Source organism: Myotis daubentonii, chromosome 13 (assembly GCF_963259705.1).
Source record: "Myotis daubentonii chromosome 13, mMyoDau2.1, whole genome shotgun sequence".
NCBI classification, from domain to species: Eukaryota; Metazoa; Chordata; class Mammalia; order Chiroptera; family Vespertilionidae; genus Myotis; species Myotis daubentonii.
In genome coordinates, this window is record NC_081852.1 from 5,791,579 (window position 1) to 5,861,572 (window position 69,994).

Genomic DNA, 69,994 nt, shown 5'->3' on the forward strand with positions numbered 1-69,994 from the left:
AGCGGCAGACAGAATGTGGAGCTGAGGCTCAGCTTCCACCTCCAGTTCGCCTTTAATCCCAGTTAATTCGAGCTCCTCAGCCCCCAGCTGGCACAGGCTGGTTTGACCCAGAAGGTATGCCGAGTCTCATCTTGCTGTGTCACTTCTGTGCATAATCATGGGAATAACAACCATTTATTCTGAGTTCCTGCCATATGCAGGCTCCATGCTGTATAGGCTGACAGTGTCCTTGCAAGTGCGGTCATTAACTTGCAAGTAAATAGCATTTCCCATTGCTTCTGGAACTAGACAGAATTCATTGGAGGCCTGGTTCTGCCGCTCTTCTCTGTGGCCTTACGTCTCACTTATTGTGTAATTAAGTGAGAAAATAAGCATAAAGCGCTTCACAGCATCTAGCAAGAAGGAAGCACCTAGCTACTGATATGTTCTCCCTGTTAAATATTATCTCTGTTTTTTAGCTAAAGAAACAATTTAGTAGGTGGAGGTGAGGTGGAGAGAAAGCCTGGGGGTCATCGGCTCACACAGTGCAGAAACCGAGTCCAAGGCCCCCATCAACTTCAGAGCTTGGAGTTTATTCCTAGGCCCTGAGGCTTCCAAATGACAGGAGTGGCATGTCTGGACCTCAGTGTGGGGCTCGGTGAGTGAGGAGGGGACCTGTCTTCCGACATCACGGAACCAGGGATTCCAGGTCAGAGGGAGTTAGCTCTGAGGCCTGAGGAGCATCCATTCTCCTGTTGGCTGAGAGCTCGGCCCCAGCCCACTGCTCACCTGAGTAGGACTTGGATCCCTGTGGTCCCAGGGCCCACAGGTAACCAGACCACTCCCTACCTGCATGGAGCACATGAGCCAGTCCCAGGTGATCGACTGCTGGACTGGCAGTTTCCCAGTTCCTGCTCCTTTACATGGAAGTGACCTGGGTCCTGTCTAGGACCGAGAACCCTTGTTTTTTCTCTGCATCCCTCCAGGGGTGGGCATTTCCCTCACTTCACAGATGAGACAACGATGGCTCAGAGACAACCACCACCGAAAGCATGGGCACACAGCCAAGCAGAGCACTGGGGGAGTGGCCTGACTCGACTCCTGTCACTTGGCCCCTTATCTCCAGCACACATGTGGGCTGTGCAGCCAGCAGGCAGGCACGCATGTGGGCCTCAGCAGGCAGCCGGAGGAGGCGGCTGTGGGGAGGGGTCAGGCTTTCTCAGCACACTTGACAGCCACAATCTACTCTCTGGAAATCATTATCTGAGGATGTTTACCCAGTGGTTTATGAAGGCCAGAGAGGTCAATTAGCTAAAAGAAACATATTTTTAGCTCATTAGGATTTGTTTAATGCCCAAGTGACATATGGTCACACCACGCCACCATTTGCAGCCAATGAAGTGAGCCTGATTTATAATAATAGTAACGCCTCCTTAGTCCCCGCTGGGAAGACTGGTCCTCCCGCTCCCCCTCCACTTGGGGAATCCCAGCTCTGAGCATGCATTCTGGTCTTCTGAGGACACATTTCCACATTGCGTGAGCCCAGGCACAGCCTCTGGACCAGGAAGGGTGGGGGCGAAGAACTGGAAGAAGTCTCTTTCTGGGGAAAGTGCTTCCCCTGGACTCTTATTAAAATGCAGGCTCAACCTGGGGTGCCTGGAGCTTTGCTGCACCTGGATTTAGGCATATGGCCCAGAGCCTCACGGAGGAGAAACTGGAGTTTGTTGTGAGTCGCTGGGGGTGACTGAGTTAGAGAGAGCCTACAGGAGGAGCAACCTGCCCTCCTGGGGTGTGGCCTGAGCTCATTGGGAGGAAATTCTGTGCCCAGAGTTCTCCATACTCTCCAGGAGCGAGGGATGTCTGGCGCTGAAGATAGTGTGTTGGGTGCAAGTCTCAGAATGAAAGCAGGAGATGCTATGCATTTCCCCACCCAGGCCTACCTGGCATGGCCTAGGGGCTACAGGGAATTGTGTGTGATCTTGGATGTTGAATTTGGACTGGGATGGAGTCGGAAGCCTCGGCCTCCCTTCCCTTGTACAAACAGCCACATGGGCAGAAGTGTCAAGAGTGTGAGCTTAGGAATGCATACAAAACCCTATGCCCTCTAGACTAGAGACCTAGATTAGGTGACATGACTGCTCTGTGCTTTGGCTTCCTCAAGGAGAACCTCACAGCACTGTGGCAACAGCATTCACAGGTAGCCTGGAGAATCTGAGAACTCAGTAGGAGTTGGTGCATGGCAGCCTGTGACCAGAGCTCCTCTGTGAAGTTGGGGAGAAATGCCCCAAGAGGCAGGGGCTTCCCTTACGACCCTGAGGTACCAGGTATTTCTGAGACTCCAAACCTTCCACAGACCTATGTATATCTGGAGAGTCTGTGCACTTGGGAAATACCCAGACTTGGGGTGCACTCCAGAGTGCATCCCACACTGACCCCGGCATAAGATTAAATGGCTCAGAAGGTGTGCTCTTGGGATAGTCAAATAAAGCATGCCTGACCCTGGGCAACCCAGGAAGAAGAAAGTCACCTGTTGCATCATGAATTCACTTTTGCAGTGGTCAGAGGCCTTATCTTTCTGGCTATTTATCCACCCACTCACATATCTATCTATCTATCTATCTATCTATCTATCTATCTATCTATCTATCATTTATCATCATCATCTATTCACCTCATGTTTTCCCTAGAGGTCATTGTGGACATTGTCAAGTGGTACAGCAAATATCCATGTGCTGTCTACCTAGATTCTACCACTGATGTTTTATTACTCTTTTTCCATCGTACTTTTGTCTCTTGGGCTCCTTCTCTAATCCTCAAGCCAACCTACTTTTCGCGTGCATTTCAAAGCAAGTTGAAACTTGTGTTTATTTTAATCCTTTTTCTTTTTAATTTTTAAAGAACAAAAGTAAAACTTATTTTTACAAGTTAAATAATTCATAAATATGTCAAAATTTTCCCCCAAAGACTTTCTAGCCCAGCAAATAGCAACAGATTAATGTGTTCATACATGGAAGCACATATGTAGAAAATCTGCCTGCTCATCCATCCATGAATACCTACCCATCTGTCCATCTATATCATGTCATTGCATAACAGTTTGAACAGTAATTTACATTTTGTTTTCATTTAGGCACACAGCAGAAACATCCTTCCAAGTTGAAGTATATGCATACAGTATACCTTTTTAATGGCTGGGCAATAGTTCTTGATATTGTACTGATCCATCCCCCTGATGCAAGACACTTTAAGTTGTTTCTGTGGTTTTTCTTCTTTCAATCCTCACACAAGGACATGTTTTCATTAATTTTGGAGAGAAGAAGAGAGAGGAAGGGAGAGAGAGAAAGATCAATGGGGGAGAGAAACAATGATCCATTGCCTCCCATATGCGCCCTGATCCACAACCTAGGTGTGTATATGCCCTGACCTGGAATTGAACCTGACACCCTTTGGTGTACAGGACGATGCTTCAACCAACCAAGTCACTCTGGCCAGGGCTCGTTGTTTCTGTTTTTGATTCTATAACAACATGGTGATAGATGTTCTCAAATACATTGGCACTTCTGTTTCTGTAGAATAAATTTCCAAACCTGGGCTTGCTGAATCAAAGGGAGCACTTGTTTTATTTATTACTAGAGGCCAGGTGCATGAAATTCATGCACTGGGGAGTGGGGATCTCTCAGCCCAGCCTGCCCCCTCTCACAGTCTGGGAGCCCTCAGTGGATGTCTTACTGATAACTTAGGCCTGTTCCCCGTGGGGAGCAGGCCTAAGCCACAGTCTGGCAGCAGAGGCTCGGAGCAGGTGCCGTGTGTGTGTTTGTGTGTGTGTGTCCCCCTGCTGGGGGCCTGCCCCCAGTAGCGTCGAAGGCTCCGAGCAGGCACGTGTGTGTGTGTGTGTGTGTGTGTGTGTGTGTCCCCACTGGGGGCCTGCCCCCAGCCACACTGTGGAAGCTTGGAGCAGGCGCCCCTCTGTTGACCTCTCAGGCTCCTGGCCGCACCTGTGTGTTGTTCTCTTCCTTGAGCGGCGACCAGGGCAGGCGGGAAGCTTGGTTTCCTCCATTGCCGGGGGCAACCCAAGCCTCCAGCTCTGTGGCCGCTGCCATCTTTGTTGGGTTAATTTGCATACTTGCCCTGATTGGCTGGTAGGTGTAGTGGAGTGACACTAATTTGCATGTTTCTCTTTTATTGGTGTAGCTATTTTTCAGTAACTTGTAAATTATATAATAAATGTATACTTTCTCTGTTGTTGTTCTTACAACTTGATGTATAATAAGCTGCCCATTTTGAAGTGTAGAATTTGGCAAGTTTGACATATGTTATACACCCATGAAACTATCACCACAATCATGATAACATACCTTGTCCTCATCCCCAAATTTTCCTCATGTCCCTTTGCATCTCCATCTCCAAACACTATAGATTAGTTTATATTTTCTAGAACTTTATATAAATGGAACTATACAATATATGCTAATTTTTGTCTGTCTTTTTTTATTCATGTCTTTTACTTCAAGGATTTTGAGATTCACTGATGTTGTCAAGTGTACCATTAATTCCTTTATTTATTTATTTATTTACTTATTTTTGTGGAGTAGTAGTTCATTCTATAGATATACCACAATTTGTTATTCACTCATGTTTTGATAGACTTACACGTGAATGACTCTTACAATAAGCTGCTGTGAAAGTGTATCAGTCTTTGTGTGGACATAGGCTTTTATTTTTGGTAGGACAGGCCTGCATGCCTAATCTCCTAAGAGACTACCTAACTGTTTTCTAAAATTTAAATTTCTACCAGTCATATGTGAGTCTTTCAGTTTTTCCACATCAATACCAACAATTGATATAGTCAGACTTTTTTTTTAATATATTTTATTAATTTTTTACAGAGAGGAAGGGAGAGAGATAGAGAGTTAGGAACATCGATGAGAGAGAAACATAGATCAGCTGCCTCCTGCACACCTCCTACTGGGGATGTGCCCACAACCAAGGTACATGCCCTTGACCGGAATCAAACCTGGGACCTTTCAGTCCACAGGCCGACGCTCTATCCACTGAGCCAAACTGGTTTCGGCTAGTCAGACTTTTTATTTTAGCCATTCAAATAGGCATGTAGTGGCTTCTCACTGTGATTTTAATTTGTATTTCCTTGATGACTTACGGTGTTGAGCATCTTTTTATATATAAGGTGTCCCCAAAAATGTTTATACACTTTAACAGCTGATAGCTCAATTTTGAAAAATAAATGTATTTTAATAAACATTGTCTTTATAATTGTTCAAAGTGTCCGTATACATTTTGGGGGAACACCCTATATTCATTGGCCATTTGTATATATTCTATGGTAAAATGTCTGTTTAAATCTTTTGCTCATTTGCTGGGGTTGGGAGGGGAGGGGAGTTTTTCTCTTATTATTAATAAAGTAGGAGTTATTTTTAGATTATGGAGATGAGTCTTTTGCTTAATACATGAATTGCATATATACCAATCTGCAGCATGTCTTTTCATGCTCTTAATGAATTCAATTCCAATCTATCAATTTTTCCTTTATAATTTATATTTTTGTCCCATGTCTAATCAATCTTTGTCTGTCGCAAGGCTACAAAGCTTGCCTTTAAATGTCTTTTTCTAGAAGCCCTAGAGTCGGGTGGGGAGCCTCTGGCCCACGGGCCGTTTAAGGCCCAAGAAATCATTTGGTCTGGCCTTACCAAGGCCTTAGGGGTGGTTCAATTAAATGTTTGACCAAATATTGCTGCTAATTTTTAAGTGGATAATTTTGTAAGGTCTGAGAATGATGTTATAAATATCCAAATGACCCTTGGCAGAAAAAAGGTTTCCCACCCCTGCCCCATAGTTTTAGGTTTCACATATATAATCCATTTTGAGTTAACTTTTGTGTATGGTGTGCAGTAGAGGGTCAGGGGTTATTTTTTTCCATGGGACTATCCAGTTGATCCAGCACTAATTGTTGAAAAGATTTCCACTGAATTGCATTGGCATTTGGTCAAAAAGTGATTAACCACATACATGTGGGTCTATTTCTGTACTCTCTGTTCTGTTACATTCATCTATTTGTTTGTCTTTTCACCAATACCATACTGTTTTGGTCACTACAGTTTATAGTACATCTTGAAATCATGTAGTGTGAGTCTTCCAACTTTGTTATTCTTCATCAAAATTATTTTGACTTTTCTAGTTCCTTTGATTATCCATATAAATTTGAGATTCAGATAAAGGATTTTAGAATCAAACAATTGATTAGGATTGTGTTGAATCTATAGATCAGCTTGGAAGACAATTCATAATTTGTCTTCCAATTCATAAATATGGTATATCTCTTTATTATTTAAGTTTTCTTTAATTTATCAATATTGTATGGTTTCAGTCTATGTATCATGTAAATATTTTGTTAAATGTATAACTAAGTATTTCTTGCATTTTTGGGTGCTATTGTAAATGATAGCTTTTCTTTAAATTTTCACTTGCAGTTACTCATTTTGTATTCATCTTATATCCTGCAATAGGGTTAAATTTATTTATTCATCCCAGCATGTTTTTGGAGATTCCTAAGAATTTTCTAAGGCTGTATTCATATTGCATTTCTCTATTTCCCATCCACAGACTGCACTTCTTGTCCTTGCCTTGTTGCACTCATTAGGAACTCTGGTGCTGGGTCCTGTTTTAGGGGAAGATTCAGTCTTTCTTCATTAAGTATGATGTCAGCTATAGATTGCTTGTTTTTCCATAGATGCTCTTTTTCAGTTTAAGAAAAGTATCATCTATTCATAATTGTTTTTGGAATGAATATTATTGTCAAATGCATCCATTGAGATGATCATATGTGTTTCTTCTCTAGTTTGTTAAGATGGTTGATTACACTGATTGGCTTCCTACTTTTTAACCAGCCTTGCATTTGTGTAGTAGATCTCACTTGGTCATGATGTATTATCCTTTTGTTATGTTGTTGGATTCAGTTGATGAGCATTTGACTAAGGATTTTGCAGTCTTCTTTTCTTTGGCTTAGGTATCAAGGCAATGCTGAACTCATATTTTATCTCCTACATATTCCTTCATTTTTCTATTTAATGGAATAGTTCATGTAGAATGAATATTATTTCAATTATCAGAGGAGCTGAGAAGTACTGCTCTAGGCAAGGAAGAAGGGCTGGTTCTTTATTTCTTATTCCAAATTCGTAATCAGGAATATCAGCAGTTTTGTGCCATTAAAGGAAACAATAACTGAAATCCTAGATTGTAGATTATCCAGCATTAACTATTCATATTAGAAAGTGTTCACAGCCCCAAAGCCGACACCATTTGCCTGATATGAAGGCAGAAAAGAACTAGCAGTTCTCAACCTGTGGGTCGCGACCTGGTCCTTTGGGGTCGAAGGACCCTTTCACAGGGGTCGCCTAAGACCATCGGAAAACACATATATAATTACATATTGTTTTTGTGATTAATCACTATGCTTTAATTATGTTCAATTTGTAACAATGAAATTGGGGGTCACCACAACATGAGGAACTATATTAAAGGGTCGCGGCATTAAGAAGGTTGAGAACCACTGATATCGGCTGGTGTAGCTCCCACCAGGAGGCGCTGTGTGCCAGGCAATGAGCCCAGTGGTGTCCAGGCCTTTTAACTTGCATCAGTTCTGAGATGTGTCAGGGGCTCAGAGGCAGAATAGTGATAAGGCCTATCACCCAGGAACAAGGCCCACCTGCTTTCTCTGCAGGATGGAAACTTCTTTGCAGAACATGGTGATCCTGCCTCTTTTTTGCACCAAACATTTTCTGTGCAGTGGGGCAGAAATGCAAGCATAGAGACAATGAATGAGATTAAGTTGTGCCCAGAGACACCTTAGAAGTGAAGCACAGGAACGCAAATCCTAATCCAAGTTCTGGATTTTCACAAATAAATGAGAAAGACATTTTGAATCTTGAGGGAATTCATGGCTAAGAAATCATTTTTACCAGGAAGGCAACACAGTAAGAATAGCAACCAAGGTCAAGTCAGTTTCTTGCTGCTCCAGATCCAGTTCCTTGTACAATGTTGGTTCATGGATGATGCCTTCAGCAGAGGCCTCACTCACACTCCTCGTCGAAGGTGGTTTCTCCTACACTTCTGGTCCTGTTTTGTGAGTGAGGAAGCTGAGGCTGGGGGAGTTTACAGAAGTCTCCCAAGACCACAGAGCTAGGGAGCATGGAGCAGCTGAAGGAAGGGAGGACATCACAGCCCTCTAGGGATTCTGCACCTGCTTACCTGGGCTTTAGCTCCTGGGTCTGTGTCACAGCTCCAGGCATGACTTGTGGGGTGAAGGGGGCAGCAAGAGCAGGGACTTGCATCCCTATGGCTTTATTAACCCCAGCAATGCCATGTCTCTGATAACTCCAGAGCATATGGTGTGCTGTATGCTGGGGTGAAGCCACCCCCTCCTGCCTCCGGGGGAGCCAGGTGATAACATGGGCTGAGCTGGGTAGGGTCTGGGGGTGGCTGGGAGTGGTTAGTAAATCACAGTCTTGGGAATCTAAGAGCAGGAGCCACCTGGGAAGCCTGGGAGCAGGTAGGGGGCAGACACCGGAGGGCCTGGGGCCTAGGCATGGTTCAGGTCCAGGAAGTGAGGCTGGAACCACTCCCCAGGATGTCGCCTCAATGTGAGGACTGGCTCTGAGCCAAGGTAGAGGGGTAGGGAGCAGAGAAGGAAGGGCCTGGCCAAGAGGCAGGCGTTGGCAGGCCTTCTCGATGTCTCATGTCCAAGGTGCCTGCTGGGGGACTGATCCCGAGAGGTGGGGACGCTGCCTGGGTCAGGACAAGGCCGTCTCTAGTGACGCTGAGCGTCCTAGCCCCTGCGTGTCCTCCTTGATCCAGCATCCCGCGAGCTCTGTACAAGGGCCACTTGGGCTGCATGTCCCGAGCCAGGCTGCTGAGAGGGCTTGGTCTGCAGGGAGTCTGGTCCCTGTTGGTGGGCCTGGCTCCACGGACAGGCTGGCTCAAGATTCCGAGGGCAACCCAATCGGGAGGGCTTGGAGGAGACGCTTAGAGTCACACAAAGAAAAAGGGCGCAGTGGACGGAGAGAGAGGCTTCGGAAGGCAGATGGATTTGGAAAATAATCCCATTTGCAACGTGTTAGATCACTTTTTTCGTACGTGGTCTGTCTTAATGTTTTAAAAACACCTTTATTAAGATACAATTCACATGCATACAGTTCACCCACTTAAAGTGCACAATTCAATGTTTTTAGTATCTTCACAGAAATGTACAGCCATCACATTTCCATCACCTCAGAAGGAAACCCGGCACTCTTCAGCGATTCTCCCATTGCCATCCCTCATCCCTATTTCCTCACCCCAAGAAATCACTCTACTTACTGTCGCTATAGAGTTCCCTGTTCTGGACTTGCACATGTGTGGAATCATATAGTACGAAGTCTGTTGTAACTGCTGCTTTTACTCAGCATAATGTTCTCAAGATTTATCCATGTTGTAGCATGTGCCAGTACTTCCTTTTTCATGTCTGAATAATATTCCATTGCGAGTATAGACCACATTTTGTTAATCCATTCAACACTTGACGGACATTTGGGTTGTTCCCACCTTTGGCTCTTGTGAATTATGCCGCCATAAATATTGGTGTGCAGTTTTTGTATGGACATACATTTTTATTTCTCTGGGGAATGTGCCTAGGAGTGGACTGGTTGCATCATATGGTAATTCTATGTTTAACTTTTTGAGCAACTGCCAAATTGTTTTCCAAAGTGGCCGCACCACGCTACCTTCTCGCTAGCAGTCTCTGGGGTCTCAGTTTTTGCACATCCTTGCCAGCACTCATTATCACTTCTATGGTTGAGTCTAGCCATTTTAGTGTGTACAGTGGTTTTCATGGGCAGTTTCTGAATGATTCAAGATATCAGGTATCTTTTAGGTGCTTATGGACCGTTTGTGTATCTTCCCTGGACCAACGTCCATTCCGATTCTTTACCCATTTTTAACTTGGGTCTTTTGTCATTTCACCATTGAGCTGTAAGAGTTCTTTATATATTCTAGATATAAGTCCCTTATCAGGTACATGATTTTCAAATTTCCCTCCCATTCTGTGGGTTGTCTTTTCACTTTGTTGATGGCGTCCTTTGAAACACAAGGTTTTTAATTTTCATGATGTCCACTTAACCTAATTTTGTTTTGTTGGTCTTACTTTGGTTTTATACCTAAGAATCCTCTGCCAAATCCAAGTTTATGAAGACTTACCCTGATGTCCCTTGAGCATCTGCTCTCTAGCAGGCTTCCTCCTGCCTTTTCCTCTCTCTCTCTCTCTCTCTCTCTCTCTCTCTCTCTCTCTCTCTCTCCACTGAGCAAAGACATTCTTTTTCTAGTGCCTAGCCCTCTTCCAGAAGAACCTGCTATAATTCTACCAACATTCCCTCTCAATGGTCCTCTCCCGCCGGCTCACCATCATCGTCTTTCCCTGGACTGTCTTGTCTGGTGCGGCCTCACCCTGAGCCTTGAATCACCAAACTCCGCTGCTTAGAAGAGCTTGCCTGCCCGACTCCATCCTCATTTATGATGATTCCCCCCCACCCCCGCAAGACTTAGCTGTTCTTACTGCATGTTTTTGTCCACTTTCCCCAGGTCCATCAAACATATCTATATGTCTGAACCCCAACAATTAACAGGTACCAGGGTCTTGTCTGTGAGGCCCCTGGCCCAGGCAGAGCAAGGACGTGGAGCGTGTCTCTGCGAGCCCCAAGCATGTGGCTAAGTTTCAGGTTTGGGTGCCGAGTGCACGGAGGAGCTCTGGTGCGTGTGCATGGGAGGCCCCTCACTTCCAAGGCAGGTACAGGGAGGGAAAATGGAGAGTGGGGAATGGGATATAGAAACGAAGGCTCAGAGCCAAAACAGCAACAGAAGATAAGAGTGGCTCTGAGACTTTCCTGAGCGTTACTCAGAAAATGGGAGGCCCTAGTGAACTTTCCCTGGGCAGCAGGAAGCGGCTGTGCCATTTTTTGGAGTGATGTGCAAGGACATCAAGGCTCAATGAGCCCGTTGCCTTGAAGTAGCCATGAGCCAATAGGTGATGCCACACCCATGCCCTTCACGCCACCCTGCTGCTCCCAACTGACCTCTGCTGTCAGCCTCTGAGCTATCTGTGACTATGGACACCACGTACGTAACATGCTGTCAACAAGGGCCCTGATACTAATTATACAGGGAAGCAGGCTAAGCCAGGACCATCCCTGGCCAACGGGATGACGGTCACAGAGCCCGAGGGAGAGGCTGGTCAAGCACGGCCCGGCAGAAGCATTGTCCAGGCAAAGGAAGGACAGTTCGGGCACTGACACGGATGCCCTGGAGGGGGGCCCACGTGCCTCCGCAGTGAGTGTGATGCTGGGGTCCTGGGAAAGCACAGGGGGCACCACTCACTCTCCAGATCCGAAGACACAGGAAGGCTGCACCTTGCACGCTGTCAGGGATCCGAACATTGTCTGTGACTCATGCTCTTTAGAGCCGGGTCTCCCTCCCTGCTGCGCTAGCCGTTTGGCCTGTGCAGTGGTGGCCTCTGTTTCCTGGTGCGAGGCCCCACTTTCCTGGCCCGGGGAGAGCGTGCAAGCGCATGCCGGCTCCAGGCACCTGGGACTGCAAGTTCACGCTGACTTTGAAGTCTGTCTTCCCCACCTGTCCACCCAGTCAGCCTCATGGTGCTGACAGTGGGTCAGGGACACGTGGTGCCTGCACAGTGTGGACAAGGGAAGGGGCAAAAGCAGTGGGCGTTTATTCTAGCCTCATGCTGGCGTCCCCCCGGCCTCAGAGCTGGGGACCCCAAGACAAATCACGCTCCCAAGGGGGAGGACACATATATCAAGAAATGACTACGAGGATGATTGTGGAGACACCGCTGTGGGCGTTCCTCACCTGCCTGCCATGTGCTGTGTGCTTCTGGCGCTTTTATTAGCTGCTCCCTTCTGCGTAAGTATCTTCCTTGGACGCACGCGTCTCGGTGTGGGGCTCGTCGATGTGGTGAACGTCACGCTGGGCATTTGCTGTGCTGCTTGCTTTTCCACTCGGCACTAGGTTCTAACAGCTGGACATGCTGCTGCACACGGGCCACAGGCTTTTTATTGGCTCTATGTTATTCCCCCAAATGCACGCACTGCCCTTCAGTCAGCTGTTCGCCCACCCATGGGGTTTGGTCCCTCACATCCCAGGGGTGAGGGGCGGGACGGGAGGCTGCACTGTCAGCCAGGGGCGGGCATTTCCCTGGGCAGAGGGAGAGGCTGAGGGCGACGCAGCTGCAGCAGGGGCCTTGGCCAATTCCAGGGAGCTCTGGAGCAGGAAGGGCCCTTCAGAATCACCCCGAATTGAAGCCAGAGGCCTTTCCACTCATAAAGGTTGTGGTATAAATGTCTGTTCTCATGCCTGGTCTGGGGGTGCCCAGGCCTCCCTCCCTGGCTGTCCTCGCAGCCCCTCTACTCCACTCCCACCCCGCTGTCTCTCTGTGGCCTGTGGCTTCTGCTCACTGTCCCCGAGCCTCTCTCTCCGCTGCTCCGGTCGGGACAGTAGGTCACACGAGGGCTCAGGACAGCCCAGTCTTGCCAAGCCATCACTTTGCTGTGTGTGATGATGGCAATGCCACTGCTCTCACGTGACAAACAGCAACACCGTTAGGAAACCACCCTGCAGGTGACAGGTGGTCCTCAGGCCCAGGGCAGGTGCTACATGGCAGGGACCACAGGGTGGCGCTGTTGCCTTTCTATCTGTGATGGGTTGAACCGCAAAAGGAAATGGTGAAGATGAGGCCAGAGCACACTTCTGGGGCTGCTCCTTGCACGTCCTATGTCCTGTCCCTGCACGGTCGCCCACGCCAGTCTGTCCTGAGCCACAGGCCGTGTCGGCCCTCCAGGATCGACAGAGACCAGAGGCTCTCGGGCCTTGTCCCGGGGGGACTTGCTGCCTCAGGGGGCTCAAGACGAGAGGCTGTCAGGTGTCCACCCCAGGCCAGTGACAGCTGTGACAGAGGCACTGGTGTCCCTCAGAGCCAGGAAGATCAGGCCCAGAGGGTCGGGAAAGGTCCCAAGGGGTGACACCAGAGCAGGGTCCCAGCAGGTGGACTTGGGCTGTGGAGCGGGGGTGGGGTGGCTCAGCCGGTCACCTGAAGGCCAAGAACAGGGTGATTCTTGAGGGCATTTGGCTGGTGCTGGGCAGCTGAGCAGGGACACAGTGGAGTGGATGCTGGAACTGCGGCCCAGCACGCCAGGTGAAGGTGATGCGGGGCCAGGTGTGTCTTAGCCTCTCTCCCCTGACACGTGCGGAGGGTGAGGATGGCACGGCGGCTAATTATCCTTGGTCTCTTACAAATATCTGCATTCATGCTCATGCCCATGCCCGCATAGTCACACACATGCCCTTACACAGACATGCCCATCCCCCTCACATGGCAGCACCTCTCCATCCCCTCCCCTTCGCCCACCCACTGAAAGAAGGGCCTGTAGGGAGGGGTGGGCAGGGTGTGGGGCTGAGGGACCATCGGGCCCAGGTCTCACATCCACAAAAGGCCACAGATTAGACATTTGACTTTATTTCCAAGTAGAACTTTGGTGCAGGCATGGAAACACGCCATCGGGACAGGAAGACACCCACCACCCATCTTTATGGCTGAGCACATTGTCGTACCAGGAATTCGTGTTTTCTAAAACTCTAGTAATCAAACAATGATGTTTCATTGCAATTTTATGTTAAAGCTGTTCATTGGCTCCATGTAAACATTCTGCACAGACCTTGTGTTTGTGACATACTGGGAGCTTCCACCAGTGGGCCTGGCCCAGGCCTTTCTAGGCCTCTGCTGGGCTTGGTCCTGGCCAGTGGTCAGAAGGGCGATGGAGGGAATCCTCGCCACTTCCAGACTCTTCCTCACCCCCTCCCATTCCATGCGTGTCTCGAGTCAGAGGAGGAGGAAATACAGAGGAAACAGAAACCGTGTCCTCCTGGGTCAGTGAGGGCTGGTGCGGGCCACGCCCAGACCACGGCCTAGATCACTGCTCTGGAGGCCAGATGCAGCACAGCCTGTGTGGGGAGCTGGTTATGCTGAGCGAGGAGCTGAGATGCAGGCCACAGGCCCCGGCCATTAGGGTGACTGTGTCTGCCCCTCCCAAACCACCACACGGTCTGAATGCACGGGCAGCAAGTGGCCCGTGAGAACTGTTGGCCAAACAGCACTGTGCACACTGTGGCCGAGTGCCCCTGCCCCGCTCTCTCCCCTGCAGTTGGTTTAGGCGCACCTTCCCAGTGACTCTGGGGTGATGTTAAAAAGCACTGGCCACTGCGCCAGCACCGGCACCGAGCAGCCAGAACATGCCCTGGATGTAACCGGCAAACCAGTCCCACTGGCGAATACTGGCCAGTCTCAGCCCAGTGCCCTGCGCTCCCCACCTCCCAGCATCTAACTGACCTGTAGCTACAAGGTGACCTGCCACACTGTGATGGGGCACCTGGGAGGGTCCTAGGCATGGGTGATAGATCGCCCTATGCAAACCTATGAGGTGGAGTCAGATGACTGATGGGTGCCACTTGACCTGTCTGAGTTTGGGTTTCTGCGGATATAAATTAGGGGTCACAACGCCTGTCTCACTGGGTTGTGGGGATGTGAAATGACTAGTGTAAGCACATGGTCCATTTCTTTCCCTCACACACCTTGAAGTTATGGAAATAAACCCCAGTCCCTTCCACGCCTCTAATTTCTCTAAATCTCTACACATCACCTACCTGTCTAGACTCCTGTGGCTCACCTTGCTCAGTGTTCTGCTGACTCTGGATTATTTTTTTTTTTCTTGTTCCCCTTTTGTCATCTCCCTTTCCACCCCAACAACCCTTTCGGGCGGCCCTGTTCTCTCCAGGCCCTTACCTCCCTGCCATCGCCTCCCCTGCGTGAAACCCAGCGGTGTGCGTGGGACGGCCCTGAGAGGGAGAGCAGGCTCTACCTGGAGGGTGTGACAGTTCCCTTTCCTTCTCCAGGCTGGCATGCAAATGGACCTCGTCCCTGTCGCAGGACCGCTCCTTACGCCCCTCCAACCTGGCCTCCCCGCCCGCAGGCGGCACTACCTGCACCCACACTCTGCCACGCTCATCCCTTCATAGTGGTACTTGAGGGTGGGGACCCCCATGTCATCCTTGTAGAGGATGGAGATGGGGCTCAGTTTGGTGGGCACACAGCAGGCCTTGCCCACCTTCATGGGGAACTTGAGGTGAACCAGGGTCTGCACGATGGCGTGCTTGGTCGGGGTCACGTCGTCGGCCAGCGGGAAGAAGCAGCCCCCCTTACACTCGTAGGCATCGTACTCCTTGGGCGCGATGATCCAGCTGTCCCAGCCGATGTCCTCGAAGTTCACTCGCAGGGAGGTCTTCTGACAGTGGCTGTTGGCCCCCGCGCTCCTCTTCCGTCTGGCTAAGGATGACCCCGTGGCCACGTGGCTTCCCACGTCCCCCTCGCCCTTGCTCCCCCCCGCCTCTGGGCTGTGGGTGGACAACTTCTTCAGCACACTCTCCTGCTCGTGGCCGATCATCTCCCTGAGCTCCAGCCGGGTCTCCTTGGTCCCATTGCTGCGGTCATTGGAGAAAACAACGAAGAAGGGCAGGTTCCTGGAGCCGGGGGGGACGCTGATATCCAGCTTGTGGCAGCCTTTCCTGTGGCTCCGCACGGCCACTTCCAGTTTGTTTTTGCTCTTGGTGGAGTCGGCCCTGACCCACCGCTTGACAGCCCTGGAGATCTCGAAGGTCGCCCAGCCCTCGTCCCGGATGTCCTGGGACAGCAGGAAGGCCTTGGCTCCCGCAGAAGCGTCCCCTGTGTCCGCTCCACCCAGGACATCATAGATGGCGATGTTTCCCTTCAGCTCATGAGACGGGCGCTCGTGGCTTTGGCAGGAGCTGTAGAGCCGGAGTTCTGCCCTGGTGATCTGCTCATGCCTGGGGATGGAGATGTTGAAAAGCAAGATGTGTTTCTGGAAGGGGAAGTCCTCTGTGGCAGCTACAGAGACAGCATCTGAAATGCAAATACACAGTGATGGGCACCTGCTGGGAGGGTCTGGCTCATGACACCAAGCTGAGCGCATGGCTCCCATGAAAGGGCCCCTGGGATGACATTGTCAAATCTCTATTTGGCTTCACTTAAGCCTTTAATGTAGAAGAGGTGCCTGAAAGGTGCACTTAGAATCGTGCAAAGAAAAGCAGATGCAGGAGATGCTGGCATGGGAGGGAACAGGCCCAGGTTCCACCGGGAGCCCCACAGTGCAGGAGGGGCTTTGCACATACATTTCACATGACTCATCACGAGGGTCTAATTGTTATTTCGCTTTTACAGAAGTGCGAGTGGGTTTCGGGTGTTTAACATCCAAAGTGCTCACATTCTGCAAAGATCCTCATTTTTTAAAAAAGAGCCAAATACAATAAAACTGTCATCTTCTGAGAGCTGACCCTGAGTGTATGATTTTAAACGATGGTGCATGGAACTTAGCCGACACTGTCCTGGCTCATACTAGATGCCCAGTCAATATTTCTGTGTCCTCCCCAGGCCCTCTGCCCCACCGGCACATGCCCTGCCCCCCAAGCACTTGGCCTTTCGCACAGTTCTCTGTGGCCCCCTCACAGCTGTTCGAGCCCCCGCAGAACCCGCTGAGGTGCTCTGGCATATCGAGTGATGCGGGGTCTGTGCGCAGTGCGCTAGGGGCCTCCTGTGCTCCTGCCTTGATAGTGGCTGCGGGCTGCAGTCAGATGTCTCAAAGCAAATGCCCTCCTCCCTGCCTGTGAAGGCTGTGAGGGGCAGCATGCGTGGCCTCCACAGGAGTGCTGGCCACCGGCAGAGCTGGGGCCGTCAGAGCGCTTGTTTCCAGGGCACGGATATGCTGAGCGTGGGGTGAGATGCCCCTAAGATGACTCTAAGCGCTGGACTCCCAGACTGTGGGATCCAATGGTTAGGTCTTGCCAAGGAAGCCCTAAAACAGAGGACACAGATGTACCCTGGGGGCCTGGTGAGAGGCTGGCCGATTGTAGCAACAAAATAAAGCCAGTGTTTCAAAAATCAAGCAAGTTCACATAACATCTAGATTTTCCTTTTGGGCAGTCAGGAAATCGGACACTGCTGGGCATGCACTGTGAGCACAGCGCCCTCGAGGGGGGCCTGGCGGCTGTGGCATGAGCAAGGCCTGCAGGAGCCTCCGGGGCTCCAGCCCAGGGCAGAGAAGAAAGGCCAGCGCCACACCACACCACGTGGGGTGTTCAGAGGGAGGATGCCGCGGCAGGAGACCCGCCGCCACGCAGGGGGCCTGAGGCACAGTGCAGCTGCTGACCAATAGGGTGTGGCAGTTCCCTCAGCATCTGCAAGCCTCGCCCTCCTGCTCAGTCATCTCACCTGCGTTGATTGTGTGAATTAGTGCACATAAGCCTTGAGTCGACATTTCAGTCCTCCCAAATCAGGGCCATTCTTATATACTTAGAAAATGATTAAGTAGTCCTCCAGTGTTAATCTCTCAGGGGCATTAATATGAATTTTTTATACCTTTTCATGAGGGAGATGTTCTCTCAAAGTTTAAAAATATACCAGGTTGAAGGCCCAATGTGCATCTGTTTCTTGGTGGGAAGGGGCCAGTGGGAAGGGGGGAAATGGAGGGAGGGAGGGGGCGAGGGCGCAGCCATGCCCTCAGCTCCCACTGAGCCCAGGAGCCCAGGCCCAGGGAGGCCCCCCCAGGGCAGAGCTGCCCGGGGCAGGCCCTGCGGCTCAGCTGCCGGGTCCTGCAGGGACTCCATTCGCCACACTCCGCTGCCCGGCACTTGAATGGAAGCTGGTGAAACTAAACAACTAAGTTACCCATTTCATTTCATTTTAATGAATTTAATGGAAACTTAAAGAGCCTCCTGTGGCCGGTGGCCACCACAGCGGGCAGTGCCGCTGTGGGTACGATGTCCCCCGACCTCCGACCCTCAGGGCCCTGGGGGAGCAGACCCTACCTTCCACGCTGAAGCTGCGCACGATGTTGGACGCGGGGGTGGACGACTTGTCGGTGGTGTATCTGTTGTACAGGTCGATCATGTACTGCGGCGGCTCTGCTTGGGTTTTGTCCTGGGCCGGGACCCCGCTCAGGTTGAGGCTGCGTAGGAAATCCACCTTCATGTTCTCCAGGAACATCCTCAGGTCGAACGTGCCTCCCTCCTGCTCGCCGCCCGCTGCCGCTGGCAGCCGGGCATCTCCCCTGGCCAACGCCCGGGCCCGGGTCTCCAGAGGCTTCCCCTGCCCAGAGCAGGCCAGCAGGGAGAGCACCGGCAGGGCCACCCACAGCGCCCCGAGGCACATCTTGGGACAGCAGGGGGTCCCCTGGACGGGAGACGGCCGCTGGCCACCTCGTGTTAACGGGTGTGGGCAGGAGCCCGGGAGGAGCAGGCCCGCATCGTCCGGCTGGCCCCTCTGCACACAGCACCCGGCCAGTTCCCAGGCTCCCTGCCGGCCGAGCGCCCTCCGCTCTTCTTATCGGCCCTCGCTGCCTGCTCCCACCTCTTATCTGAGGCCGCGCTAAGCTAATGAAGGCTCTGTAAACATCTGACAACACAGGCTGTGGGAAGAGCACGGTCAGCTGCAGAGAACCCGGATTTCCCCGGGGTTATCACCCCCTAATTAGGATCGTTCTCATTTCCTTGCCAGTTCTGTTCAAAAGAATCTCAAGACAGGGTGACGTGTGCTCTATCTCCTGGGCCACAGGAGCAAGGGACCCAGGAAACAAACACGACAAGAAGGCCTCCAAATATAGAAGCAACACAAACCCCCCGGAGCCCCTGCAGACTCCGGCTGAGCGGGTGCCGGGTGCGGCCGTGGCGGGGTGAGTGGGGGGCCTGCTCCCCGTGGAGGCAGGACTGGCAGGTGTGGCTCAGCACGTCCCGCCTCGGGGCTTGTCTGACACGCTGGTTCCCGGCATTGGAGGCCACGCGAGCTGGTGGCACGTGGTTCGGTGAGGCGAGGAGACGTCAGGCAAGACAGGACTCAGGCCCAGCTCCTGCCTCATTCCCACAGCAGGACCCGGAACAAGGCGCTCCGTGTCCTCAGCGCCCGGTTAAGAGGAGAGTCGCCGGAGGGGGATGCGCAGGTGCTGGAGCCCACACAGTCCCTGCACTCCCTGGTCCGTGGCAGGGCTGCTTTCTGCCTGTCACTTCGTCCAGGTCTGACTTTGCTGGGAGCTGAGGAGGAAGCCCTGTGCCTCCCAGCCTGCTCCCCAAGGCTGGCCACCAGGGACCCCCAAAAGCTTTGTCACTGGCCTTGTGTGTGGGTCTTTGCTCATGTCAGAGGGTGGCGCGTGGACCACATTCCTCATCCAGGGGAACCGAACCGTGTGGCCTGGGAGACACGCGGGAGAGTGGAGCTCTGAGCTGGTGCGGCAGGGAGGGTCCTGCCTGAGGAAGCTGAGCAGCCACAGCCCACAGCCTCCAGCCAGGCCCCAGGGTCTGTGCTATTTTAAGAGCATCATGCTCACACTGAAACTGTCCATTTCCATCAGGTGTGGGTTTGAGCGAAGCAAAGAATGAGCCTCGCTAAAAACCCTCAGGGGTCTACCCTGAGGAGCACTGGGTGGTGTTTCCACAGCCACAGGGTGCTCCTGGGAGGGTGGCAGCACTGAGCAGCCTCCGGAGATGGAGGAGGGGCTGTGGCAGGTTGAGGTCAGAGGTCCAGTACAGGGTAACACCAGGAGACTGCTAGCCAGGCCTGGGCAGGACTGCTGTCCCTATCCCTTGGGGCCCTGCCAGGGGAGGGTAGAGGGAAAGGGTGTCACTCAGGACGGCTGCTTGGAAAAGGGGCAGGAAGCCTCCTGGGCCTGGGCTAGCTCAAGGCAAGAGCTAACTCCTGCACTGAGGGAGGGGCAGGAGGCCGGGAGTGCAGTGGGCCGGAGGAGCCGGCAGGAACCCCGCCCCCCCAGAACCCTCCCCTCACCCCACCCCACAGAAATCTCTCCCACTGCAGGAGGAGCACAGGGCTGCGTGGGGTGGCCCTAATGCGCCCAGGGAAGCTCAAGGGGCCTGATGCTTTTGAAATACCTACAGGTTTTCTTTCCTGATTGTAACAGCAGTACACAGTGCAGATAACGTGGGAAATGCAACACACTATGAAGAAGGAAGTAAACTACAACCTCATTGTGCAGTCATGCCCACCGCTAACGTTTCAAGAAACATACAGCTCCAGTCTCCTGTCTGAAGCCCTTGGGCAGGAGTGTTCTCCGATGCAGAGCTCCGGCTGGGGATGTGGTAGGGCATGCATACCGTGACATCCCCAATAGGGTTGAGGCAGCAACCTGCAGTCAAGCGCATTGACATTTCTGCAGTGAAGTGAGTAAAATCATGGACCCATTCAGGTCGGGTTTTCCATGAAAGGAGTTAAAAGAAACTGCAGGTTTGCTGATAGTGTGGGGGTCTCAGGCAGAGGATGGGGGACTTGCCTACATGTGGAGTCACCACACCCGCCAGGGAGGCTCCAGGAGCAGGGCTCGGAGTCTCAGTCCCGTGAACTGTGGTGTGCCGGTGCCCAGCACTGTGCGGGCAGCGTGCCTGTGAGTTTCTGTAATTATCTGCCCCCAAACCCAGAGTATCAATATGCCCACATCTCTTATGTTGTTTTCAAATGAGAGTGTGCAGCCTTCTGGTCCCTGCTACCCGGAAGTCTAGTTTGTTCCCTCAGGGCATCTCCTTCCTAAATTGTCCAAGTGCATGTAGGTTCACTTAGTCCAAAGGGGCGGAGGTGAGTGGTGTCAGCCCAGCTTCTTAAAGCTGGAAGGCGGGGTGGGGGCAGGGAAGGGGTTCCAGTGGGTGCCGCCTGCTGTTGCTTCTCTGTGACACCTGGCTTTGCTGTTGGCGATGGGCCGGCATCACACAGCTGCTGGGATGCCTGGCTGGCCCAGGCGCCTGCCCAGGTCTCTGTGACGTCCTCCTCTGTGCACTATGCACACACGGGCAGTGGAACATAATTCAGCATGACAAAGGGATTCTGACACATGCCACAACATGATGGACCTTCAAGACATGCTGAATGAAGTAAGCAGTCACAAAAGGACAAATAGTGTACTTATATGAGGTTCTAGAATAGTCCAATGCATATAATGGTGGTTGCTGGGGGCTTAGGGGAAGGAGGAATGGGGCGTTATTGATTAACGGGTACAGAATTCTAGTTCTAGAGACGAATGGTGGTGATGGTTACATAGCAACCAGCATATACTAAATGCTACTGAACTGCACACTTAAATGATGACTTCTATGTTGTGTGTACTCAGCCACAATTTAAAAAAGTTGAGGAGTGCCATATAGTTCCTTTTGTTGCAGGTTGCAGAAAAGGAGAGTGCTAGCAGGCTTATGAAAAACAGTGCGGCTAACTGATGACAGCTGACCAGTCCAGCGAAGGCGTGGCTTCAGGAGAGCCTGGCCCGCACAGGCTCCTGGGTGCCTTGGAAAGAAGGCTCCTTGGGCAGGCCTCTGTGCTCATCGCTGTGTATGTCCTTGAACACTCAGGGTGCTCCACGGGGTGTTGGCCGGGCTGAGGATGGGGCTGCCAGCTCAGCCTTGCCCTAGCTACACTCGATGCCCAGATGACAAGCATTCCTGTGCTGTGGTGACTTTAACCAGAGCCTCTGTAACCTCATCTCTTCCTGGACTTGTGAACTGCAGAACTAGGGTCATCAAGTGCAATTGCTATGGGAGACGTAAATTTAATGAGTAAGAGGGCAGATGGACTCATCCATTTATTTCAAGGATTGCTGAGGCCCATCCCTTCAGCAGACACAGAGCTCAACCTTCATTCGTGGAGGCGGGGCCATCTGCCTGGTTTCTGTGAAGCAGCTGCCTCCGGGGGTTAGGAACTCCTGCTGCCCTGGGGCGCATGGTGACAAGGACACCACCAGTCCCTCTGTGAGCTTCTCAAGCCCCACACTCACCCACAGTCGCTAGAGGAATAGGAGCTGCAAGAAGGAAGCATGAGCCAGGCAGAGCAGGGGGTGGGTCGCTTCGCAGCTCCGAGCCTCGCCTCCCTGCGATCCTCTTGGCATGTGAACAGTGTGAGCTCCCTGTCTCAGGACCGTGCCAGGCGGTGAGCACACGTATAGGACAGTGGCTCTTCTGTGTGGCCCCTGGACGCCCAGCAGCAGGGAACAGGTCAGAAGGGCAAGCCTTGGCCTGAGTCAGAACAAGGCCGGGCGACCTGGCCGAGCCCTCCAGTGACGGAATCACGCTGGAGTGTGCACATGGGTTTTGATGGAGGACGTCCGCCTGAGCCCCAGGAGGCAAAGTAGCAGATGTTGCCTCGCACGGTACTCAGCATTTAGTAGGTGCCAGAGCAGAGACTGATAACCAGTCCATTCTCTGCTCGCCCACCCAGGGCTGCTGGGAGAGACGGGGCTGGGACTGAATTCCACCTGAGAAGGAGAGTGGGCCGAGCTGGGCCGAGCATCACCCTCAGGCAGGAGAGGGACGGGAAGGGAATCTCAGAAGTGTCGGTGTGCCCAGGGGCTCTACGTGTCCAGCTTTGGTAAAGGAATGGCCTCGAACTGAAACGTCAGGGTTTTGGTGCACAATTTACAGTCAGAGCTGGTTCTGCCCTTCTGGTCTCCCCCCACCCATCCAGCTCTCCATGGCATGGGTGCCATCACACACATTTGCTCAAGTGGGATCTGCAATGCCTTTCTGCACCAATGAGTCCAGCCCTTCATCCTGGTGGGGCCACCTCCATTCCTCTCCCTGTGAACCCCTCACACCCTCCCACCCCACCCAGACCTCTGCTGACCCACCTTCCACCCCACCCGCATCGCTCTGCCTCCATCCTGGCCTGAGAAGCACTGTGACAGGTGACAGCAGTGATGGCATGTTGTCAGCACCGCCCTTCGCCAAGCAGCCTGTGTATTCTGAGCAAGGGCGGTGCTGAGCAGAAACCGAAGGCCAGGCGAGACTGGCCGGGTGCAGGACGGTGGGGAGGAGAGCACTCGGCGTCCCTACCTGAGGGCACAGCCAAGGCCCAGCTCAGGGCCCAGCCCAACGACTGTCAGACACCCAGGTTCTTAGAGTGAATTAGACATACAGAGGTACCTACTGGGACACCTCAGCAAGGCACCTGGTGGTATCTGGACTCGGTTTCCCCACTTGTTCAGTAAAATGGCTGGATCCGTCTCCCACAGTGTTCTCCCAGCCTTACATTTCTGGCTCTCAGTTGGACGGTTTGTATCTGCCACATGGACTAACCCTTCCAGAGGGTGTCGCTTCAGGAGCAGGGCCCGGTGGCAGCCACCATGCCAGCCTCCAGACCCACGACCGCAGGGGCCCATGCCCACCTGGGCTCCGTGCTGGAGCCTCCTGTGTGATGTTGATATTTTGGTGTTAAGGAAAAATGTTTCATACACACGTTTCCTTTTAAACCTTGCTTTACTGTGAGGTCATTCAGTGCCACTGGGACAACCAAACAGGCTGGCAGTGCGGCCAGTGGCCAGCAGGCGTGGCAGCGCCAGCACGTGGCCGTGGATGGAGCAGCCTTGGTGTGAAGCTGACGCTGCCCCTGCCTTGGGGAGGCCCGTGGGCACCCTCACCCAGCCTGAGCCGGTGCTGCCGAGGCACTGCCGGGGAAGCAGCTGCAAGGTGCCCCGAGGCTCCCCTCTGTCTCTCGGGCACCGACGGCACAGCTCCTCCCACCCACTCCCAGTCCTCACCCCGCATCCCACCCTCCCCGCCCACGGCAGCACCCAGGGTGCGCTCCCAGCCTGCTCCCTCCACCCCCGAGTCCAGAAACGAAGCAGAGGCGCTCAGGGTGACTCGGAAGATCTCCCAGAAACTGCAGATGACAGAAAGAACCAGTATAGGTCACCCCGTTTCCACCAAGCAGTGGAAGGGAGCAACTTGATGAGAGAAAATTGAAGGGAGAAGAGAAAATAAGGAATCGGACCTGTGAAGGGAGGCATGGGGAGCCTTATCAGGCCTGAGCTTTGTACTTATTTTTCTATTAACCTGCATCCTGTCATCTTCCAAAACGGCTTAGACACGCACACCAAGTGCTAAGCTGGCCGACACCCCAGCAATTCACACTGAAGGTTCAGTCCCAGAACATGCCTGCAGGAACGAGAGCTCTACCTCATGTCCCCTGGTCTCTGCCCAGAGGCAGGGCCGTGTGCCCGGGCAGCTGTGTGCACACGTCCCAGGCCATTGGAGCATCTCAGAGGTGTGAGCAGCGCTGGGCGGCTCTGCGAGGGGCCTCAGGGCTCCCTGCCTCCCTGCTCTGGGCGCTCCGTCTCGTTGGTCGCCTTGTGTCCAGTAGCTGCACTGCAGCCTTCTTCAGCGGGTGCCTGTGCAGAGGGTCAGGGAGCTGGGAGTTTCCGTTCCTCCCTGTCACTCCCTCCTGAGGCAACCTGGGGAGGGGTGAACACCCAGCTCCCTGGTCAAGGCCTGACCAACCCTCAGGTGTAGTTCAGCTCCAGAGCCCAGCACAGGACGCAGGTGAGGCTGGGGCGCTCGGCTGCCTGCCCTCAGAGCCCCCCACACCACCCAGGTGAGGCTGGGGAGCTGGGCTTCCTGCCCTCAGAGCCCCCCACAGGACCCAGGTGAGGCTGGGGAGCTGGGCTTCCTGCCCTCAGAGCCCCCCACACGACCCAGGCGAGGCTGGGGCGCTCGGCTGCCTGCCCTCCAGTGCTGCTTCAGCCATTCCGTACCCGCGTCTCCTGGGGGACTTCCTCGTGCATCCTGTGGAGGAGCCCTGGTCTCGGGAACCTGGCCTAAGACAGACGCCTTGGGGTCTTTCCTCTAAGCCCCCGCTGGAGGCCTGCTCCCCACTTCTCCGTGTCCTCCAAGTAAGACTGGGGCTTGCCATCCGCTCAGGGCCCAGCCCGATGACTGTCAGACACCCAGGTTCTCCTGCCCAACTCGGGGCAATCCGCCTCACGCTGGTGGTAAACAGCACTGTAAACCACGCAAACTTAGAGACCAGGGAGCCACTGGGGAGGCTGCTCTGGGGTGGGTTGCTGATGAGGAAACAGCTGGCCATTCTGCCACACGCCAGGGAGCAGCTGCTCCAGGCCCAGGAGCGTGGGCACCACAGGAGCGACTCCAGGCTGCGCGCCTGAGTCTCCTCCCAGTGCCAGGACCAGGCCAGGCGGCCCCAGAGGTTCCTCTTGGTGTCTCAGAGCCTCCCGATCATTCGCCATTCGCTGTCCCTCTGAGGCAGAGTACACGTGCACAGAAGCCCCGTGAGGCTGGGCGGCCTGGGCCGCTGCTGCCTGGACTGGGTTGGGGTGGGGGAGCGGGGGAGGTGTGTGTGGGGGGGACTCGAGGGCACAGGAGCAGCTGGTTCCCGAGTTTGGGGCAGAGATGGCCTACGGGGTCTCAGCTGACCCCAGCAAAGGCTGCGATCCCAGCAGCCATGCAGGCGAGTGCTCCCGGGTGGGGTCCATCAGTATTTTGGAATGGGTAACATTTAGTTTCAAGATACCATTGTACCTTTAATTTATTAGCTTTCCATAAAACACATAACATACAACCTACAGTAGAGAAAGTATAATTTATAAAAATATAAAAATCTCGATTATTTTTTAGTGTTCCAAGATATCGCTGCGTGTTATTTCAATAAGCATGTTTGAACAATGCACACTTACCCAGCACGATTACCCGTGTGGAATGGTTACAGCTCCCCTTTTTGTTTTAAAATAAAATATATATTAAGAAAAAGAAATGAAAATTGATTACATGTGCATATTGTAAAAGCTTCTGCAGTGGAATCTGGGAAAAGAAACATCCGTTTTTACTGTTGCTTAGGCCTATTTTCCAGTATTAATCTGTGGCCAATGCGATTGTTTACATGAGGCTGTTTCCACTGGGAGGAACGAGGCCCCAGGTGCGCAGGCTTCTGTGAAGGCCGGGGGTGATGCCACGGCCGCCAACAGTGTGGACAGGTTTGGCTTGCCGGCCTCCAGGGTGAGGGGTGGGCGGTGGCCCCCTTCAGGCTGGGCTGATTTTCTGGTCCTTTTGGGGCTCAGTCACTGGCAATAAAACCCCGAAATGATGCCCTGGGGACAGATCCTCCAGGGCCGCGAGGCCGCCTGTGCGCTGCCTGGCCGTCGCAGCTGCACCTACAGTCAAGCTCTCACTCCAGGGCGCGGAGGCCACTGCCCCGAGGGCACGGGGGTTCCTTCCCTGGAGCAGCCGGTCTTACCGGCAGGCACAGGTCTCCACAGACATGTTGGGGTACACCTTCAGAACCACATTCCGGTTCTCATCCAGGAAGAGGACCCCCAGGGGGCTCATCTTGTCGGGAACGCAGCAGGGCTCCGGGATGCCTGGGACGATGCCCACGGCCCTGACGATGCTCTGGATGGTGGCGTGATTGGACGGGCGGACGATCTGCAGTGGGAAAGGAACATGGTTACCTCCGCGCTCTGCCGTCTCCCACCCACTGAGCCAGGGACGGAGCCCTGGGAGTTTGCAAGAGCCTCAGGCCTTCCTGCCCCTCCCACCTCTCAGCGCGGTCACAACGCCTACATGGCACTGGCCGCTTGGGGGCACCTGCTCCTCACCCATCCCGGAGGAGGAGCACCTGGAACTGGGCAGGCGCTTTCAGAGGGAAGGCCTAAGGAGATGCCCAGCGGGTTCGGCTGGGCTGCAGCGGCCCGGGTTGCACAGGCCCAGGAGTACCACGTGTTCCGCGCCACGGGGCTCTGGGCGCCGACGGGCAGCTGCACATGTGAGCACGGGCGGCCTGGACACTGACGCTTCCTGAGAAGGTGGACGCGGTGTCAGTGCTGCTTCACCTGCGTCACCCCATTAGCCATCTATCAGCCTCATGGGGTGGCTGTTACCACATTTCACTGGTGGGGAAACTTAGAATGACTAAGAAACTTGACCAAGGCCCCTCAGGAAGACAGCCAGGCACAGGCTTCTCCTCCTCCCCAGCAGCCTGGCACCCCCAGGAGGCGCCGGGCACAGCAGCAAACCCAGAGAGCGCTGCTCCATAGGCACCTCTGACAGGGGAGCAGGATTCAGCGGGACCAGAGCTTTATGTCACTGTGTTGCAGAGACAGCCCCCTGGTGGGAAGCAGGGAGGGGAGGGAGGCAGGGACTTCTGATTGTGGGATGCAGGCAGGTGTCAGGAAGGTGGGAAGGCAGCCAGCCAGGTGACAGGGTGAGTGCAGGGCCAGCCAGCGGGAGTCCGGACTCTGTCAGACCTTCCCGTACACGCCATCCTGAGGGCACCACCCTCCCTTTCTCTGGCGCATGCACGGCTTTGAGGAGAGTAAGGGCCAGCAGGGGAATGCCGCCCGCGTGGGCTCTGGGATTTCCCAGCTGGCTGCCTTACTGAGGTTCGAATTGGCTTTATGCACTGACTTCCTTTCCTGAAGGGAAGGCATGACCCGGAACTCAGCAGAGGAGCTAAGCACAAGGGAAGTGTGCGCTGTGACCGAAGATCTGCATCAGCTGGCAACCAGCCGCACGCTCAGGCAGTGGGAGACGGACAGACAGCCACAGCCCAGCTTGGAGGGAAGGTGGGGCTGCAAGCATTGCCAGCGCGGTGGACAGAGCAGCCCACAGCTTGTGTCTGCAGACTCCTGCACCGTGAGGGCTGGGTGTCCTGTGGGTCTCTGCCCTGAGTGGGAGGAAGGGAGGTGGGAGTCCTCACTGAAGTCACTGAAGGCAGCTCTGTGCTGGTCACAGACACGGATGCTGAGGTGAGGAGGGAGCGCTGACGCCCTGTCCTGTCTACAGGGGGCAGCATCCACTCAGCCTCTGCGGATTGTTGCCTTGTGGGAACACACACCTAAGGAGAGGGGTTCTCCCCTTTGCAAAAGCAGAAATGTTCCGATTTAAAATTTAGTTCAACCAAGTCATCATTTTCAAAGGCACAGCCCAGCCATATCCCTCTGTGGGCTGTACCTGTCCACCCAGGCCCCGCAGATGGGAGGTGCTATCATCCCTGTCTTACAGACCGGAAGCAGCACCAGGCAGAGGGACTCGCCAGCCGGGGACAGCTGAGAGTGAGAGGCAGTGGGCGGAGAGCCCTACCTTGGGCATGGGGAACTCGCATGCTCCCGCGCAGTAGTAGGCGTCGAAGGACTTGGGAGAGATGATCCATTCGTTCCACCCGATGTCCGCAAAGTCCACCTTCAGGTACCTGCGGGAGCAGACCCTCGGCTCGTCCCACTGCTTCCTCCGGGCTTTCTGCATTGTCTTTTCGTCGAAGTGCAGCACCTGCGAGGAGGCCGCGAACGCGTCCTGGCCCTTCCTCCTGCGGTCCTTGCGCCCTGGCCGGGACTTCAGTGTCCGGAAGGGGCTGGGCCACAGTGCGCCCTGCGGGGCGTGGGGCGCCTGTGCTGGCTTCTCGTCCAGCCCCGGCAGCTCGTTGTCCTGGAAGGGCCCGGCAGCCTGCGTGGCCCTCCGGACGCGGGGGTCTGTGGAGCTGTTGGGGGCGGCGCCTGGCTCCGGGTCTCCAGCAGGGAAGGGGTCGTATCTCTGCAGTGTCACCGCCACACTGTTGGGCTCCGAGATGGCCAGGTCATTGGCATAGATGAGAATGTAGGCTGTGTGGGCGCTGGGGCGGGGCACCCCAGGGTCCTTCTCCCCAGAATCCAGCTCGGCAGAGAGAAGCAGTTCGCCATCCCGGCGGGCCGCCTTGACTATGGGGGAGATGTCCCTGGCCTGCCAGAGGCCCCGTGGCGGGGGCGCCAGGGCAACAGCCCCCCGGAGCAGCCCCTGTGTGGCCATGTTCTGCGAGAGGCTGCGGAAGAGCAGGTGGCGGCGTGCGGGCAGGCCTGGGGGCAACAGGCGGCAGGACGCATTCTTGGCCCGCTGCTTGCAGGGCACCTCGTGAGCCCAGGGCCACCGTGGCTCCGAGTAGAAGTGGAACGTGGCTGTGAGGATCATTTCCGAGTCCTGCATGGAAGTCAGGTTGAAGAAGTACAGGGCCCTCTGGTTGACCACTTCTGCGAGGGAAGGACAGACACAGCCTGTTAGGGTCTCTCCTGCAGAGGCCAGGGCTGGGATGGAAGGGGAACACCCATTCAGGGGGCCCCTCCAGGCCAGCCAGGCTGTCCTCGTGTAATTCTCACATTAAACTGGAGAGGGCGCCCTCTGCTATCCCCAGTGAGTGGATGAGAAATTAAGGTCACAGAGGTTGGGGACTGTCAATATCCTGCTGCAAACAAGGAAATGTAGCCGCAGACAAGGTAGGTGCTCAGACTACTGGCCCCTACAACTCCTGTCAGCTGCCCCCCCCCCCGTCACCCCCCCCCCCCCCACACACACACACACATACTCCAGTGCCTCTCAATGAACAAATGAACAAACAACCTCTGGCCCATTAAGGTGGGCTGAGTCCCAGTGCTGCTGAGAGCAGCCCTTCCTGTACTAGTATTTCCTCTGCCTTTATTTAACAGACATTAAATGCAGCCATTCTTCCAAATGAGGTGCAGGAGTAGCTAACCCCATACTCTCCTGTGCTGAGGGCCTGCTGAGGGAAAAGGGCCTATGGACACAGTCACCTGGCTGTCTGCTGTGCTCTGCCCAACGGCTTAAAAAAATCTTCACCCAAGGACATGCTGAGAGGGAAAAAGGGAGAGATGCACGTGAGAGAGACACACTGGTCCCTTGCCTTCTATATATGCTCTGACTGGAACCAAACCCGCAACACAGGCATGCGCCCTGCGTGGGAATTGAACCAGCAACCTTTCTGTGCACACAGCGACACTCAACCAACTAAGCACCTCTGGCCGGGCTGCCTAATGGCTTTTCAGCTTGTTTTACAAAGAAAGAAATCAGGATGCACAAGGCCACCCAACAAAAGTTCCAACGTCCAGGTTGCTCCAGAGGCTCAAACCATGGTAGGGACTGGGATCCCTCAATCAGCCCCTCTGAAGTTGGAGAACACTTTGGCCCCCGCATCCTAGGGCTGCCAACCCCTCTTTCCTTCTCTCCTGGGTCTACCAAGTTACCCCTAGTTCCCAGGGCCAAGCCCCCTGGTCTGCAGCTCCAGGAAGCTGCCTGGCCTGGCAGCATGAGCTCCCTGAATGGCCAAGTCCTCTCTAGGGTTCAAATGGGAGGGAGGAGTGGTTCCTGGGGCCTCCCAGGGGTGCTGTGGACCACCAGGAGACCAGAGCTGCCAGGCAGGCTGTTCCCTTGAATTATGTCCTGCTGCCCGTGTGGGCCTGTGGGCAGAGCTGGGAGAGGGCAGTGCTCCAGAGCTCGGAATGTCATGTGTGCTGGTGCTGGGCCGGGCACAGATGCCCTCACCTGTGCACCCACAGGATCCGCTGGGATTATTTTCTAAACGAAAATCTTCAGTTCACGGTTCGTTGTTTACACTAGGAAGGAGGCATAATTCAGTTGGGAACTCACCCACTCTTAAGGGACTGTGGGGGGGAGGAAGGAGAACAGGCATCTGCGCAGGTCCTGGAGAATGCCGGGCACGGCTCAGCGGCACTCCAAGGCCCCACCCTATCTATTTCTCAGAACAAACACAGAGTTGTGGCGGCCGCTGGGCCCCCCTCGAGGTGTGGCCTGCCCCCCACACAGGAGCATGGTCAATGCACATTGGAACGGGCTTCCCCCACCACGGCAACCTGGAGTGTCATGGTCGAGTCCTGCATTTCCCAGACCCCTGATCACTGCCTTCCACCCTGGATGTGACTCAGAAAGCCTGGAAAATGGGGTGCAGGAATCTAGTTTAACCTGCAACTCAGGGGTTCTAACCAGCAGAGAAGTTTGGGAAGCACGGGGAGGTGGGGGGGGGGGGGGGAGTGGCTGTGAGCCTGCAGCATCTGGATTGGCCCCAGCGCGAGGCATCTCCGAGGTTCCCTGCTGCATTTCTCTTCGTGTCACGTCCCAATACCCTGGCACATACTCCTTGGGGCTTCTCTCCCCCAGGACGCCTGCTCCCAGGAGCAGGGGCTTTGCCAGCTTTGTTTGCCGCTGTGTCCCTAGATACCAACACAAGGCCGAGGGACTCAGTGCTCTGAAACACATGCTGGGGGATGGAGCCTGGGGTCTGTGCTAGCTCTGTCTGCACCAGTTAGCAGGTGGGCTCGACCCTACAGGAACAGGACGCGAGCCACCTGAGGTGCGTGCTGTCGTCCATTGCCCTCGAAACAGCCACCGAGGTGCCCCGGGTGAGAACCCTGGAAGACACAAGTACCACATAAGCTGGAGGAAGGGCGCAGTGGGGCCGGTGGTGCTGCAGAGGAGGGAGAGCTAAGACGAACGGAGCGTCTTTCTTTCAAGCAGGCCCAGAGTCAGGCTCAGTGCGCTTGCATTACTTACTAGCTCTGGGGCCTTCAGCGAGTCATGGACCGTCTCTGCGCCTCAGGTTCCTCCCCAGGGAACTACAGAATATTTGTGCCCACCCCCTAAGGTTGTACGATCATTCTGTGGAGCATGCTGCACGGTGCCCTGTGGCATCGTGAGCTGCGGCTGCACTCAGGGCACTGCCCTGATCCCTGCCTCGTGCCCAGTGAGAGGCATGGCCACCTGTCCCCTCCCCGCCCAACAGGAGCCCGAGGACACTCATGGCCTCCTCCCCGCCAGCATCTAACCAATCCCAGTCCTCTGGGCTTTGCACCTGCTTGTCCACAGAGTCCTGCACTCTGGTCCCTCCCCACTGCTCCGTCCAGGGCACAGCCTCATGCCACTGTGCCCAGAGCCCCACGCCCCTCAGGTCACTCTCAAGTGTCAAAGGAGTCATCCATTTTAGGTGAAGGGTTAATGTCCTTAATACATAAAGAACCTCCACAAATCAGGAAGAAAAAGACAGAATCCCAATAACAAGAAACAATGAAAAAAAAAAGGCAACTTCAAATGAGAATATAACACATTTTACCTGCATGTTGAACATATGATCCTAAAAACTACACATCCCACCAAAATATTACCTCTGGTGAGATCTGGGTGTGTGATTAGGGATGACTTCTCTTTACTGTGGATTTCTAGATTTCCCCCAGTAAGTAAGCATTGCTTTCATGATCTTCCTTTCTTCTCTTTCCTTTCTCCTTCCCTTGAGTCTCTCCTTCCTTCCTCCTTCCCCTCCCTCTCTCCCTTCCCTTCTCTTTCTTTCCCCTCCTTCCCTTTCCCTCTCTCCCCCCTCCCCCTCCATCACTGTATAACACTGTATACTCCCCCATGGCCTGTAGGACTCAAGTTCTTGATGGCCCGGCTATAGCCCACCGGTCCGCTTCTCCTCACCTTATCCCCTCATTCAAACCCAAGTCCTCCCAGGTCCAGGCGCACAGCGGACGGCTTCACCTCCACAGCTGCCTAAATGCCGCCTGGCCTTTCATCTGCCGTGGGTCTCATCTGCTGTAAGGGCTTCACTGGCGCTGTCCAGAGCCCTTCCCTGCTGGTCCTTGGGGATCCCGAAGTCCCCCCACCCCCCAGGCCTCCGTGGAGTCAGCTCCTGAGCGTTTCTGGGCAGGCAGGGCCCAAAAATGCATCTTGGTGTCATCTGAGCTCCCCTGGGGTGCTGAGAAAGACCTGGGGAACGGAAATGAATGTGACTTTGCAGACAGATAGGTGTGTATTATTACACTCCTTATAGAGATAAAGAGGTCACGCTGAGAGAGATTAAGTAACATGCGGGTATTACACAAGTGGGTGCAGAGCTAAGATTTAAATACAGGCTATTGGGAGGGGGTGTCTAATCTTAACCCTTAGGGGCAGGATCAGAGGCTCTCTCCACTGATGTAGCCTTAATAAGGAGCAAAGCGTACTCAGTGGAAGGGAGAGAGGGCGGCTGGAGTAATAATAGTAGGAGCTAATAAATTACTGACACATACATCAGGCATTTTTTAAACACTTGACATGTTTCAGTCATTAAAAAGCACCTTATAAGAAAGGCAGAATTTCAGAAGTGAAAAGCTGAGGCGCAAGCAAGTCCGAGTCATAGACACAGGACCTGGTCCCCGTCTTCCCCCCCTCGCGCTCCCCCCCCCCCCCCCCCGCCCCGGCAGCTCACAGCCAGTCCTGGGCACCTGAGCTTGCTGCCTGGCGGCAGGTGAGGAACACATTCCTGGAAACAAGGCTGAAGGCCCAGCACCTGCTGTGCAGGGAGAGGCGCTACCCACCGAGCTGCAGAGGCACCGCCTGGGAGCTGGCCCAGGACATTCAGGTACCAGAGGGGAAGCCCCACTTTTTGGCCTCACTCATAAGGTGAGGGCCCCCTGCCCAGGCTCACACCTCCTCACAGCTGGTCAGACAGCGGGCATCTCTGAGGGCTGGAGAGCAGCTGCATAAGGAACAACTGAAGTGAATCAAGGGAGGGGATGAGAAACGAAGCTGCCGAGCTGCTCTGTGCCAGGCACCAAACCCCCTCACCCACCGAACCGGGTGCTCGGAGAGGTAGTGACGGGCACCGCAGCACACGCCAGTAGCTGGCGGCCAGAGGTTCCAGATGGGAATGTTGGATTTAATGTTAAACAGGTTTGTCAGACGTCCCAGGCTCCTTCAGAATAAGCCCCCAAATCGTCTGTTCTACCCTCCATCTCCCAAGCCCTGGGCTTAGTCGTGATGGCGCTGGGGGAGGGAGAGAGTGGTGAAAATAGCATGGGCTTAGCAGACGGGAAGCGCCAACCATTGCCACTGTTGTGAACAGCCCCATCCCCTGCCTCAGTTTCCTTCTCTGTGAAATGGGAGGGCTGGATCTGAAGGACTGTCTCTGGGTCTTTTTCAGGGCTAACATGCTGTCTTCACTCACTGTTACTTGTAGTACCCCCATTCTGTGAGAACAGAGATCAACTGTGCGCCTCCATGCAGGGGCTGCAGCAAGGGGTGGGCTCCCGGGGTGCTCGCCCCTTGTTGCAGCAATGCTTTCCTCAACTGCGATGCTTTGAGGGCTGACTCAATGGCTGCAAGGTCAAGTCTGCACCTGTATGAACACAAAAGCTTGTATTCCGAGGGGAATGGCAGGTACCAGCACCTGACCTGGCCAGGGCTGCCTCGGATCCTACACATCACCTCAGCTCAGCTGCCCTGCCACCCCACAGGGAGGGTACTGGCATGAACGTCCCATTTTGTGGACGAGTCCACGCAAGTCCACAGAGCTTTAATGATTTGCTCAAGGTCACATCCATGCTCGCTGATTCTTGAGGGGCTTAATTAATAATGCTACTGCGGAAATAGCCCCCAGGTGATGAATGGGGCGTACCAGGGGGGATGGAGTTCGTTCTGGTTGGCCTGGAACCCATCTGAGTCTGCTCAGTGCAGGGTAGGGGAACGGGGCCTCTCCCTGGCAGGTGCTCCCAGTACAGGGGTCAGTGAGGCCGAGCTTCCCAGGTGTGGCTCGGAGCCACAGATGCTACCTGAGTCACACGGCCAGTGGTCAGCAGGTGGCAGATCTGACCCAGGATAGGTGGCCCCAATGTTGAACTTGTTCCTGGTGGTCTTTCTTCTGATGCATGTCCTCCTCCCCCTGCCCCCCAGGGCTGCAGAGGACCCCGACCCACACTTTCTGGAATGGCATCCTGTGACCATGAGTAGTCTCCAAGACAACCATGGTCTTCTCCCCACCCCTGGCCCCAGGCTGCCCCACCTCTGTACCATGGGGACCGCAGAGCAGCCCAGCCCAGGTGGACAGACATGAGGCTCTAGGCTGGCGTTGCTCTCTGAGCAGGGCAGGGGCGCTGTGCAAGCGGCCTCTGTGCAGGTCCATTCAAGGTGTGGGGAGGGGAAAGGATCTCTGCAAGCTTCTGGAGCCTTCCTCAAACCCTCCTGAGCACTTCATGCCGGAGCCCCGCAGGCCTCCAGCTTGCTCACCCGAGGCCCTTTTGGTCCAACCTACTTCCCCAGCCACCGAGCCCACGACCTGCTCCCAGCTCGAGGTTCACACCCTCAGTCTGGGCCCTGGGCCTGGAACTTCTCTGCCCACCTGCCATGCCCTCCGCAGGGTGAGAGCCAACACAACTGACCCCATGACATGGGCCCCCCCACCCATGAGCTTCCCAGCCCAGTCCCATCTCCATCCTTGCGTATGGAATGATCTGTATCAGCAAGTGTGACAGGCTTCCAGGTTCGCAGCCCCTCACTCTGGGCTACCAAGGTGACCCCACTGGAGGTGGCTCAGGGACTGGCAGAAGTACTTGGTGAATCTTCAGTGAGACAATGAAAGGATGTGACAGTGAGTGGAAGGAAGAGGACATGCGGAGATGCAGGGGTAGAGGAGGAACAGGAAAGGAGAGAATGACAGGGCTCAGAGCCCTCTACTTACCCAGCCTGGGCCTGAAGCTGCGGACCGTGTTGCCCCCTCCAGGCCGCGCGCCCCTTTGGCGGTATTTCTCATAAAGCCGAAGCATGTGGACAGCGACCATGTCCTGGGCGCCAGGGCCCAGAGCTGCGGCCCTGTCCCCCAGGAACCGCTGGGGGTCCTTGTCTCCGGCCAGGCCATAGGGCGGGGCGGACCGGGCGGGGGCTGTGTGGCTGCCACCCGCGTCCTGAAGCAGCAGCAGAAGCCACAGCAGCAGCGGCAGTAGTTGGGACCCTGGTCCCCGGCTGGTGTGAGCGGGGCCATGGGCCATGGTGGGTGGCGGTGGCGAAGGGCCGGAGCTGGCGAGGAGGGAGGGCGCGGGCGCACCGGGGCTGCAGACTGACTCTGCGGATGGAGGGCGCACAGCAGCCCAGGCAGCTGGGGGTCCCCGGGTGCGGGCCGAGCGGAGCAACCAACCTAGCGCTCAGTCCGTCAGCCGCCCCAGCTCAAGGCCAGTGGTCACGGCCGTCCTGAGGGCGCGGAGCCCAGCCTAGCCCGGCGGGCGCGCTGCCTCCACGGACTCGCGCCTCGGAACTTCGTGGCGCACGGAGCTGCAGGCCCGGCGGGTTTGAGGGGCGGAGCGGGGCGGGGGGCCAGCGGCGCCTTTGGGGAGCCAGCAGTGCTTCCCGGACCACCGGGGCCGCGGCCAGCAGGAGAGCGCCCGGCCCGGGCTGTGCGTGCGCCCGTCTGTGGCAGGGCGCGCGCAGGTTGTGCGCTGAGTGCGGGCAGAGTGCGGGGGGCGTGGGCGTGGGCGTGGGCGAGGGCGAGCGCGCTCCCCGCTCCCCGCTCCCCTGGCTGGAGCCGGAGAACCTCGACCCTGGAGGCTGGTGTTTCGGCGCCAAGGGCTGGCCGGGCTGAGCGAGGGGGCTGGGGCGCCGGGGAGGGGGAGCCGGAGGGGCCGCCTGCCGGGTTGCCCCTGCAATGGCATGCGAGGACTACTAGTAAGTGGTTGCAAGATGACAGCTCCCCCGTGAGGACCAGAGAGGTGATGAGTGTGCGCCCAATTGCCTCTGAGCCACAGTGTCCCCAATGCAAGCGTGAGGGAACAGTGAGGGAACGGACCGACCCTTGCTGGGCAGCCTTGGAGAATGAAAATCCCTACCCCCAAGCTCAGCCCGCAGGGCAACTGAAACAGGATCCTGGTTAACATTCAGAATTAGGGAATTAACTGACCCTGGATTTGGAGACACGGATTCGAAGGAACACATCAAAGGTCCTGGCTAACATTTGGACTTGGGACAGGTAATCATCGGACTGTACTGCAAAAGGACATGCTTTCAAATGGCTTCACAAAACCTCCCGGAAACGCCAGGATAGCAGACGGAAGCAGTGGCGGTCCAAGGAGGCTTCCGATGAAGTGCGGGTGCCCTGAATTCCCAGCCCTCGGCCTGAGCTCAGCCCTGGCAGGAGGTCCTGGACCCTTGCCTTTGGAAGGGTTTCCCCTCTATGCATAGAGTCCCCCGGGCCTGGGGATTTGAGTGGGGGAATTGCATCTTTATTTTCACTAGCCTGTAACTGAAACCTAGCATTTCCTAATATTGGAAAGGCAGCCAGCCAACCACACCATAGCGACTTTGTCACCAATAACCACCAAGCACAGATATTTTCCTATCATGGGAGTTGTTTCAGATTTCTCAAAGTATCTTACTGGCTTGTCACTTTTTAAAGATTAAAGTAGTTGTTAAGCCCTCTGCTAGTTATTTAATGAAATAATTTAAAAGGCATATATATTACTATGTTGCAAAGTTGTTTTTAATGTTGTCTTGATGAAGACATTTTAATGTAACGGCTTCTTTTATTACCTTGCCTGTTAAAAGCATTCCTTTTGCGGAAGTCTGCACAGTATCCTCAGCCTGAGGAAGGAGCCCGAGGCCCGCAAAGAGAGTGTACGAATCCTTCTGAGGGGGGAAGGGCCTCCCAAAGCCACCTTCTCCCGGGGTCCCGCAAGGGGCCCCTGCCACGTTTCTAAGGACTATTTGTGAACACGCTGTTCCCTTTGCTGGGTAACTTTAGGCTTCCTGAGCCAAAATGGTTCCTTTTCTTGGAGGACTCACAAGGTCATAATTGAAACATTGCTGGAAAAAGCTTCTGTTGGTGTGTAAAACACAATCCATTTGTAATTTTAAAAAACCTTGCCATGTCAGATGAGAGGCCATCCTATTGCAAGCCTGGAATTTTGGGCCTGTAGCTTTTGGAAAACTACAGAGAAGCATTTTTTAAAATAGCTAGTACACATCGCACCCAACTTCTGAACCAGTTTTCAAAAAGAGTGTGGAGGTGCAGTGATCAAGTTCCAGTCCTGGGCACCATGACTCTCTCCTTGTAAATGCTCCACTCTGTCTCACCGCTCCCTCCTCCACCCACCCGCCTCCCTCCCTCTGTATGTGCCCCTCACTTCCCCTCTGCCCCCTCCCCTTCTGCCCCAGAATGCCTCTGACCTGTACCAGCTGGGGGTAACCTCTGCTCAGGGGTATTTTGTCTCTGCTGGGGCCATACACAATCGAGTCCTGTGAAAAGGAGAGGAGTCGGCAGGAGGCTGGGACAAGCTGGGCTATTCTGGATCTGTGTCCCTTAAAGCCTTCTTACTCTCCTTAACTCATTCCCGCTCCATTCAAGCCAGCCAGAGGGTCAGGCTTTAGCCGGCACTAAAACCCGTTGGGCACAGATTCTCTGACATTGTTGGGAAAGAATTAAGGCATCAGCCGGGGACGGCTAATATTTCTTGCCTCATTTTATTGCTGAACAGCGGGACTGTAAAGTCTGAACACTGCAGCACTATGGCTCCCTTTCATGTAGCCGAGATGATGGGATAAAAATGTGTTTGGTGAAGCAATTCAGATTACCACCGGGTCACATCCTTGCTGGCTCCCAGCACGGCCTGCAAATAGCATTGCTAAGATGGGAAACAATTGCTGTGCAATTTCAGCTCATGCAGAACAGCTCGTGGAAATGAGGCTAATTGTGGAGCTTGCCAGTGAGAATGTTTTGTTTTTAATAGCTTGAGCTGCAGCTCAAAATAAAAGTTGAGATGGCAGACTCAACTTGTGGATTCAAGTCCTGAGAGCTGTGATCTGTGACAGCTTCCTCCTAAAATTACCTTAGTCCTAGGAGTATCAGAAACTAGTCTTACCGGGTGTTGAGGTCTTGAACTTGCCAATTGCGGTGGAGACTGCACTCTCCAGGGAGGTGAGAGGCTTGGGGGGCCCTCAGCTTTCCAGGACTCTCTGCTGCACACTCTGGGAGAGCAGGGGTTCCTTAAGCTCAGAAAACCCAGAGGAAGGAGTGAAGAGCTAGTCACGAAGTTCTACGCCGGTGGGAAGAAGGCCAACTCTGGACAGTTCTGACAAGCACCTTCCTTTGCTTTCATCTGGGACCTTTTCCCAAGTTACACAACCTGGGGTGCTCCCGAACAGTTGTTTCGTGCTATTGTCCAGCTAATTGGTTGGAGAGTTGGTTTGTGCCTCTGATTAGTTCTGTCACCCTGCTCAGCCCCATCACTTTTTGGAGCCCCAGTGGCCTCCTGTCTGAATGAAAAGGTTGGCCCCCGGGCTCTGTTTCAGCTCCCACACTCTAGGCCTGGGTCTGCGGCCTCATATCAACCTGTTCTTGAAGTGAGAGGGGCTACATGATCCTTCGGAGCACATTGGGACTGGGTTCGTGTCCCTCTTTTCACCGGCACACCTCGCTGTATGGCCTCAAGCAAGTTATGTGCCTTCTCTGCACCTCAGTTTCTTCAACTCTAAAGTGGGGACAAGCGTTCCATATTATGAGGCTCATTGATAAGGTTTAACATGAGATGGGACTAAATAGCACGGCTCCTGTTTTAGCCTATTTAATGTGAACCCAGACTCCAGGTCTGATGGAGGTGCAGCCTGCTCATTCCTTGCTCTGCAGATAAAATGCATTTCTTAGCACACAGTGCCAGGAGCTGGCGAGGGGGGCGGGGGAGGAAAAGGAAAGAGAAGGTTTCCCTGATTAGGAAGTCACAGACTTCTGCCAAAGAGCCTTAGTGTTGGTACTGTAGGTCCCTGTGGTTGGGAGGGGGATTCATATAGCTCTTCATCTAGTTTTCCAAAGTTCATGGCCATTAGGACAAAAGAAATGCCAGAGATCCCTGTTCCCATTTGGGGAATGGGTTGTGAAAAAGCGGCCGGAGGTTTGCTGGGGCGCGAGAGGCAGAATCCCAGGGCCCCCAGGCCTCTGGGCCCAAGTGTAATAAATCTGCGAAATAACAAGCACAAAGGACTTTATAATCAATGACAGATTGTATTTTTGCTCCGGCAATATCCATTCGTGGAGTTACCGTTTTATAGGGAAATAACTACCCACTTTGTGACTCCTTCTCAGCCCAAGTTCTCTTTCTTAAAATTGGGAGAAACTTCGAGAATCTAAGTCAGCTCCCTGGAGGACTGTGGCAGGAGAAGGCCCGACTTCCCCTGGGCGGAACCCAGCTCTCCCGCTCCTTCCTGGGGTGGCTCAGGCCATTCATTTCTGTTTTGCTAAAATACTCGTGACATGTGAATAAACCAGGATTACAGAACATTGTCTCAGTCAGAAATCTGAGCCAGCATGGGCTCTGGTTTGATGAAATATGGTGCTCTCTGAGCAAACATGGGAATTGGTATTACTTCTCCTTCAAGTGGAACAGTGGGACTATTTAGAACTGGTGCATGAATGCTGCACTGTGGGGAGTGACAATTTGAAGGGAGCCGACTAGGGGGAGGGGACAGTGGTGGGTGTGAGTTGGCCAGAGCAAGCCAGTTAGGAGACTTCTGTGGGAGAGGCAGCCAAAAGGGACACTTAGGGATTGAGACCCCTTAGGGGCTGCACAGTCTCCTTACAACCCCAAAATAATCTTCTCAAAACCTTTGCAGGAGGAGCAAAGCCTCGAATCTTTGTCCTAGCATTTAAGACCTTGCCATCTGGCCTGCCAGTCTCAGCCTGTCTCCTCAGTCTCCTCGTGCAGTCCTCTTGTGCCCCAGAACTCAGAGAGCCCACCTGCTCTCAGCACACATCCCGTGCCTCCTGCGGCTTTCCTACAGACCTGCTGGGTGCACACCCTGTTCCCCTTCCAGGCCCCAGACCCCAGGCTCTCATTCTCTAGTGGCCAGGACAGTTGTCTGTGGCTGGCTGGCTCACAGCTGCATCCCTCCCCAAGAATTGCCTCAAAGGGACAGTCCTAATGCAGTGACGAGGTCCTGAAGGGTGCCAAGGCCTGGCCTTTTACTCCACGGCAAGACAGCCCTGCAGGGCCTGCTGCTCCAGGACGCCCCAAGGGCTCTGCTGAAACCCCTGCTGCAGCTCCATCACTGCACCTCCTCCCCCTGACAGTCTGGTTCCCACCAGCACTCCCCCACACGTCTCTGCGTGCTCATTTCTATCCCCGTGCATGTTTCTAGAATGCCTGACCAAGGACTGTCGGGGTGATGTGAGAAAGCGGGCTCCACGGTGGGAGCTGAGGCATCTCCTGCCCAGGGCAAAGAGGACTCGATTCCTGGGGTAGCTGGAGCCAGGACGGCCCTTGGCATGTGCAGTGGTGAAGTGGAGGGTTTAATACTCACATTTTAAAGGTTCAGGAGAGTGCTGATTAGAAAGACAATGGAAGTGAGATGGGTTCATGGGAGGCTGATAATGAAAGGTTGAGGGTGATTCGTCGCTAGTGGAAGGCAAAGTGTACAAATCAGAGAGTGTTCTTGGCCGCATATAAACAAGCCCTCATCTCTTACAGCAGCTGCAGTTGGCCAGGACTTAGACATGGAGGTAGCAGAGTTCCAGTGACGGCTGGATTTCTCAGCCTCAGGAAGTGTGCTGTGCCAAAGTCAGGCCCTATTGGAGAGGAGTACGGCCCTAAGACTTGGGATGGGAGCATCTTGGTTGATGCACTTGAGACCTTAAAACCCTGCTTGCATGCTTTGGGCATTAGGAAGTGGCCCATGTCCCTCCCTGCCACCTGGCTTCAGGATGGCCCAAATAACACATCTCTCTCATGATCTACCCCGCCATCACTTTGGCACCACATCACCCAGCCAGGGAAGACCCTTGGGGTGTGACCAAGGGGCCAGGTGGTAGAGTTGGATGAGGGAGAGTTTGTCAATGCAGAAGCACTTTCCCACCAGGCAGCATGTACATGGGATGTGGGTCTAATATGTTTATGGGTTGGCATTTGGAGCTTGAAAAAAGTGGTGGCCTGCACTATGTGGAATTTCAATGCCAAAATCATCGCTGAGATGAATGATGGAGGAACGAATTAAAGGCTCAGCAAGGTGAACATGCCACAGTGGAAACAGTACATAAGGCCAGGACACCACGCATCTGTCTGTGCTGTGGGAGACTCAGAGTGACAAGCAATTCAGTGGCGTCATGAAAGCTCAGTGACGCTGTTCCCTGCAGGGCCAGACCCAGGGTGGGAAATGCGCTTACTGAACTGTGATTCCCAGCAGAAATGGGAGGAAAGGAACGGTCTACCTGCGTCTGATCTGCAGCTGCCAGTGAGGCCTCGAGTGCTGCGTCGTGCTCCGACTCCCTGCTGTAACCCTGGCACCCAGCATAGCCAAGACATGAGCAGGCGTGGTGGGCAGAGTCTAAGATGGCCCCCAGGACCTCACTCCTGTGTGCATGTCTGTATAATGCCCCACTTGAGTGAGTCGGGGCCTTTGAAAATGATGCATGTCATTCCCGTAAGTAGCTTACACTGCCTGGCAAAGGGGAAGGGATCTTGCATGTGCAATGAAGGCCCAAATCAGTTGGTTTTGAGATCATCAAAGGGGAGATTCTCCTGACTGGGCCTGACTTAGGTGTAGGACGTTGAAAGGAGGCCTGGCCCTTCCTGAAGTGGGTGCCTCCTGCTGGCCTTGGAAGCCAGCGGGGAGCAAGGCCCTCAGACCTCAGACCACAGGAGCTGAGAATCCGCCCTTGAGCTCAAGGACTGTGGCCTGGCCTGGCTGTGCGGCAGCCTGGGAGGCCGGACTGGAGGAGCCAGCTAAGCCACGCAGACGTGACTGCTGGAAGTCGGTGATAATAAGAATAAGTGTTGCTATTTTAAGCCACTACATGTGTGGAACCATGTTACGCAGCAATAGCAAACCCATAGCAGCCTCAGGAGCAGCGGCTCAGTGAGTCTGTGCTCCCCAGCTTCGGTCTGTCCCCAGAGGTGAGGCTTCCCGGAGGGGAGGGGTGAGCAGGGGAAGCCAGCGTCTGCAGGAGCCCGTGAGTGGCCCCTCGACCTCACATGGTACAGATGAGGAACAGGCCCCAACAGAGCATCACCCTGATCTTTTAGGAAGGGGGTCTCTGGGCCCCCCTCCGAGCCTGGCCCCTCAACTGCACTGTTGGGCGCTGGCCAGTGCACCCGGTCCATGACCAGGTCATTCCCTGGAAGACTCACAGTCTTGTCTCTTTTCTGACCCCCTGCCCACCTCCTCACAAGGTCCGAGCTGGGGTGGAGTGGACCTGCTGCTCCTCGCTCACAGCCTCTGGCCCTCACTGCCCAGCCGGCCCTTCATCCTAGACCTCTGACTTCAGCGCCCTGAAAGGCCTGGCCTCTCCACCACGCTATCCCGCCTCTGACCCTGAGTCCTGGACCTCCCCAGGCACCTGCGAGTCCTGCATCTGTTTCCCAGACCCCCGCTCCAGGACCAGGCCATTGGCTTCCTGACTCCACCAGCCCCACCCAACACCTCTTCTCTGTTCCTGCAGCTGGTCCCTCATACCGTCTCGACCATCCTCCAGCTCCACCTCTGCTGGGCTTCCCTTTCCTCGGTGCATAACATGCATAACACGGCGTCTACACGCCTGAGGGAACCAAGCCCCATAGTCGACACTTGTTTTGTCTGCTCAGCAGGGCTTCTCCCCTTTTCTGGAAGCAGCACGCTTCTTCCTGTGGAGGAGGGCTGCCCCCCGCCCCCACCACACAGGTGCTCATTGGGGCTGCCTGTCAGAGGGGCTGCTCTCTGGCCGCACCAGAGGTTGGGTTTATGACCCAGCCAGTCCTAACGCCTGTCCTGGTTACAGTGCACCCCAGGGAGGAATCCCACGCTCATTAGTCCCAGTTCTCTAGGAGTTTTCTAAGCAGATTTGGTGGGGAAAGCCCCATTCTTTAGATTGCTCAAGAGGAATGATATAAGGCCAGACCCGGCTGCTTCCAGGTAACACAGAGAGACCCATCTCTCACAGAAGCAACCTGAGCCAGCTGAGGAGGAGGGAGGCACAGAGATGAAGACATGAGGGAAGGTATGTATTAGTTAGCTATTGCTATGTAACAAATTGCCCCCAAACTTAACAGCAGCTTAAAATAATATACACTTATCTCATAGTCCCAGGGTCAGTAATCGGAACGTGACTTAGTTCAGGTCTTTCTCAAAGCCGCAGTCAAGGTGCTGGTAGGACCACAGCCATCTCAAGGTTCACCTAGGGCAGGATCTGCTTCTAAGATCCCTCTTGAGGTTATTGGCAGGATTCAGTTCCTTGGGGGTTGTTGGGCCTCAGGCCTCAGTTTCTGGAGGGATTCTGAGCTCAAATCTCGGCACTTACTCCTCTCCTTCTCTTTCTGGACGTCTCCATCCATCTCCTGGCCCTCCATCTTCACCTACACCCAGGTCTGCAGCACAGGCCAGTGTTTCCACTGGCTCCTGGAGAGCAAACACCTCCCTGGATTCATACTGTTCCCTCACCTCCTTCTCCTCCTCTGATGAATAGGATCAGGTATTCAGACTTGAAGCTTCAGGTCATTGCTGGCTCTCCCCCTCTTAATCACACACCTAAGCTGTTGCCAGTCCTGTAAAGCTTGTCTCCGAAATATATCCCATCTGCCCCTGCTGCACAGGAATATCTTCTTATCTAGGCCTCATCTTCCTTTGCTACTAGTGCCCATCTGGGTCCTACCTCCTTTACTCCTCTCTCCTCTAATCCAGAGTTGACCCTGTCACTCACCTGATTATAAGACACTAGTGGCCCAGTGCACAAACTCATGCACATTGAAAGGAAATTAATTAGATGAAATATTTTAATATCACTATTCACCCTTTCTCTATAATAGGAGTGTCAACCAAATTCACGATCAATAATGACAGATCAAAACACATGCGTGCAATTGGCGCCGGCGAGAGCTTTATATGTATAGATAAACTTGCTTAATTAGACCTGCTTTCTGATTTAGCTAAACTTTTCCCAGACCAATGAAGCACTCCAACTTCTCTTTCAGGTAATTGTCAGCAACATAGCAGTAAATATCAACACAAAGCAGTTATTATTATAGATCACGCAGGAAGAACAAAGGGTAAAATTTTTAACTGCAGCAGTGTTTGACTATATTCTTCACAGTGAGAAAACCTGAAGTCATTTTCAAGGTCCACCATTCCTTACTTCTTTTCAGTACCTGTAGATGATATGTAACCAAATGGGCAGGGCTGGGTGCCAACAAAACTTTATTTACAAAACTAGGTCCATAGGCCGCAGTTGTCAGCTTCTAGGTGAGCATTTCTTCCTGCCTCAGGTGTCAGCTTCATGCCATCCTTGTGGGAACAGCGAGGGGCGGGTGCAGGGGTGGGCCGGCTCTGCACCCTGGCCTCCTGTACTGTGGCCAATGAGGGGAGGCATGACTTCCTCCCGGTCCACATCCAGGCTCCAGGGCAGGACTGTGAGGCCTGGCCCTACCAGAAGCCGCACTCTGGGCCAGTCTTCAGGGAGGCCCTCTGACTAGTGCTGTTGGTGGAGAAATGCCATCTCTCAAATGAAGGGGGTGCTCTCTGGGGTATCTAACGTGACCATGTCCAGGAGTCTGGATTACCACTAAAACAATTTTTTTAACGACACATTTTTTTCACTTACTGTGTCCCACGGTCTAGTATTTTCTGCTGGGAGTGTAGTCAGTCCCCGACCCTGGCCACCTTTGCAGGCTGTCGTGTGTCCCCCAGGGGCCCTTGTTAGTCCAGAGGGACTCACAATATCGGCCTCCCAGGGCCTCCTTGGTTTCTTGTTGACACTTCCCCTTCTCCACGGCCCTTCTCCATCCCACTTCCCGCCTTCTACAGGTCAGACTCTAGCGGGGACTGGCAGACTCCTGTCCAGTCAGATCCTATTATGGACTGAGCTGTGCTAGAATCTTCCTGCTTCTAATCCTGATGGCAGAGTCCCCAGCCATCCCACCTGGACCCGCACGGCCCAGCGCAGCCCTGGGCTCTCTCCTGGCATAGGCAAGCAGGGCTGTGGATTCAGGCTGGTGGCTGAACCCTTCACCCTTAAAAACCCGGGGGGAGACCCTGTGTCTCTCCTCCCTGGCTGCCCAGGGTGCCCAGCCTGACACCTGGGTCGGCCTGCCTGTCTGCGGTTTCCTCCTGGGCCTTCCTGTCTGCTCCGCCGCCTGCCTTTCTTTCTTCAGCTTCCATGCACACCGGTCTCAGCGTAGCCTCGGTGCACCCTGTAAGTGTGGCCCCCAGGGAGGCACCACGACCCACGGGAAAGAGCCCACATTGGAATCTGGAGCAGGCCTGCCCTGCCTTCATCCGGGAGCAGGGGGAGACCTTGGCACGCTCCATTCCAGGTAATTCCCTAGGGGCCTGTGAGGAGTGAAGTGATTAAGGTAACATTTACTGCCTTGGCTCGTCCCAGGACTATGGCCAGTCGCCCTGATGGGCCTGCCATCTTCCTGGTTTAGCAGTGAGGGTGCTGCACCCCACCATCCCGGTAAGCAAACGCTGCAGTAAGTGAGATGGGGCCCCCAGTCTGTGGTTACTCTCCCACCCTCCGTGGTCAGCTCCCAGGTTGGCCCGTGGAGGGCAGGTCCTCGCGCTGCTGGGTAAGATGCAGGGACTCCCCTGGTACTCTTCCGTGTGCTGGACTCAGCCTTAGCTTTTCCCACCAGCCCGTCCCAGGAGGCTCCAGGCCCTGCTGCTCAGCAAACCTAAGTCCTGGCTCCCCCGTTCATGCTGATGGCCCCTCAGGCCTGATGACCTGAGGTGACCATGAGGATGGAAACCGCCAGCATGCAGCCACCTTCTTCTTTCACCCCCATCCTGCTGTACTGCCAGGACATTGTGCCACCCGCCTGCCTGGCGAGCGCAGTCCACCCCTCCTTCCTCCTCTGCACCCTCTCTTCTCCAAACACCCTGAGGCGCTTCCCGGCAGTTGGCTATGTTCAGCGAAGAGTAATATCCAGTGGGCTGGATGTGGGAGCACCGGGTGAGACAGGATGGAGAGAGCTGGACTGAGGACGCTGGACTGCAAGTTGGCATCTTCTATGGACATGGGAGCCACGGGAGGCCTGTCATCAGGGAGGAGCTGCCTCAAGAGGAGTTTGGCCCCGGCCGGTGTGGCTCGGTAGTAGAGCATTGACCTCTGCACCAAAGGGTTGCTAGAGAGATTCCCAGTCAAGGGCACGTACCTGGGTTGCAGGGTTGTTCCAGGCCCCGGTTGAGGTGTGTGTGGGAGGCAACCAATCGATGAGTCTCTCTCACATCAAAGTTTCTCTCTCTCTGCTTCTCTCCCTTCCACTCCCTTTAAAAACCCATGGGGAAAAAATCCTGGGGTGAGGATTAACAAAGAAAAAGATGAGTTTGCGGGGCTGGCTGGGGAGAGACTAGGCGTGGGGGTCCCAGAGGAAGCCGTGCCTGCTTCCAGGGCAGGCCTCAGGCTGCAGGCCTCAGTCCTCCTATGCCCACGGCGCTGCTGAGGCTGTGGGGGCAACACGGACACCGGACACGAGGTCCTCAGCCTCGGCCCTGCCGCCTGCGGCCTGAGCTGAGTGACAGGTTAAATTAGCCAACTGCCCTCACAGCAAACTAGTCGCTGCTCTTTCCCCTGGTGTCAGCGTGCCTCGCGGTCCCCTGCCTCAGATTCCAGTTCATCAATTACCGTTTACATGGGACAGGATCACCCTATATGAGGCAGCTGGTAATCTATTAGGAGCTTTCCCCTGATTTTCTGCTTTATGAGCATTTGTTTTTATCCAACTCAGAATTCTAGTATTTATTAAACTTGGCTACTTCCGGTAAATTCATCAGATGTGGTGTGTCTCGGCACATGTTCCTTTGTGTGGCTTAATGTTTCCTCTCCCCACGTCTATGCATGATCATGGCCTCCATCCCTGCTTCTGGGGCGCCCTCGGTGACCAGGGCCCTGAGCCACGGCTGTATTGGTCCCCCAGACCCCCAAGTCAGCCCGCATCAGCCTGAAAGCAGAAATACCCACAGAGGCAGAATGATTTGAGCTTTGCTGGGAAAAGATATGTGCTTATTTATTGCAGCCATCCTTACAACTCGCTGAGGCTCATGGAAAGGTAAGCGCCGGGCAGGGAGTGCGGGGCTGTCCACGCCTTCCCACGGGCTGCGCACCCCTTCCCTCTCCCTCTCACGTTCATCTCCACGCGGCTGAGATCATTCTGGGTTCACGTGTTTGGATTTTCCTTTTGTCACCAAACGTTGGGACATAGGCATGTCTTCATATCACAAAACACTTCAAACCCACATTTTAATCAGCTGCATGTCATTGGTTAGCTCTCACATAGTTCAGTGAACCAGCTTTCCCTTGTTATTTCAATTTTTCCTATTATAAACAACACCAACAAGCATATCTTTGTGCAATAAATATCTTTCCATATTTCAAATCATTATGGCTTTGGCAAATAACTTGCTATATAACACCAAATAACAGATTTTCAGAAATGAAATTATTTGATCAACATTTACAGAGCTTTTGTGAATATTTTAAACTATCTAAAAAGTGACCTTACTAAGCTTTTTTTTTTTTTTTTTTTTTTTTTTTTTTTTTTAATATATCAAGTTTTAGCTTAAAAAAAAAAATCAAGTCTGATTCTTCTGGTACCATTGGTGCTTCTAAGCCTGCCCTTCTGCTCCAGAGGTTAAACATTCAGTCATAGTTTCTTTCCTTATTGCTTATTAGTTCACTTTTTTTAGTCCGCGTTGTAATGCCTGCCTGTTTGGGCCGGGAGGGTTTTCTCTGGCCGGCATGTGAGTGGCAACTCTGATTCCCACCTTATCACTCACCTGAGGCAGGGATGGCCCCACCTCCTTAGCCACCTTTCCTCCTCCTGGTGCAGCGGGGGCTGCCTTCTTCCCTTTGGGCTGTGAGGAAGTACAAGATGCCTGAGGCTCCGTGGGGCCCTCTGCAGGGCTGTGCTGTGGAGGAGCAGCCACACCCCTGCCTGGTCTGGCCGTCTTCTCTGTCTTCTCTGCACCCGGGCTCATCTGGGCACCCATAGGCCCAGCCAGGTCGCTCACCCCTCATCCTGGGCAGCCACCCTGCCAGAGAGGGACCGGATGGGGAGGACCAGAACACCGGCCCCACGTGAGAGGAGGGGAGATGGGAGCAGGTGCCAGAGCGCTCTCAGGAGCAGCCGGGGGGGGGGGGGGGTGGCGGCCCTGCCCTCGCTCCGTCTGCCCACAGCGCCCTTTGGAGCCCTGCGCCTGGTGGGATTTGGAGACATCGCCTCTTCAACGTCTATTGCCAGTGTTTCCTGAGGGCCTGGCCTGCACTGCTGGGGCAGGTGGTTCTGGGGATGCAGAAACAGAGGTCAGCTGTGCCCAAAGCTACAAGGACATGGCAGCTTCTAGAGACTGGGGACAGGTGTGTGTGAGTGTGACGGGGGGGGGGGGGCAGGGGAGAGGCACTAGATGGGGATAGAGATGGAGGTGTGAAGCAAGGGCTGAGGGTAGAAGTCTCACTGGGAGACCCTAACTGAGTCTTCCCTGGAAGTACAAGCAGCTGATAAGGTAGGAGGCAAGGGTAACCCTGGACCTTATAGACCTTTGAAACCATCACAGTTGCCAGGGCCACTGAGTTTGGCCACTGGGAGAGAAGGAAGAGGCGTGTGGCATCTACTGAAGCAGAGCCGTGGCGTTGAGGGCAGCTCAGAGGATCCAGGCCGTCCGCATGCACAGACAGAGGCCCAAGCCCTCTGTGCGGTGGGCAGTGAACCAAGCAATGGCTGCAGCAGGACTGGGGTCCTGCCCTGGCAGGGGCTGGGGTTCTGGACAGCAGCGCTCTGCTCTCGGGGGAGGGGTTCTCAGAGGCGCGGTGCGTGATTGGGGCAGGGAGGGGGTTATCCTCAGCAGACAGCAAGTGGTGAAGGGCTAGCCTCTGCCTGCCTGACTGCATGACCTTGGATGACCTTCAACTCCGCATCCTGAATGGAATGTTAATCATCACTCTTTCCATCCCTCTCACAATGCCAGGTCTCTTCCACCTCAAAGTGAGAGGGCAGCCAGGCACTGTTCAAACCGACCACATGGCCCTGCAGCGCTCCTCTGTGCCCAGGGGCCAGGCACCTGGCACACTGACTCTCAAACCTCACCATCTACCTGTCTTGGGGGCCTGCCAGTGCCTCTCTGGAGCCAGCAGGGGCATCTGAGGGCTAGCAGGCGGCCTCTGTGTGCCTAGTGAGGGTTAGATGGCGTGGCCAGCAGGTCTGTGTCTGACAGACTGTGGAGAGCTTCTGGCTGGCTCACTGCTCCCAACTGGCCTCTCCTAAGAGCAGAGGCCACCAGGGCCTCCCAGCAGGCCCACCTGGGGACTGCACTAGCAGCGCAGCCACGGAGCGGGACCATGCCCTCCTCTCCATGGCTTTCCTTCCTGAGATGCTGTTCCCATTTGCTCAGGAAAGGGCTGGGCTGAGGCCGGCCTAGGGGGTGGAGGCGTTGGTGGGCGGCCCCTAGCTGGGGTCCTCTTGTTGCCTCTTCTTGGGCAGGCAGAGAGCAGCCCCTGGTGTCCGGGGTTGGTGGGAGCTTCAGTCCACAAGCATTCCAGAGCAGGAGGGTGTCCTCAGTCGCTTCGGCCAGGCTCCTCCACCCCTCCCAGTGCCATGGCCTCCCCTGGGAACAGGGGACGGGCAGCAGGGCCCACGTGGGAGCTGTATTCCCGGCAGGTGGTGCAAGCCACTTCCAGCAGAGTGGGCTCCAGAGGGCAGGAGAGCGGGCGGGACAGGGGTCAGGTCTTACTGCCGAGGAGCGGCCTGACGGAAGCCGAGGAAGCTCACACAGCGGAATGGCTGCTGGGGGACCCGACCGCGACTGAGGACCGAGGGCAGAGCAGGCTGACCCAGCGAGGAGCCGCAGGCCCAGGCTGCCCTGCGCTGGGACTGAGGCGCAGCGTGAACACAAGTCTGTCTTCCTAAAGTCAAAGCAAAACACAAAACTGAAATCCAGGCTGGGGCACCAACCCTGAAACCTCTGGGGGCAAGATATGGGGGGTGTGGGGGGGACTGGCCAGCTGAGGGACTTCCAAGCTGGTGATCACAGGGGGACCTGGCCACCCCATTAGAAAGTCAGTTCATTTTCTCGTGGGCACCTGAGGAACCCTGCCATCCTCTCTCGGGGAGGGTAAGTGTGGCTGCCAGGCTGGGTAAATGGAGGGGGCATGGGACCCAGGGTGTGAAGGTGCATCTGCAGTTCACCGTGTCCCTTTTCAGTAAGACGCCTCTCCTGCGTCAGGGGCAGCGGCTGTCCCTGCATTCAGAGCCTCCTCTCTTTCTCTCTCCAGCTTCCCCAGAGAGGAAACTGCTCTGAGGGCTCCGGAGGGAGTGCACCTGGCTGTGCCGTGTGGGGAGAGGATGGGAGCTACAACTGTCCTTACTCAGTTTTCACAAAACTTCTGTGCTCAGCCAACCCTCACCCCACCTTCGTAGCTCCGGAGACCTCCAATTCTAGAGCCTTCCCGGGGTCTTATTGGGATCAGTCAGCTAACTTCTTCCAGTCTTCCTTCCTGTAAGTTTAACCTCCAACTTTATTTCCACAAATTCTATTGACATCTCTAATCTTCTGCCATTTCTTTTTCTTTTTTCTCTTATAGTTTTATGACTTTAATTTTTTTTTGGCCATTTCACTGGAATCTTGGGGAATAAGTAGACACAATGACACAAATTTTACCCACTATGTTTGATTGAAGTCAACACCCCGCTATTTCTCTGGGCCTCACCTTTCTCTCTAATGTGGGAACGATGGCCTCACGGTCAAAGGGGCTGCTGGCAGCAGCCGGCTGGGGGCGGCCAGGCGGCCTGCAGGTTTGGATCCTGGCCACTGCGGCTGACTAGGTCAAGGTTGACCATGTCCTTCAAGCTTTCTGAGCTTCAGTCTCCCTGAAGTAAAATGGAGATGTCGATCTCGCCCCTTCCCAACCCACCAGGCATATGGCAGATGCTCATTTTCTCTTCTTTCCTTCCCCAAGGAACACGTCCCTTGGGATTCTCAGCACCCCCTTAGGGAGACTGGTCACATGGCTCAGTCATGGCACTGTGACCCGCTGGGTACCCACGGAGTCTGCTGAGGGCTCATCTGGGCACGGTCTCCCTCAGCTGTTCACCCCCTCGCTCAGGGCTGGAGGCAGAGTCCAGACACATCTAAATTCTGGGGCCGTCAGGAGCGTTTAGTCAGAAGGCGGGCTTGTTTCCATACAGAAACACAGTAGTCTGAGCACATGGAGGACAGGAGCGAGGAAAAGGATCTCCTTTCTTTCATGTCATGAAGTAGGAGGGGTGGTGTAGGAGGCCAATGGCTAGCAACTTATGACAAAGCTTTCAGGGAGAAAGTAGGAGTCCTTTGATCTCTGGGGAGCCAGGGATTCTAGAAAGACTCCACCAACCAGAGGTAGTGATGCGTGATATTCCAAACATTCGCTGGGTAATTTCCTGGCTTGACTGCATTCATCTTAGGTCACCAAGATGCCAATGGTGGGATGGTTCTGCCAGTAATTTGGGCCAGCCACTTCCTCTCTTACCCAGACTCCGTTCCTACCTGCAAGAGAGCAAGTGCAAAGCACATAGGCTCCTCATCTACACAGCTTTAGACTTCTGGCCCAAGTGGTCCCAGCCTCTGTCAAAGTCTTCAGTGTCTTATTTAGAAACATTTGGATCTTCCTGTTGCTCCGGTGAGATGTTTGTAGCTTATTGCTTTGCTGATGATTCCCTTTTTACTTTTTTTAATCCTCACCAAAGGATATGTTTTTATTGACTTTAGAGAGGGAGCTGGGTGGAGAGAGAAAGAGAGAAACATCAATGTGAGAAAGAAACATCGACCGGTTGCCTCCTGTATACTCCCCAACCAAAGATCAAACCCACCACCTAGGTATGCGCCCTGATTGGGATTCGAATTTGCAACCTTTTGGTGTGCAGGATGATGCTCCAACCAACTGAGCCACCTGGCCAGGGCTACTGATGGTTCTTAATTCCTCAAGTGACAGATGCTCTTTGGGGACCATGACCCGATTTTTGCACAAGCCTGTAGGGCCCGGAATCACACCAACTCCAAGACAAAAACATCCTCCTTTGGTGGGATAACAGGAAAACAACAGTGGTGATGAAGAAACAGCAAGCCGTGGGGCAAGTCCTGCCACATGTGAGTCATCTCATCACTCGTTGGGCATGAAGAAGGTCGGTCCGGAGGGTCTCCGGGCCAGTAACTGGGACACATGTGGTAACTACCTCTTTGTCCTGGGGCCGGACACAGGGGAATCATGAGGAAAGCTTTCATTTTGTGACCATCAGTGTGAGGAGAGGAGACAGTTAAGAGTCAGGACTCCGAGAATGCTCGGTCAGTCCACTCCCTGGGTTCATCAATGCGTGGGCTCCGTCAGGGGCCCAGGAGGACAAACACCCTCCCCTGCAGCTCCGGGGGACAGAGCCTGCCCTCTGGAGGACAGCCAGGTTTCCCTGTAGGCACTCCTGTGGGGGCGGAGTCACGTGAAACTAACCAGTGGCTGCATCACGGAACCAGCACCTTCATCCTCATGCAACTTTCTGGGTTGTAAGTGTTCAAGTCCCATCAAGTCCAATCAACACAGAGCCTCCTCCATTGAAGGCTTTCTTTCTGTCACCACCCAGGGGGCAGCTTCGGAGGCATGGACGGGCAGCACTTTGCTTTAAACCTGAAGTTAATTTGTAAAACATCAAAATAATTATCAAACATATCCATTCCTCAGAGGCAGTTTGAAAAACACCGAAAAGAAAATTAATCCCATGCCTATCACACAGTGTTAACTGCGGTTTTGACACCTTGCAAGCTTGGCTTTTCCTGTGCACATTTTTGTCCTTTTAAAAATATATATATATTTATTGATTTCACAGAGTAAGGGAGATGGAGAGAGATAGAAACATCAATGATGAGAGAGAATCATTGATTGACTTCTTTCTGCATGCCCCACACTGGGGATCAAGCCTGCAACTTGGGCATGCGCCCTGACTGGGAATCGAACTGTGACCTCCTGGTTCATAGGTCGACACTCAACCACTGAGCCATGCCGGTCAGGCCATGTTTGTCCTTTTACATAGTTGTTATAGAGTTGTGCACTTTCATATCATGATTTTATATCTTTTACTGGGAAACATAAACATGCCCATGTGATCATACATTTTTCCTAAATATCATAAGTAGTACATAGGTTAATTAGCCAATCCTCTGTTGTTAGTTAATTAGTCGATTTTAACTTTGGCCACTATAGATAGTAGTACAATGACCATATTGTGATGGTTTATTTATTTATTTTTAAATCTGGGATCAATTCTTTTTGTTTGTTTGTTTAATTCTCACCCAAGGACATGCTTAGAGAGAAGGGAGAGAGAGAAACATTGGTGTGAGAGACAAATATGGATCGGTTTCCTTCTGTATGCTCCCTGACTGTGGATCAAACCCAGGTGTGTGCCCTGACCAGGAATCAAGTGACAACCTTTCCATGCACGGGGCAATGCTCAACCCACTGAGCCGCCTGGCCAGGCTGGGATCAATTCTTTAGGGGAGTTCCCAGAGTGGAACTGCGATTTCAAAGGGCGTGAGCACTTTTAGGTACCTGGTCTTCTACGGAGAAGGTTGACTTTAAGATTTCACCTTCGACCTGCCCAGAGGGAGCAGGGAGCGTCCTCTGCTCGCAAAGCCCTGTCCTCTTGTCCGAGACCAGCACGTCCTCTGTGAGCCTCCTCCTCTGCCCTTCCCTCCCGCTCTCCCTCCCTGGAGCTGTGCTCTCTGAGGCCTTGGAGAGGGTTCCCGGCAGGTGCTTCCCTGACCTTGGACGATCGTTGGCAGCCGTTGCTCCTGAGCGTGCTCATGCCCCTACGGAGGGGCCTGTGGTGCAGCGTTCACGGGCAGGCTTTGCTCCCAGCACGTTCCCACAGACACACATGACTAAGCGGAGTGCCTTCCTGCCTCCTCAAACTTCAGGCCAGGGTTCCCAGTTCAAAGAACTGTTGCTGACTCATTTTTCCCCAACCCCAGCAAATGCAACTTAAAAACACCGAGAGCACCTCCCACCCGGCCCCAGCAGGAGCCCATCCCCAGAGCTCACTCAGTCCAGAGTCCAGGCAGAGCTGGCAAACCCAGCAGCCAGGCCACGGCAGGCAGGGCTGGCAAACCCAGCAGCCAGGCCACGGCAGGCAGGGCTGGCAAACCCAGCAGCCAGGCCACTGGGGCACCGACACTCTTCTTCCAACCCCTTTACTAGTTCTCTCCTCCGTCCATGCCAGGTGCTGTGTCTTCCCCTCTTGGCTTCAATCCTGGTACCCGGCCAGTGGAGACAGGGCTGGCTTGGGAGTCCCATTTAGCCTGAGGCGGGCCAGAAGCCAGAGGTCACTGGGCCTGGGAAGAGACAGGGAAAGTGAACTTTACTAAAGGAGAGAGGGAGGTACCAGAGCAATTCTCCAACTTCACAGACCTGCATCTGTACTGAGGTAGGCCCAGCACCAACGACTCTGAGGAGCAGGTCAGGTGGGCCCTCTGTTTCCTGGGACCCCGCTGTCAGGAGTGGGGCTGCACTTTTCAGCCCCAGGTTGGAGGTTCTCACTCAACCTCCGCTCTGGAGCACACAAGACAACTACTAGGATGCCTCAGCGGACACAGAGCCGGCAGCCTGTTGCACTGGGGGACCACCCTGTTCCTTTAATTTATTCTAAATCTTTGTAAGAATAAGGGGGGAGGGGAGGGCATGGGCAACTCAATGTACCCTTCCTTATGGAAGCAAAGCATCAGTTTCCCAGAGAGTCGCCCACTGGCCACTGCCCTACCCAGAGGGGCTGGCAAAGCGAGGCTAGAACTTTCCTCAAGTACAGTGAGTCCGAGGTTTGAAGACTTTCCTCCTTCTCGATAATGTTCCTCCGATGGTTTCCATGTGGCCTGGCTGCTCCCCGCCTGTTCCTCAGGACCAGCTCCACTGCTCAATATCCCTCTTGGAAAGTGGTGTGAGTGTGGAACCTTTTCCAGGGAGACCCACACGCCTGGGACCCTTGTTCTGACTCCAGCCACTGCAGTGGGCGGCATGGAGCGCTGAGCCCACCTGGGCCTTCCACCTGCTGCAGCGGTAACCCCCAAGGCCTTCATTGGGGACGTCTGAGCAACTGAGCCAAGATAAGACCCTTCTCTCCACAAGTTACCCAGCTCCTTTCCGTTGTCTTTCATCTCATTATAATGAAGAGCCTGGCTCTGTGAGACCTGGTCTCTCCAGCAAGTCTCCCTGTGCCATGCGAGTGGTGCCTGCAATCCAGGAGCTGAGGGGACCCCAGGGCCTCTCACGGTCCCTGTGCGATGTGAGGACCGGAGCAAACCTGCTCTGCGCAGCTGTGACTTCTCTATAACACACGGCCCGTGCTGCCCTGCCCCAGTCTCCACTTACCCAGAACACGTGCCACGCTGGAGAGCGAGCTTTAATATAAATATGAGCAGATAAATTCAAATAGAGCGCCCCCAAACACCCGTAGCCTTTCACACAGTGTAACACAGGACGGTCTCTGTGGGAACGGCCTCTTCTCCTCTGCTTGCTCCGAGCTGCTCTCTGCAAAGCCTCCCGTCTGCTGCTGGCTCTGATGATGAGTGTTGACAGCTGGGCTTCTCTCCGATGGACTGGCGATGAGCATTTGTAGAATTGCTACTGGGTAATCTCAGGCTGGGCATTCTTTGTACTGTCTCCCTAGTCCCCATCACAATACTGTGAAATACAGCCTTAGCTCCATTTCAATGTGGGAAGGCTGAGGAGGACACGGCTCAATCATTTGCCCACGTAGACAAAGCTGGTAGTGACACTTTGGTGTAGAGTGCAGAGCTATTGACCCAAAGCCCATGCTTTGTCTATGCTTCAGCCTCCAGGCCAGCACTGCCCAATAGAAATAGAATGTGAGCCAAATATGTACTTTTATATTTTCTCACTAGAGGCCCGGTGCACAAAATACATGCACAGGTATGGTCCCTAGGCCTGGCCGGCAATCAGGGCTGGTCTGTCGGGTGACTGACAGGGTGACCTGGGCGGGGGGGGGGGGCGGTGTCCTGCTGGCACCCGCCTTGGCTGGCCTCGATCCTGTGGGCTGGGGGAAGCTCCTGAATTAAGCATCTGCCCCTTTGATGGTCAGTGCCCCTCATAGCAACCAGTTGTTCCACCGTTCGGTCGATTTGTATATTAGGCTTTTATCGTATAGGATAGCCACATTAAACAAGGGAAATCCAGGTGACAGTAACCCCAGTAATATGTTTTATTTAACTCCATGAATTCAAAATATTTCAACATGTAACCACACTAAAGTCATGATTTTTGCATTCCTTTTTGTAGTAAGTCTTTGAAATCCGTTGTGCCCTTACCCTCAGCACATGCTGATTTGGACTAGCCCATCCCAGCTGCTCAGTAACCACACTGGCTAGTGACATCATACCAGACAGCTCAGCTATCATATGTAAAAACAGCTGTTTGGGTTTTTTTTTTCTTAGCTATTTTTTAAAGAGAATAACATTTTTTCTTAATGTTTCTAAATACATTTGAGTGTTACAAAAAAAGTCAATGAATTTCCAATAAGGTGACACTGAAATAATTTCTTACTTGTATTAATTCATTTAGGTTGCCATAACAAAATACCATTGTGGCTTAAACATTGATTTTCTCACAGTTCTCGGGGGTAGACATCTGAGAGGAAGGTGCCAGGATGGTGTGAGAGCCTTCCTGGCTGGTAGCTGCCTCCTCTCTGTGTCCTCCTATCGCAGAAATGGTGAGCTGCCTCTTCTGAGGGCACTAATCCTGCCATGAGGGCCCCACTCTCATGATCTCATCGAACCTAATTATTTCTCAATGGTACCATCCCGTCCCCAGATACCATCACACAGGGGTCAGGGCTTACATTTTGGGGAGGCACAGTCTGTCCATAACATCACTGAATAAGATGCAGGTGAGAAGGTTTCTCCCAGTGCTCAGTGATGCATGTGGCCCAAGGGTCCTCTGAAGGAAACCTGGACTTCTCTTGGCAGATATGTAAGTCCTGCGTGCTGCAAAAAAGCCCTGCAAAGTGAAGACTTCTGATTCAAGCCGGATCTTTACAATTCTCTGCCTTCTTTATTATCCTCATTCCTTATAGAATCAGGAGGTCTCCTTAATCAAATGTTTGCGATTCAGGCCTGAGCGCCGAAGCTTAGAGACACGCTGAAGTCACATGGGTAGATAAAGCCGGAGCCAGGGCTTAGCCTCCAGCCTTCAGAGCCCAGGGCTCTCTCCTGAATTCTGCTTCATGAAGAGTCGCTGATGACATATTGCTATTTCCCAGGGGGATGGAGGTTATCATGGTCCCTGTACTGCTTACTCTTGTCTTTGTGTTCTTTTTTGAGCACAAAACTCTTTAACAGGTTTCAGATGATCATCTGAAAGTGCCAAGTGCTCAGTGGCTTGGTCCATGAGCCTCTGTGCCCAGACCGACAAGATCACTTTGCCTGTGATGGGGTAGCGTCTCGGGAGGGATGCCAGGGAGCAGCCATGTGAACAGGATTGACCTTGTTACTGAAACTGCTGGTCCTTCATTTTTGAATCCTTCAGACCTTCTCTCCAGACTGCCCCCTGCCAGACACTGGTGAGGTTGAGGTTACACAGCTGGTGAGATCTTTGCTCCCGAAGTCACAGATGGTGACAGGCCAAGGGGAGAGGTAGACCTGCTCCCGAGTCAGAGCAGGTGTCAGCAAGGCGTTGGTTTGCCAGCAGACAACAGCAGACAGGAGTCCCTGGCGCCAGGGAAGAGGCTGGTGCACCAAGGAGGCAGCACCCCAGGGTGGCCTCACTGAGAGGGAGTGGTCAGGGCGAGAGCAGGTGGGGTGGGCAGCACCAGAGCTGGGGCTGCTGCCTCAGACAGGGAGTCCCTTTCCCACCGTAACTGCCTCTTTAAACCCAGGTGCTGCCAAGAGGGGGCTGTACGGACAATAATAAATACTATTTATTAAGAACTATGATATGCCAGTAATTTTATGTGACACTTGATATGGCTTGAATTGTGTCCTCCAAAAATTAAATGTTGATCTAGTTCAGGCCACCCCTGCTGGAGCTCGTCCCTGTGTGGGGTCCTCTGGTCATCACAGATGTGTCTTGCCACGGCGCACGGGTGCCCGTGGTTCCTGAGCTCCACACAGCCGTCTCTCCACTTGCTCTACACACTGGAATGGAAAGTAAGGCTCAACTGCTACAGGATTGCTATTAGCCCTGCCTGTCATTCACTTTGGCTCCACAAATCAAAGAGACAGGCTGCAAGATACAGGCAGGCCTGGTGATACTGCGTCAGGACGTGCTGTGGGCAGCGGCGTGTCCTTGCAGGGCCACGTAAACATCTCTCATTTGTCCACAGTTTCCTTCACTGCCGGGGCTTTCCTGCCAGTAGCACCATCCCTCGGGGGAACATGAAGGGGCGGGAGTTCTTAAGCAAGGCAGCTATGGCTCTGTGCAGTGTTTCCCCATTAGACTGACCTGGGCGCCCAAGGCATCCTCCTGAGGCTGTCGGACACGCGGGCCACTGCCCACGCGGCAGGCCCAGCCGGAGCCCAGCGCACACCCGGCCCAGCACCCCGGCAGGTTTACAGGAACACAGGACAATGGTCATTTATTTCCAAGAGGACATTGCGCCATCTCCAGCTCCACTCTGCTTAGAAATTGCAAAATGCAGGTAGCACCCTTGTAATATCCCACCAGAATTCTGTGCGCACATGTACAGAAATTGTGCGACGTTGATTTGACGCAGCAAGTACAAGAGTACTGGTCACAGAAGTGTGTAAGGATGACATGATCATAGCCACCACCTCGCAGTTAAAAAAAACGATTTAGAGAGAAATGGAATGGTACCATCCCGAGTGTTTTACAATTGCTTTTCCTTTCCTCTGAACAGTAAACAGGAGTCTCTAGGTCACTAGAGATAAATGTAACCTATTTTAAGATAAATTTAACCTATTTTAATTCCTTCTGTGTCTTCCATATTTTGTTTTAATCATTGGTGGTATTTAGATTGTCTACAATTTTTGTTTAAATAATGCAGATATTAATATACGGGATTTGTGTTTTGTGAAAGTATTTCCAAAGGATAACTACAGTGGGGCCTTGACTTACGAGTTTAATTCGTTCTGTGACGGAGCTCGTAACTCAAATTACTCGTATGTCAAATCTTAAAGTGAACGAGTGAGACACGTGATGCTGGGCTGATGTTGTGGCGTTCACTGTGACGTTTGCTGTGCCAACTAGTGGTGGGGTATCAGAAGCTGGCTCGTAACCCAAATTTTAGCTCGCAACTCAAAGCAAAAAATTGGCTGAGAGACGGCTCCTATCTTGAAAAACTCGTTATTCGGGATACTCGTAAGTCAAGGCCCCACTGTACTTACAAGTAACACTTTTGAATAAAAGAAATTCCCACTTCAACTATTGGGAGATAACACTCACTTTCCAGTCAAAACCAGACTTGTTTTCCCCAATTCTTTATAGGAGAGCCCGTCTCTCTCCCTGTGGTACCATGAGTATTACATGAGGAGCAAACTGGTATTTGGTTGTTTGAATCTTCAGGGACCTAATTGCTAGGGAAAGCGAGCATCGTTCAATGTGGTCACCAGCCCGCCTCTTCCCCATGTTGTGCTGTCCGCTTAACAACTGTGACTTTACTCTGCATCTTTGGAGCGCTTCAAGTCGGTGGTTCAGTTAGTCCATCTGAATCTTCAAATAACATTTCTGGTTCCAGGTGTTGCTCACAGAAGCCTGCTCTTCACTCAGAGGAGAAACCCCTGTGCCGCGTTCCTGACCGCAGGTGCAGCCCCGCCTCTGTCTGAATGAGCAGAGGCACCTGCTGGAGACACCGCTGTCTCCGTGGAAATGCTGGGAAACGACCTTGGGGGAAGGCCGGACTGGAGAAGGCCAGGGGACCATGACCGCTTGAAACCGCCCCAGGGCACAGTCCAGTCTCTGAGCTGGATGCTGCTGCCCAGAGGCTGTCTCCTTGACCTCGCTCCCACTGTCCACACTGGACCTGCTGGTGCCGGCCGCTCCCTCCCGCCAGCAGCACCCCTGCGTGAATTCCGACAGCTCCCCGAGCCTGGTGCTACTGGTGCAGACGCAAAGTGCTCCGTGAGAAGTTCGTATTGTCCATACACAGCGTTAGCTGTCAGGAATTGGGGAGAAAAATCTGATTTTGGGGTTAACTTGGAAAGGATTGATATCCTCGTACTATTGTCTTCTCATCTTGAAATATGGAATGTGTAAAAATATCTCATATTTCTTATAATTTTTGTTACTGAAATGCCAGTCTGATTCATATTTCTCTCTAAGTGATTCTTTTTTCTCTGTGTTTATAATTTTCTCTTTATCCTTTGTATTTTAAATGGTTTTGCTATTTATCATTTTTCATTTATCAAGAGACTATATGGGTCATTTGAACCCCAGTGCCTTCTCCTCTCCTGCTCTATGTTCTGGCAGATCTCCTTGACTCTGTCTTCGGGTTCACTAACAGATATTATTTTGGGGACACAGAATGGTGAATTGTAAAGTCTGAGGTGATGGTTTCCCCAGATTGCTTTTTGCGAATGTACAATCTTTCTGGATTCCTGAAGTACTAATTAGAGTTTTAAGTTTTTTATGTTCATTGGGTTGCCTGTCCCTGTGCGTCCACCTCTGTCCTAGAGTCTGCCCTGCAGGTCTGGCCGCACGTGCCCGATTGGCCTGCTGCGCTGCCCTTTGAGGTTTGAGAACCGGCTGCTTCTTCCAGGTGGTAGCCGCGGTGGTGGCCGCTTCCCGGGCAGGGGCAGGCTCCTCTGATTGAATGGCTGCGTGGGGGCGGGGCGTCTGGGCGTCCTGGGCTGCGTGGTGAAGAGCGGGTCTTCAGGCTGAGGCATGGCTACGAATGAGTTAGAAGTGTTGACGTGGGAAAGCAGGGCAGACACCTCCTGGGGTAGGTAAACCTCTCCTGGCCCTCAAGTTGCCTGGGGTGTCTGTCTGCAGGGCACCCCTTTTCCTGCAGCCATTTGTTCAGAGGAGCTGACAAAGGGCTTCCTCTGAGTTGCCCCTTTCTGCTGGTGATTTTCCATTTCAGGCTCTGGCCTGTGCCAGTAATCACAGTTCACACTGGTCTGACAGCGTTTCTCCTCTGAGCTCCGAGCACTTTACAAGCAAACGGTTACTGTTATTGCCCCCTGAATTCTGGTGGGAAAGCTGAGAGTTGCAGGATCAAAGTGGCCACAGCTGGGGGTGAAGATAAGGCTTCCAGACACCCAGGCCAGTCCCCCAACCTGTGCAGGACCAGAGAGGCACCCGCCAAGGGAGGCAGCTCTGGCCTGGAAAGTGGTCCTCCTGGGAGGGGCCTAGGGAAGGACTATTGCACGGGTTCGGTTCCTGGAGCCTCCTTGGAGCCCTCGAAGACCAGGGCGGAGCTGGTGTATTGCTCTTTGCCAGGGACAGTGGAAAGGAATGGGATTCTTGGAGCCGTTTCCTGCAAGGAAAGGTGGGCCCATGGTGTGGGTTTGTTCTGGGGATGAGAAGATAGTGGAAGCTTTCAAGTTTCCTTGGCTTTTCTCAAGAAACAGGGAGAGACCGTGTTGTGTGGCCCCAGGCAGGGGGACAGGTGCAATGCTGTGAGCTGCAGGGGCGGGATTACTCCCCCAGGAGTCTGGTTGGTGCTTCCAGCAGCCCCCGGGGAAGGGGGCGGTGCTGGAGCCATCAGTGTGATGTCCATCACCTCAGGGCCTCAGCAGGATGACAGGAGACCTCTTCCAGCCCAGACATGTGCATCGCAAGAGGCTCTCCTGCCATCTCCTGCAGGAGCGCAGCCTTGGGGCTGACCTGGAGCTCCAGGGCGGGCTACACCTTGCTGCTCTGCTAAGCTCCTCGGGCCCCTCCTTCTCCTTTCATTCAGCAAGCCTTGAACTGGGGTCTGCACTCCCCTCTCCCGCAGGAGGCTTTGCCCAGGGAGCTGCCTGTGACCATAAAATTTTCAGCAGCTAAACAAGGTCCTGCTGATGCAAGTGTCTGCTGAGCCTGGGAGTCAGCAATGAGGGGGCATGTGCTGAATTCAGCCGCCCCCATTCCAGGGGAAACTAGCCCTCGTTTACTTGGCCATCAGTCTCAGGGAGGATTCATGGGCCGTGAGGATGGAGGGGACACCTGGCCAGGCAGCAACTGGGAACAAGCCATCTCTGCCCCATGGACCAAAGAAGGAAGCAGAAAGCCGGCAGCTGGGATGGGTGTGCGTGTGTGTGTGTGTGTGTGTGTGTGTGTGTGTGTGTGTGAGTGTGACTACACTTACCAAACAAATACAGTGCAGGGCACATCTGTATGTGTTATAGCTCAGTTAAGCCTTCGCACTCAGAGATTAGCAGTTAAAGGTTGAGTAGCTGGCTCAGGTCTTAGCATCAGCCAGGAGCCAAGCTGAGATTGAACCCAGCTGTCTTTGTCTCTAAGCTTTCTTCTCTACGACTGTGCCTGCCTTGAAGTTAAGTGCCACAAACTGGGGCCCACAGACCTTGCCTGACAGGCCTCGGGTCTTTTCTGGTGAGGCGCCCTCTTAGGCCCCCATGGTCTTTCCCAAGGGCTGGCTGCCCTGAGCCCTGGGCGATTTCTCTAGGGTTTGCCCTGAGCCTCACAGACACCACAGAGAGCTCTGGGCCTGGGGCCCAAGCACAGCGGGGCAGCCTTGTCCACCCTGCGGTCTGGTCTGTGACCGACCATTCATAACGAGCTCTGAGCAGGCACTTAGCATTCTTCCACGACCACCCAGCCAGCCCCACGCTGCCTGGAAGTGAATCCCAGCTACTTCAGCCAGAAGCTGCTCAGCCCCAGGTTGCGCTGCCCCGCCTTCTGTCTGCCACCCCTGCTGCCGCCAGCCTGGTTGCCCGGCCAAGGGGATGCCGGAGCCCAGAAACAGCAGGGCCTGAGCATTCCCCACCAGCCACAAAGGGAGATTCACCAATCAAAGGGACCTGAGAGAACAAAGCTGTCACAGCAGCCATCACAGAGCCGGATCTCAAAATAACGCGGGGCCAGCAGCCTGCCAGCTGTGAGTCACACTGGGCCTGCCACCACAGAGCTCCCACCCCACCCCCACCCCCACCCGCCACTGCGGAGGAGAGGGGCTAAAGTGCCTTTGCAGATCTCAGCCAGACCTGGGAGGTGTGGGTGTCAGCTGGGTGGTTGGCTCCATGCTTGATGCCAGGGGACGGCGGGGGGTTGGGGGGGGGGGTGGTCGGGGGAGAGGTTTGGCTGCACTGGGTCACTGTGGGAGCAGGAGGGAGAGGACAAGGAAATGGCCAGGTGGAAGCTCCTCTGCCCCACCCCCACTGTCCTGTCAGTCTCCAGGCCTGTGGGACCATGAGGGCGAGACTGGGAAAGCCCTCCAGGTCCCCCTCTAACCCTAAGGTGGCCTGTGCTGTGGGCCCACTTCTTCCAGGTGATGGGGAGGGTGGAGAGGCTGGGGTGAGCGGAGCAGCTCCCTGGGATGACACTGCTGGGAGCAGACTGGGAGCTTGCACACAACTGCCCGCAGCCTCCTTGTGCACATCCCCTCCCTGCGTCCCCTCAGAGGCCAGATTCATCTTGTGGATGGGAGTGGGAAGTACTTACATAAGTCAGAATGTCCCTTTCCTACTGTCTAAAGTTTTCCCCGACATTATTCCTCTATGGCTGCAGCATCCCGAAGGCTGTTCCTCCCCAGCACCCCTCATTCCTCCTGGCGGTGAGCAGGGACTGCCATACAGGGATGTCTGCGTCTTTGCTGCTAACTTATTTCTTTATTTTGTACCTGACTGTTGAAGTGAAGAATTAGATGTAGATATTTCCTCTCATTCCATCTGTTGTCTTTTCACTTTCTTGGTGATGTCCTTGATATACAAAAGTTTTACATTTTTATTAAGTCCAATTTATGTGATTTTTCTTTTGTTGTTTGTGCTTTTCATGTAATAGCTGAGAATTCTTTGCCAAATCCAAGATCATGAAGATTTTTTCCCCATGTTCTCTTATCGAATTTTAATAGTTTTAGTTCTTATATTTAGGTCATTGATTGATTTTGAGTTAATTTGTATAGATGGTGTAGATTGGTCTAAATTCACTTTTATATGTTGATGTTGTAAATTGCTTTCTCTACCAAAGTTTATATGCATTTTTCTACTTAGGTAAACAAAGGTGTACACATATACATACATGTAAGCCAGTTCACATTTTTCAAGTTCAGGGCTGTTAGGGAGATTAAATGACATCGTGTAAGTGACATTGACGTAGCCCAGTTGAGATGGATCTGACAGTGGTACTTGGTTTAGGGGACATACACTCTCAGGCACTGGGCAGGGGAGTAATTACAGACTCCCTTCCTTCCCGGGGGCTTCCCTGCCCACGCGTGTTTCTTATTTCTTTCAAAACAATGGCTGCTCCAAAGCCCTCTGCCATCTCAGTGCACACACGCCCTGTGTGTGTTGGTGATATCTCTGCTGTTACTGAGTTATTTGGGTGGACAAGGTCAACCCTTAAAGACAGGCCTTGTCCTGGGAAGCCAGGCTGCACCCTAAGACCACGGTGCCTGTGTCTGACTGAGGGCCCAGCCCTGGATCTCACCCCATCGGTGGAGGACTTGGTCTCAGATGTCACACATCTGGCTGTTCCCTCAACAAGAGCGGAGTGGGTCTCTGAGAACGTGATCTTCCATGGGTCTACATCTCAGGAAAAGGGGTCGGGGGGTCCCCACTGAGCAGGCAGTTCAGTAGTCATTCTCCTAGGGGGCCACCCTGGGGATGGTCCACCATCCTTGATGCCATCTCCTTGCCTGGTTACCTCTAATGGTTGTCATTGCTCCTCCCTACTCACGCGTCATCATTCAGAGCTAAATCGTTTCACTTTTCCCATGACTTCCTTTCCTATAACCATCGCAATCAGTCATTCTGGAAACACAGCCTCTTGTGTCCTGGACTACTGCTCCCTGCCTCTGGGACCCTCCTGCCTCCATCTGTCCCTCTCCTGCTTCAGGTTAATGAGGCCCCACTGCAGCTCCCTCGACAGGTGTCTTCACATCTCCCACTTCACTTTCTGTGGGCAGGTCCCCCTGGCAACACCCCCGCCAAACAGATTGACCCAATTACCCCTCTTCGGAGCTGATATTCGACTGTTCCTTGCTGCTGGCGAAAATCAGACCACCACTGTGTGCTCACCGAGACAACTTCCCTCTGCTCAGCAGCGGCCTCACTGGCTGCCGTGCATGTGGGGAAGCCGGCCTGCTCTCCTCCGACTGCTCTTACACCCTCCTGTCCCAGCCTCTGGGGCTTTGCCTCTGAGAGCCCGCTCCTGCTCCTGGCATCCACTCTGTTTAGCCTCTCCTTCCTGGCTTCTGCTTCACTCTTCCTCTTAAAAAGAAGAGCCCCAACTTTCCCCACACCCCTGCAGTTACTGTTCCCGCTCCTCCTCTGCCTTTTCTGGCCACATTTCTTGTCACTTTTGCTTTTCCAGCCTCATGCCTGGCCCTCCTCTGCTCACCGGCCCTCACCCGTCCCCACAGTGAGCTGCTGGGCTAGGTGCACGGCAGCCCACAAGCTGAGCGAGTGCCTTAGTTTGAACTCAACCCGAGGGACACTTTTCAGACCTCAGCCTCCAGGATTCCTTGGCAACACAGGAGCCTGTGACCATTTCCTCCTCAGTTTCCACTGGGAACCTCACTCATGGTCCCGGCCCAGGCATTCCTTCTCCACTCCCAGCCCTCTTCACTGCCCGCAGGGCCAACACTCCCCCTTTGCAGCACATGGGGACTCGCTGGCTAAATATGACCAAAATCCCCCTTGACATTTGGGCCGGCTCCGGGGAGCACATTGCTGGAGGGCTTAGGTCAGCTGGTAACTCACCTAGTGGCCAGCCTGGCCTCCATAACCGGCACCCGACTGGGCAGACAAGGCCGAGGCTGTTTGCAAGAAGCAAGAGCCTGGCTGTGGGGCCTGCGTGTTCTGACCCCCACGCTATAAAAACAGCTGGTGGGGTGGAAAGGAAGTTAGGTGGGACAGCCCCAGGCTCTTCCAGTTTCAGAGAGAATCAAAACCCTGAACTCCAGAACAGTCCACAGACATTGCCCAAATCCTTCACTGTGCCCAGCTGCATCTCGGTGTCTCATCTCTGGAGAGAGGACTGAGACACAGGACAGTTAAGGAACTTGCTTGGGATCACACAGCTTGGTGATCAGGACATAAGGCAAGGTGGGCTCTCTGCAGGTGAGGCTGGGTGTCTGCCCACCAGACTGCCTGGTCCTGGAGGCTGTGGCAAAGGCCAGGGGCGCTGGCATAGGTGAGAAAGAGTACTTTGGTCTATGGATCTGCTTCCAATGGCACTTCACACTGTGTAGACGGCAGCCAGGCCTCCCTCTGCTGGCTTCAGAGTGCTGCGCACTGGACTTGCCTTTGCAGGTGGTGCTGAGCTTGGAGGCCCATCTGCCTGGTTCTCCTGGGGCTGGGGCGTGGCCACAGGCCTGGCCTCGGTGCAGGAGCAGCCCAGCCCATGACAGTGCTGGTCCCATCCTTGTGCTCGAGCTGCTGAGGCCTTGTCATGGAGGCCATGGAGGCATGGGCATGGTTGGTGCCCAGCACACGGGTGGTGTCACTCTTCACAGTTCACGGATTCCCACAGCATCTCTGCCATCACCATTTTACAAGTGAGGAAATGGACTCTGAAATCCGGGGATTCTCCAAAGGCCCCCGGAGGGCAAGCAGCCAGGATTTGGACCCAACACACAAAGAGATGTGTCCATCCCATGAGTCACTCAGGGGTGGAGCAGCCATCTGAACCATTCTCACCTGGATGAGACATGAGTGACAGGAGGAAAGCCATCCACAGAGCACCAGGACCACCTGCAGGAGGCGCCGTTCTCCGGATCCCGGTTCCTGGGCCCACACATCACTTTCATCCTGGGCACCCCCACCCCCCCACACACACACACCACATCTTCATGTAGGGCAGTGATGGCGAACCTGTGACATGCATGTCAGAGGTGACACGCGAACTCATTTTTTTGGTTGATTTTTCTTTGTTAAATGGCATTTAAATATATAAAATAAATATAAAAAATATACATCTTTGGTTTACTGTGGTTGCAAATATCAAAAAATTTCTATATGTGGCACAGTACCAGAGTTAAGTTAGGGTTTTTCAAAATGCTGACACACCGAGCTCAAAAGGTTCGCCATCACTGATGTAGGGGGTGGGGAGGGCAGAGGGAGCACTGCCTTCAGCCTGGAAATGAGAGACCAGCAGCAGCAGAGGGATGCGGACTGAGAGGCTGAGAGTCCGTGAGGCTCCCAGGGCCTGACAGACACCGGCATCCGCATGTGCAAGCGCCACTGGAGTCCCGCTGGCCTGCGTGTCACTCCGCCTCCCTGAACCTCTGCTTTCTCCTCTGAGTCAGAGAAACAATGCCTCCTCACAGCCCGGCTGAGAATGTGGGGCATGGAATACACCTTAGAGAGCCCGGACAGGTTCACTGATGTGCAACAATAAGAAGCTGAGGAAGAGCAGGCGACGAGCATTCACGCATGGAAAGCAAGGGTTGATCTGTGGAGCAGCGATTTCCAAATGTCTGGCCAGGAGTTTCTGGGGTGAGCCTCACTCCTCGTCGCTGCCTTGCCTGTGGCCAAAGTCCCACGAACCTTCGTAGACTCTGAGAGGTGTGGCCTGTCTTCTATGACACCCCGGTGAGATGCCACCTGGGTTGTGATTGAGCCCATCAGTAACCATAGCCAGGCCATGAAGCAGGCCCTGGGCCTTGCCGGGTACATCCCCACATGCACCTTCCTGGGTGACTGAGCGGAGCCCTGCTGGGAGCACTGGGTGTGGCAAGCCCAATTTGAGAGGCTCCCTAGGGGCTCAAGAGAGGGGGCTGGGAGAGGCCCATGGGCATTTTGCTTTATTAAAAGTGACAATGCTGTGACTGGCTCTGTACAAGCTGACACAGATGACAGAGCCCCGTCCTGCCTGCTACCCTGTTGGGCTCCATGAGGCTGAGGAGGGAGCAGCAGGTGGTCCCCCTGGCATGCTGTGGAGCCAGGAGGCCGAGGCTGGCCATGAAAGCAGCAAAGGCCCTGCAGAACCATCCCCCAGGGGGCTCAGGTCTTCGCCTGGGTAATGACAGAGAGAACACGGGCTCTACCTCAGTTATACGCTGGGAGAGAGCGAGCTCAGCAGTCCAGAGCTCTGCCTCTGTGGGCCTTGATGAGGTGGGACCTGGATTCTAATTCAGCCTCAGAACATCCAGCTGCTTAAGTGGTCCTTCAAGTGTTGGTACACACATCTGCCAGTGGGGGATGATTGCTCCTCAGAGTCATGTGTGAGCATCCTGTGGGTGAGCGAGGGGTGGGTGGGGTGGAGCAGGGTAAGGAGGGAGAAGAAATGCCTGGGCCCTGCATGCAGAGTCCTGAGGAAGCCATGGGGTTATTACTGGTGTCATGACCCAGATGTTGTATATAGTTTCCTCAGCCCTTATGGAGAAAGGCAAGGTAATGTGATACTCACTTTACAGATGGGGAAGCTAAGACAGAGAAGGCTGTAGGCAGAATTTGTTTAAAAGCTCACTGTTAGTAAGAGACAACACGAGGTCTGAAACCCTGATTTATTTAACCAGAAGCCTGCACTGCTATTTACCACCTTTACAGTACCGCAGGAATTGTGGTTTTATACTCCTGCTACTGAGGATGCTGGTAGAATTGTTTTTTTCTAGTGTAAGACTTAGAGTAGTGATGGCGAACCTATGACACGCGTGTCAGAGGTGACACAGGAACTCATTTTTTTGGTTGATTTTTCTTTGTTAAATGGCATTTAAATATATAAAATAAATATCAAAAATATAAGTCTTTGTTTTACTATGGTTGCAAATATCAAAAAATTTCTATATGTGACACGGCACCAGAGTTAAATTAGCATTTTTCAAAATGCTGACATACCGAGCTCAAAAGGTTCTCCATCACTGACTTAGAGCAACACGCTTGCTTTGATGCAATCAAACCCAGCCATTATAGAGCATTTCAGAGATGAGGAAGTATTGCCTTATTCCACCCTTCATGCCACAGCCCCATCCTCCCCCCCAAAAAAAATTGAGGTGAGTTCTAACAAAGATGCATATAATAATATTATGAAACCACAGAAATAAAATAAGTTTGGGAAAAAAAGCAAAAGTAGAGAAGTAATAACACTCATATCAACTGAAGGACCAACATAGATGCTATGATTGAGCTGTGAGTTTCACTCTGAGCTTTAGCATAAAAAAGATTCCTTATTGGTTCCATCAACCTCATAGTCACAAAGGGAGCCTGCTGGTTGCTCGAGAAACCCAAGGTTCCCATGGTGAAACATGGCAATGCCCTTCTTTTGTGGATGTACCTAGGGCTTCTAGAAATTTCCAAACACAAACACAGTACTGGACCTCCTCCAACTGCCCCTAAGGTGCTCCCTCCATGGAAGGGAGCCCTCGATTGCACAAGGCTTTTGCATTGCTGCAAAGAGGCAGGCTATGCCCAGGCAGCTGGTCAACTCTGCTAGTCACTGGACTAGGAAATTTATCTAGTGGGG

The 69,994-nt window shown here is 53.8% G+C and overlaps 3 protein-coding genes across 3 annotated transcripts in view; all 3 read right to left on the minus strand.

Moving 5' to 3' along the window:
* Positions 1-8,324, minus strand: part of RBP3 (retinol binding protein 3) — an 11,124-nt gene extending 2,800 nt beyond the window's left edge. The window contains 1 exon segment of the mRNA XM_059661966.1: positions 8,242-8,324. Coding sequence (XP_059517949.1) covers positions 8,242-8,324 — 83 coding nt within the window.
* Positions 8,325-13,541: 5,217 nt separating this feature from the next.
* Positions 13,542-18,538, minus strand: GDF2 (growth differentiation factor 2). The gene is made up of 2 exons (XM_059662064.1): positions 17,968-18,538; positions 13,542-16,006 (listed from the first exon to the last, which is right to left on the minus strand). The coding sequence occupies exons 1-2, from the start codon at positions 18,308-18,310 to the stop codon at positions 15,066-15,068; spliced, it is 1,284 nt and encodes a 427-aa protein (XP_059518047.1). The 5' UTR covers positions 18,311-18,538; the 3' UTR covers positions 13,542-15,065.
* Positions 18,539-25,456: 6,918 nt separating this feature from the next.
* Positions 25,457-36,004, minus strand: GDF10 (growth differentiation factor 10). The gene is made up of 3 exons (XM_059662065.1): positions 35,195-36,004; positions 28,012-28,928; positions 25,457-26,355 (listed from the first exon to the last, which is right to left on the minus strand). Exons 1-3 carry the CDS (start codon positions 35,499-35,501, stop codon positions 26,164-26,166), a joined length of 1,416 nt encoding a protein of 471 aa, XP_059518048.1. The 5' UTR covers positions 35,502-36,004; the 3' UTR covers positions 25,457-26,163.
* Positions 36,005-69,994: the final 33,990 nt, after the last annotated feature.

Coding starts and splice junctions, on each gene's coding strand:
- GDF2 (XM_059662064.1), bottom strand. CDS start 18,310: ATGTGCCTCGGGGCGCTGTGGGTGGCCCTGCCGGTGCTCTCCCTGCTG. Junction 16,007..17,967: donor GCGCAGCTTCAGCGTGGAAG/GTAGGGTCTGCT, acceptor TTTGCATTTCAG/ATGCTGTCTCTGTAGCTGCC.
- GDF10 (XM_059662065.1), bottom strand. CDS start 35,501: ATGGCCCATGGCCCCGCTCACACCAGCCGGGGACCAGGGTCCCAACTA. Junction 28,929..35,194: donor CAGCTTCAGGCCCAGGCTGG/GTAAGTAGAGGG, acceptor CTTCCCTCGCAG/AAGTGGTCAACCAGAGGGCC. Junction 26,356..28,011: donor GCGAGTTCCCCATGCCCAAG/GTAGGGCTCTCC, acceptor TTCCCACTGCAG/ATCGTCCGCCCGTCCAATCA.